General features: G+C 37.6%; 3 protein-coding genes across 3 annotated transcripts; 2 read left to right on the forward strand and 1 right to left on the reverse strand.

Moving 5' to 3' along the window:
- The first annotated feature begins 753 nt into the window (after positions 1–753).
- Positions 754–12,536, forward strand: LOC108679574 (RNA-binding protein 25-like). The gene is given in 14 exon segments (XM_047882786.1): positions 754–804; positions 1,353–1,800; positions 2,105–2,242; positions 2,584–2,696; positions 2,984–3,067; positions 6,414–6,793; positions 7,163–7,286; positions 7,862–8,037; positions 8,463–8,613; positions 9,432–9,524; positions 9,575–9,983; positions 10,455–10,711; positions 11,089–11,235; positions 11,788–12,536. Coding segments are annotated over 14 exon segments (2,649 nt in total). The 5' UTR covers positions 754–771; the 3' UTR covers positions 11,884–12,536.
- A 1,825-nt stretch (positions 12,537–14,361) lies between these two features.
- On the reverse strand, positions 14,362–17,506 carry LOC108679577. The gene is made up of 6 exons (XM_018168229.2): positions 17,476–17,506; positions 16,763–16,902; positions 16,214–16,357; positions 15,797–15,907; positions 15,252–15,374; positions 14,362–15,023 (listed from the first exon to the last, which is right to left on the reverse strand). Exons 2-6 carry the CDS (start codon positions 16,859–16,861, stop codon positions 14,778–14,780), a joined length of 723 nt encoding a protein of 240 aa, XP_018023718.1. The 5' UTR covers positions 16,862–16,902; positions 17,476–17,506; the 3' UTR covers positions 14,362–14,777.
- Positions 17,507–21,081: 3,575 nt separating this feature from the next.
- On the forward strand, positions 21,082–26,819 carry LOC108679580. Its single transcript, XM_018168233.2, has 7 exons — positions 21,082–21,108; positions 21,500–21,606; positions 24,148–24,291; positions 24,595–24,627; positions 24,884–24,985; positions 25,534–25,653; positions 26,242–26,819. Exons 2-7 carry the CDS (start codon positions 21,505–21,507, stop codon positions 26,503–26,505), a joined length of 765 nt encoding a protein of 254 aa, XP_018023722.1. The 5' UTR covers positions 21,082–21,108; positions 21,500–21,504; the 3' UTR covers positions 26,506–26,819.
- The last annotated feature ends 45,270 nt before the right edge of the window (positions 26,820–72,089 follow it).

Below are 72,089 nucleotides of genomic sequence, written 5' to 3' on the forward strand. Positions count from 1 at the left end.
GATATGTCTGACTGTTGCCTGCCTCAAACTGATATGTCTGAATGTTGCCTGCCTCTAACTGATATGCCTGACTGCTGCCTGCCTCAAACTGATATGCCTGACTGTTGCCTGCCTCAAACTGATATGCCTGACTGTTGCCTGCCTCTAACTGATACTATGCCTGAATGTTGAAACTGCCACAAATGTTGAATTATTCCAAATTGATGATAAAAAAATTACAGAATGGAACTTGGCCCTTGGGCAGCATGGTGTACTTTTGTGTTTCTATTTGTGTCTGTAACTTGTTATTGGGTCAGATTTCACTCTATTACTTCAGTGTTGGACTAACATGACCAAATAAGAAGGCTTCATTGAGTGATATAAGGTTATGTAATATTATTTTACTCAACCCATCCTTATCATCAGGCTGCAGTTGATATGCCTGATGATTAATTTATTAATTTTCAGCTTTCCAGATCACTCTAACAAATGTGCTAAGTCTTATCTCCATCATCTTCTGAGTGAGATATTTGTAGTTTAATCCAGTTGCCAAAGATGCTTCATGAACATACGGTATTTTGCTTGTAATGTTGATTCCTTGATCTTGATCATAACTAAATTATAATTTAGTTATGAGTAGTAGTAGAACAAAGGATAATTATCCTCTGTTCTGTATACTTATACTGTTTCCATTAGAAATATGGCTTGTAAGGGTCATAATTTATTACATTATGTTAGTTTTTTAATTGGTAATCAATATATGTTTCTAATAATGGAACAATTTCAGGCCCCATGATGCCGGCTGTTGGGATTCCCATGGGTCAGGTAAGACATGGTGTAGTTGCACTTGAGGAGGCAGCCAAAGCTTCTTGATATTCTCCCTCGCGCAACAAGTAAGAGGAGTTCTGCCACTGGTCTCATTTGCTACCAAACAATCACAAATCAATCAATTATATATGAGACTGAAGTACTTTTTGAAGTTGGAATCATTGTAGATTTGTTGCGAGTGTGTATGGATGTTAGTCAACTATTGCCTGTGTGAGTTTTACATGTAATTTCTTTGCAATTAGGGTAGGAGCAGAGTACTTCATCATAAACACAATAATCTATATATTATAAGTTTATTATTTTCATATATAATATATAATTCATCATATTGCTTATTGTATAACTTCTTTCCATCATCAGCTAGTAGAGTTTGTTTATTCAGAAATTTTATAGATGTCTGAAACCCTTTTGCAAGTAACTTGTTTGTGGAGAGATTTCCATAGTATTTGGGATAATTTATGTCGTAATAATACTCCCCCCAACGTAATTACTACGTAATAATGTGTTAAATAATGAAATACTAACAAATAACTTGTGTATTACAGCCATTAGGTTCAATGCACATGGGGGGCAACTCAATGCAAATGGCTAACAGGCCCATAGGTCCTCCTGGCTCTATGGGCCCCATGGGAGGCCCCATGGGCATGGGCGGACCAATGCGTCACACCAACATGGGCCCCAACAACCCCGGCAGCATGCCCATGCACATGAACACCTCTGGTCCTGTTAGCTATGGCATGCGCGTCACCAACAGTCCTGGTGTTCTCTCCGTCACCAACGCTCGGGACAAGGCCGGTGGAGTTAAATCCACCACAAGCCTCAATAAACCTATTGCGTTCTCAAAGCGAGTTGAGAGCTCAGGCCCTGCAGTGACGGTCTTTGTGGGGAACATCACTGAACGAGCTCCTGACGTCATGATCAGGCAGATCTTGAACACATGTGGGCCTGTGCTTAGCTGGAAGAGAGTTCAAGGCGCCTCAGGCAAACTACAAGGTCTTTATTATTTTCAGTTCTGAGAAAGTAATGTTAATAATCTCGTTATTAATAATGCTGGCCTAGCAACTTTTTGGTGTACATTAAAAATGTATATCAAAATGAAAATGTACATTGAAAATGTACCTTTGTTTTAATTTTGCTCTTGTAAATTATGTTGGAAAATTATGAGGTACTTGCAGTGATTTTAAAAAAGATTACTGCCTCTTTTATTGTACAGATCACCTTTTACATTAGTCTTATTTTACCCTAGTTTAACCTTTTTATATTGGTAAGTTTGTAAACTAATTTTCTTGTGTTGCAGCTTTTGGGTTCTGTGAGTACGGTAACCCTGACAGCGCCCTACGCTCCATCAGGCTGCTGCACGACTATGAGATTGCTGATAAGAAGCTTGTAGTCAAGGCTGATGCTAAGACCAAGCAGCTCATTGATGAATACAAGGGTGAGACTTGCAACATTTACCTGGACTAAATCAATGTTGTGTTGAACTTTTTTTTCGGCTTTAGCTATTGCCTGCATTTAATAATTCTTTTAAAAATGCGATAGGAATAATTATATGTGCCGAAACTAGTAGAAAAATAATTGACTAGATGATATTTATTGAACTAATACGAAGACATGTGCTTCAGGCATCAAACTACAGCTACAGCAAAAACAAGTCATCTAGAATTAAGTTAAAACTCCAAGTGATATCTAGTTCAAAAGTCAACTGATTGGAGAGCTTGTTTGAAATTCAATGAATCATTATAATTTATTGTATGATGTAAATGTATAAATTTTCAGAAAAGCGTCGCAAGTCTCGTCAAAACGGCAGTGATTCCAAGCCACCCGGCGATGGCGAAGAGTCCAAGACAAACGACGACACCAAAAGCTCCTCTGAAGACTCCAAGAAGCCGGCAAGTCCATGTCATTTAATTTTCCTTGGTGGATAAGTGTTATGAAATGATTATAATGAACGTGAATGGTGAGTGCTATGAATAATAAACTTTATTTTAATCATTTAATTTAAATTAAAACATCAAGTGTTATGCATTCACTTGCGTTACGCAATGTTATTTGCAGAACCTGGATGAGATGAAAGTTATGAAATTAATCGAGTAATTAAATGTTATTTACAGAGCCTGGATGAGATGAAAGTATCTCGTGTTATGAAATTACTTGAGTAATTAAATGTTATTTGCAGAACCTGGATGAGATGGAGGACGTGGAGGAGGGCAAGAAGGAGCTTATCACGCGCGAGATCACGCAGTTCCGTCAGCAGATGCAGGTGGGCGCCAGGTTTTCTCTCGTCTTGTCTTTTCATTTCAGGTTTAAGAAACTTTGTGATATTCTCATTCAAATATGAAGTGCAGAAACGCTTGCACAAAGTACTTATGCGATTTACACTTCTAGTATTTTTTCTATTACTGGCTGAGGGAAGTTCATTAAGTTGATACTTTTCTCAGTATAGTATCCATACTTTGCAAAAAGAGCTCTATAAAACAGAGAAATAAATCATGAAGTTTGAATTTTTTTCTGGTTACAAATTTCAACAAAGAATTTCTTATTGGTAAATTGTATCGTTTTTTGCCGTTCCTGAGAATCGTTAGTTTGTACAGTAAAAGTATTTTATTTTCAATTCCGAATTGAAGACGATAGCGGCTGCAGTTAGAATGCTCTATGCCACATATTGATGAATAGATCGTGAAGCTTATGTAAAATAATCGCGGGTCGCTGGAGTGATTGAAGCATATGAGCGTCTGAAACAGAGTTTAGTCTGCTTTTTAATGTTTTTTGGACCGTAATGCACTGATGTTTTCAAACATAGGCATTGATAGAGTTCAGACGCAGCTCTACGCCCCCACTCATGTTTGTTGTGTGACAACTCCGGTGAGTACAAGTCTGCCTATCATTACTTATATTTACTCATTCACTCGTCATAATCATCGGTGTTTGTGGCACTCAGCTTGTCAGCAGAATTTTTATGCATATCAATGCTGCAAGTGATGAAAAACTTGAGGAAACAGACGAAATGCGTGAAATAATTTTTGAAGTTACATTTTGGATACGTATTTAAAATGACAATCTTGTGAAAAGTTACGTTTTTAATGTTGGGGAAAAATTTTTTTTGGTGTTGGAAAGACGTCAAATTTATCAGATTATTCAGACTTATGTATGAGGCGATGTTGCCAAAGACTCATGAAAGTTTAATTTAAAAATTTGTTGATTCTTCCTTTCTTTGAAATCATTGCAAGTACATTTGATTGTAAGCAAATTCTGCTGTATAGCTGGTGCCCAACAATCTAAATTATTTTGAAGCAGTTTTAGCCGCGATCATTTTTTGCCTCTTCGGACTTCTGCTGAAAACCTGCATGCTTGACAAAACAGTCTTTGCATTTCCCTGATAATATCTTCTAAATGTGAAGTCAATTTGTCAAGCTATGTAGCGTTCCTTAAAGCAGTGTTGCCATCGTTATAAAGATGTTTATATCTACTATTTTGAGGGCAGATATAAGTTTAGATGATAGTTTCTTGTGATTGCATGCATATCGCAACATGAGGCTACGCTCTATTTAACTACTTTTTTGTACATGGGTATCAAATTAATTCAGCTGTCGAGTAAATGTGAACTTAACCCAATATCTGTTCAACAACTGGGGCTCGTTTTTGGCTAGCTTCAAATATTTTTGTTAAAGTTAGACTACAAAATCAAAACTACCCTAAAATACGCCACATTCTACTATCCATCATCAAGATGCTGTAGTTTTCTGGCAAAAAAAAAACGATTAGGTACGTACTTTTCTTTTCGATTGTCCCTTGGATTGGATGTATGTAAAGTAACGAAGTTTTATCACACTAATATACTGGGGCTCACTAAGTTTCCCAACTTCCTGATGTGGAGCAAGTTACTAAAGAATTTTGCGGACATCATTTGTGCTTGTTATGTATTAAGTCTGGGGTTTAGGAAGAGTGCAGTTCTCAATGAAGGTGAGCATTGGTCTGCACTTGGGACTCACGTACGCAAGCAATGCTTGAGGATTTTGGCTGCAGCTTCTCATTGCTGCTCGTCGACTCCTGCTCCACGCTGCGCTGCTAAGGCACGGTAAAATCAGCAATAGTTTCACATAAATACTTCATTTGTGACTTTTTACGAATTTAAATTCGAATTATATATCTATTGTTAGACAGGGACTCGTATGCGTTACTTAAATACAAGATTTTGCCTTTGTTAACGACTTTTATTTTGGTATAAAACTGTAAATATAAGTCACTTTTGGTATAAGTGAGGCCAAATTCAGTGTCGTGTTCGTTCTTGATTTGATGCTTGTATTCGGCGTCATGAATTATTAAATGAATAGATTTTTTTGCGGTGCTAATAGGTTGAGTAACCCGATTCCTAATTAAGTATCGCGAGTTAAAATAATGTCTTGTTTTGGCCCTAGGCGTTGACAATTTTGTCATTTGTGTGTCGAGATTTATCTATTGGTTTCAAGAATTGAGTCAATGGCGACGTGCATTGGCAATTCGTACAAAATCTTCTCTCACTGTAGCTACAGTGTAGCTCTGTCTAAAGCCTCTTAGTGATGCTCACGCTGGCCATGATCCGTTGTGATATTTTTTCGACGACTTGATAATTTTTCTATATAACATGACTAATTGTAGCCCAAATCACGCTTCTATGAGTGTCGTACAGAGCGTATTACTGAAGAATATTGCACTAAAATTTGATGCATTCGCACGTATAATATCGTGTACGTGTGCATTTGTGCTTGCCCCTGTAAGTCATTTTACTTGCTCAAAAGTTTCATGTCGATCATTTGCCGTGCCATCCTAAATAATGATCCCGCTTTCTTTCCAGTCACAAAAATGTCTAACTATCTGGAAAAAACAGTCGCTGATCATATTCAAATGGCCGTTTAAGTTGAATTGAAATGGTTACCCTAGGAACTAATCCGATTATTTTCTAGAGTTTTTTTAGAACGAGTTATCCTGACGCTGTTCATTTGTTTCTTTGAATTGCAAGACTAGGCTTCACTTGTTGAGTTAAGCCGTACAGCTGATTCCGTATAATTGTTGCCACTGATTTTTTAAAATTACTTTTAAGAAGTGAGCTTAAATATTTTGTCACCGAACATGCTTTGTGTCGGTGAAAAAAGCTTTTGATCAATCTGATGATTTTTTGAACTTGAATCGGTTTTCACTGAGGGCTCAGAATGTCTATCGAGTATAAAATTAACTGTGATGTTAATGCATGGACGCCTCACTACTTTCTAGTGGAGTACAGAAACATCTCTTATTTTTATGTGTGTAACCTGGGGTTACTATTTATTGCTGTTATAACTAACATTGTTTGATTTCTTTTGCAGTTTTTTCTTTATGTCGTTAAAAATAAATCGAGAAGCTTGTTCACACAATTTCTGGATCGTGTTTTTGTCATCGACGAATGCTCTCAGACAGTTGGAAATGTCCGTGTATAATTTCACTGTCGAGAATTCCGTTGTTTTCATCTGGTGTTCCCACCATTTATTTTGTCTTCGATGTCATCCAATGGAGCTTGTTCTTCGGCTCACTTGCTTGTATTTCAAAGTGCTCTGTAATGTGTACCGTGACTTATGGTACTGTTTCTTCTTCAGAAACTTGAAGAAGAGAAGGAGAAGGAGCGTCGTCAACGTGAGAAGGAACGCGAGTCTACGCGCGACAGGGACAAGGAGAAGGACCGCGAGAGGGATAGGGAGCGTGAGAGAGAGAGGGAGAGGGAACGTGAACGCGAACGGGAGAGGGAACGTGAGCGCGAGAGGGAGCGTGAAAAGGAGCGAGAACGCGAGCGTGAACGGGAGCGCGAACGCGAGAGGGAACGCGAACGCGAGCGTGAACGTGAGCGAGAAGAGCGCGCGCCGAGCTCGCGTCGTCACTCGCGCTCGGTGTCGAGGGAGGCTTCAGTGAGCGGCGCGAGCCATCGAGCGCGGTCACCCGCGACGCCGGACTCTGCGCGACACCGGCGCAAGGAAAAGAGGTTTGTGGGGGACATGCATTATCCTTGAATTAGTTATGCTTAAAAGAGGGCGAAAATAAAACTAATTGGCTTTGTTGTAAACGAAATTCAGTGATTTGACCATGATTTTTTCTACTTTTTCTTAATTAGAGTATGAGTGCGAGACATTACGGAAACTGCATAAAATTGTTATTTTTATTTTTTCTTAATTTCGAAAATAAGAAAGTAAGAGCGGACACTGGTAGTTGATTCTTCAGCGAAAGATTTATTGGTTGTGAATTATTACTGTAACTAACTCATCACCAAGATTTATCGCGTAGGCTCGATGCATATCGACATTGGAGCCCATATTTTAAAGTAGCTATCAAATGTTCTTAAAATATTGTTCAGGTCAGCATCGCCCACCGCACGCAAGAGTGAGAAAGAAGCGTTAAGGGAGAAAGAAGAAGCCCAGGAAGAGAAAGAAAGGAAAGAACATGAGAGGAAAGTGCGCAAGAAGGAAATGCAGTATCAAGTGAGTACCCGCAACACTAGCGTATATATTCAAGGCCTCCTTTGAAGAAACCTATTTTTCAAATGAAGTGTCTAAACACTAATAGTGTGAGATCCAACAAACCAATATTGTTCAATGTCATAATGGTCTATCACACAAATGATTTATGGTATATTTTCTTGTGTAGTCTTCTACATGATTTTTTTGTCGTCCAAATGCTGATATGAAGAATAAATCACTTGTTTTTGTGTTGACCTGGTTGCCAAATCTATTGCATTTATGGCGAATTGCGGGGACTGCAAATTCTGCATTTATGGAATGCGTATCCCTCGTAAATTTTATCTTTAAATGGTGTAATTGAATTATAACGGCGCTAATAGCGATTTGTTGCTAATGCTTAATTACCTAGTTGTTTGATCCCTAAATGTATCTATACAAATCTCAGTGAAGCATCAGCCATAATTAAACATAAATTATTGTGTTGACTTTAGAAACGAATTTTTGTGGACTGCAGGTATTCGTGGAGGCTGCAAAGTGCACTGCAAATTCTGAGGCTGTCTAATATTTTCGTCATTGATTGTTGATTTTATTTGCAGGAGCGTCTGCGTAACTGGGAAACGAGAGAATACAAGAAAGCCAAGGAGCTGGAGAGGGAGAAGGAGAAGGACGAACTCAAGGAGCTCGAGAAGCAGAAGGAGGCGCGCCGACTCAAGGAGTATTTTTCGCCAATTTATAATAGTACAGCATCAATTGCCCGTCCTCGTTTCTAACGGTAAATTATTCTCTTCAGCATCTACATATTTGGCTTGGATTAATGCATGCTTCATTTTAAATTTTCTTATCCATGTATAATATTCTAATTGACAAGATTTGAGTTGATTTCATTTTCTCGCATAATTAATTTATTTCGATTATTTATGTTTAATAGATTAATTTGAGGAAGCGAGTTGATTTCTCACTTCTCTCATGAGGTGCCCGAATGTCACCGATTTAACCGTCTCTTATTTACTATATTTTTAAAGCTTGCACGTTCTTTTCTGTCATAGCAAATAGTCCTGAAACCATTTAATTTAGTAATCTCTTTTGACTAGCTACTTATACGGTAGTCATGGAATATATTTTGCAAGGAATAACATCACTGGATGGATGTTATAAATTGTTAAAACCGTGATGTTTCAATTTTTTACGACTGGGCAGGGGCCACGCTTTCCAGCGCAAGCTGTCAGACCGAGAGCTGGAGAAGGAGCTGGACAGCAAGGACCGCGCTAAGGAGAAAGAGGAACTGGAAGAACTTCGTAATAAAATCAGGGCTGAGGGCCACGAAGATCCCGAAGGTGCCTTTAAGAAGGTAAAATACCGCTACTTGATAAATGAACCGGTTCATTTTATAATACACCTGTTTATATAAAATTATGTACCTGCGATGATGCATTTTTAGCTGTTATCAGCAATATTTTGAAACTTCTATTCGTTATCGACATAAGTTATTGAAAATTTTTCTTTAATTTATGTTAATTGACTGACTTGAAAAATTTATTAGTGATTGGTTATGTTAGCGCTGTACTCGTGCTAGTCCAGTTTTACATTTTTGAGAAGATATAGTTTTTCAGTGGTTTTCATGATGTAGTTAATGGATTTTTTTCCCCCTGCACATGTCCACAGAAAAGTAGATACCGGTAGGCTAAACCAAATAAATATTGTAAGAAAATGCAGGTAAATATTTAATGAAATCAGATCAGGTGAAATTAATTGCACCAAAAGACCAAAGTTGAATGTTCGCTTCAATATGTGCATTTGAGAATCATCCACGCATTCGGTACAGAAACTTTCTCTGAAAGCTTAGTGGGGTCTTATAATTGAAGGAGGGCTTCGAAACGTTTTGCATTCGCGTTTATTCTGATTTAAATCTTATATTAATCAACAAATGGAACGTTTCTAAGAGTAGAAAGAATAGCATAGCCTATGATGTGTCCCGCGTGATTATCAATGCAGCTGCTTTGTCAACTAATGTTATGAATTATATTTACACCGAATGGTCGCTGAGGCGCAGTGCCAATGGTACATAGTTGGTTATTACAATTGTTAATTTGTTTGATACTCTTCACGCCTGATAATTTGACCAAAAGTAATGAACACATTTATATATACAGTTATATATTTTTACAGGCTTGCGAAGAACGCGATGCGCACTACAAGCCAGTTCCCATCATTCAAGTCACCCAGAAAGTCATTCACGTCGAGGATATTTCTGAATCTCCTCCTCCTCCGCCACACGATTCCGATTCCTTTAGCCTCAGGCAATCGGATGNCCTCCTCCGCCACACGATTCCGATTCCTTTAGCCTCAGGCAATCGGATGCTAAAGAATCCTTATCCCTACAAAACGCCGGGGACTCGAACCTCAGCTTTCCTCCTAGCGTTCTGGGAGGGGAAGACTCTTTGGACAGCAAATCATCCTTACGATTCACGAGTCTTCGATCTCCACCCACTGACGGAAATTCTCTGCCATCCAACAATGCACAATCATCTATATTCCCTCAGTCCGAGGACGATATGTTCTCGAAGCAAAACGCATCTTTATTGCCAGCGTCAGCACCCGCACCATCTGCAGCTCCTGCTGCTGACAAGCAAGGCTACAGTTCCGAGTCTGATGACGGCGACCAGCACTTCGACCGCAGCATGCCTGAGCCCGAGCCCCACGATGATCCGCCTGTGTCTGGTTCGTATCAAATATGTACTTGAAGTTGATCGTTTGTTGAGCTATGAAGCTTCCTGCTATAAATATACCTTGAATTCAAGTCGAGTTTTAAGCAGTACATTAAAATCATATGCGAATCGAAGCTTTATATTCTTAGGTTAATGATTTTTAGTCAGAGAAATGTCCATCAGTTTGTACTGAAATGTTACAGAGGTTCTAGCAGCTGTCATTCAAAAATACTCTCGATAAACTATCAGTTGTTGAACATAGACCATAGTTGAGTGTTGCTTCAGCTTTGTTTAGCTTTCGTATGGTAACTAATTGCTGAACTGTTTCGTATTACTACCATTTTTGTGTGTTCTCATTAAGAATTCCTGTTATTCAAAATATGCTCGCTCTTATCATGTTTTCAAGGGCTATCAAGTGTCTATCTAGTGTTACTGTCACCCAAGTCATGTTGAATAGTAGAGTTACCTTTATTTTTTATCACAGAGAGGAACGACTCTAATCCACTGCAACCACCAAAGAGAAAGAAAATAGACATCAAAGACGTGTTTAACCAAGACGACGAGGACGCGCCTGTCAAGAAGCGCAGACTGCCGTTGCCTGGCAAGGACAGATCAGGCGGCGCTGGCAAGGAGAAGGGCGGGGAAGACAAGCGCCGCAATATTAAGAACCTCATCGACAGAATACCTACCACCAAAGAGGAGCTCTTCGCCTACCCTATTGATGCTTCGCTCGTTAATAATGTGAGCTCAACCAAATGCACAACCGGAAACTGATTAATCTTGAACAAAACGCTGATGGAAATTCGGCTCGTTATTGAGTAGTGAAACATTCTGTCATTTGATTTCAATCTTGACTTGGGTTAAAAATTGAATTATGGAGTGGTTATTTGATGCAAATATCTTCGCTGGGAGATGCGGGAAATTTCCGTGAAGGAATTTCAGGGAAAGACACCTTTCACTATGGACTTGCATTACTTTTCTATCTTGGCCGATAGTTCTACAAATTTGAATATATAATCCACATTCACTTTTGGTTTTCAGCGTAGCCTTAAAAAGGATTGATTGATGATTATTCAATACTATCGAACTTACCTGATTTTGACCGAATGGTCTTGCAGGTGCTGATGGAGAAGCGGATCAGGCCCTGGATCAGTAAGAAGATCGTTGAATACATTGGAGAGCCGGAACCAACATTGGTTGACTTCATCTGCTCAAAAGTGCTGCTCGGCTCTGAGCCCGAAAGTTTGCTCAACGATGTACAAATGGTGGGGGCTACTTTTCTGTTCTCATTTGAGTTTTATTAAGATTGAGCTCGGTTTGTGTATTTTCAAGATAGTGGATGATTTCTATCTTGGTTTATTTTTACATATTCCATAGTTGTGGTATATCTTGATTGTCAATTGTCATATATTTTGAGGAAAAAGTCGATATTTTTAGTTCTGTTGCACCAGCTTCAGCAAGGTAAGCAGCAATCGGGACGCACGCATCTTGACGTTGGGGTTTTGTATTGCCTTGTACTTGGAATGTACATCAGCTGTTTTCGATAAATTCAAGTTTACCAATATTTTCTTTCTTCTTTAATTTGTCAAGTGCAATATTCAATGCATGCAATGTTATTTGGTCGGCAATATCGACCACTATATAGTATATACTCTGTTTTGTACGAATGCATTTTTATCAGCAGTTAACGAGCATTTCAAAAAGATCCGGCATTAATGTTCGTTCCATTTATCTTCCCGTTTCCCTCATCACTGAAAAAAAGAGCACGAAGAAATTTCGTGTCATTCCGACAATTTATATTGACAACTTTTTTTCAGGTTCTGGACGACGAAGCTGAGGTATTCGTGGTAAAAATGTGGCGGCTGCTCATCTATGAAATCGAGTCTCAGAAACAGGGGCTTGCCAAGTCATAATAACTGACACAATTCGACAAGAACTCCTAGATTTTTTATTGGTTCCCGCCATGCTTCACTTGCTGGTGACTGCGTTCTTGTTAAGTCCGTTTCTTGAGCGAGCTAATCATTCGTGGGGCTCACTTGTGCCTCAAATATATGAAGTTACGTGACCATAATGAATGCTTGTTGAAAACCCCTCCATCTTGTCATATGAAAATTATTTTTATTCATAAAACATTCTGTTAATTGTAATTTTTTTAGATATACTGTCAAGATACCGAGTATCTTCAGCTACCTGTGTTGTCATTGAACATTTATCACTGCGTCACTCCCGTTAATTCTCATCCTGAAATTTTCATTTTTATAGGCTGATACGGATGAAAATAAAAACTTTCTAAATCGTTCATTTCTTAAAGCAATGATGTTGTAGTATTGTATGAAAGTAATTAGATTGTCACTGTGCACGCTCAGTCATTCCGTTCTTCGTTTATGTTTTTCGTACCTCTTATAGGCACCTGGTCCCCTACCACAACTTTCGTTTCGGCAATATTTAATTGTGCTTCGAGTAAAAATTTTGATTTTGAACGCTATCTACTAAACTGTTAATGACCCTAAAATAATGTTTCTATTTGCTTTCGGACTCTGTCAAATATTAAAACTCAATTTTGGAAGTATCAATTTTTTCTGAATCCATGCGTTGCAAAAATTCATACACGAGTTTCTTGAAGGTATTAGAAGAAGCACAATATAAGAATGTATATTGTAAATTGCTATTTTTGCAAAGATGCCACCTAGGCTATGAAATCATTCCCCTTTTCAATCCATTGAAAGATCACTAGTGCAAAAAGTCAAATCTTTATTCAACAGCTCATTTCGAAGTCTACCTTAATTAATGAAATGGTCCACTCGATGGTCCATCGGTATACCGTTTCGATGATTGTAGGTCGATGTCAATCTCACCTTTCATGTAGATTCTCGGGAAAAATACAGGCAAAAATTCAGTCAAACGACGTTTCTCAAATCAGAAACGGATAATATTTTCAAATAAGTTGCTGGTAAGCTGGAGGTTAACCGAGGTTAACTCTATGTGACAAATTTTTGTTAGTCGTTGCATAAATAACGATATAACCGAGTTGAAACCGCTGCATTCCGTTCCAGCAACCTAAAACCTGATTTGCGGTGTTCAAAACATGAGTGCTTTTTAGCCGGTAACTATTTCTTCTGATATCTATGCATGCCACTAGGTCAATGACATCTTTCTCGTAAACATGGTTCAAGCTAATATTCCTTTACTTCGCTTCCAATCCTGACAAGCTTGTCTTGGTTTGCCTACGCTATACTGACCAAGGTTGAATTAGTATAAAACTATAAGGTTGACCCATCAGTAGCCCATTTTTGCGGATGTAGTACGTTGTTCGCCTGTGACGTCACTGATCTCAGTGACGTCCCGTGCAATCACCGAAATGTGATCAAACCAGTCAACCAATCCGTCAGGGGAATGACGGGTTTGTTTACGTTTCTCGATCTCAGTGACGCTACAAGAAAGCTGAACTGAAAGACGGAACTTCTCGTGGGTCAACCTTATATAGTTCAACCATGACACTGACAGTGACGTCAGTTGCATACAAGCCCAAGCCATGAGTTGTCAATCCATTATCTACATGAAATCATAAAAACGAACGAGCATTTTAACTGAGTGTGTGCACTTGATTTCAGTTTTCCACTTACGAATCTGTAGATTCGTTTTTGTATAGGATTATTTGTATTTATTTTTGTTAATCAAGTCCTGAATTCATAAAGTATTCCAATACGATCACTCGTCTCTCGAGGGTTATGATGAATGAATGATTTTGTTTGTGTACCAGCCTATTCGAGAACACAGAACGCTCTGTGTTCGGTTAGCTAATACTACCCGTCTCTAGGCTTGTATTAAAATCGAGTGCAAATTCAGAGTTTCAATTAATGACCTGCTTCAATTACCTGTCATGTTTTGCGCCTGTAATGCGATTGCAATATAATTAGATTATTATTTGCATTTCATAACTAATTCGATTTAAAAAAAATCGATCCATTCTTTAGCTTGTAAATTCGAAAAAAAAAACTATCCAAACAGCGATGCACTTGCCCTTGTGTGGGCCATTTTGACCCAACTTGGCCAAGCTAAAGATCGTATCTGTGGAAACTGCAGAAAGTGTTGTACCAATTGTACAGTATTACCCAGTCATTTTTCCCGGTGAGGGTTAGCATAGTGAGCCCCCACACCTTTTTTTAGTGAGCTGTTCTAAACTGGCGACCGTCTGGTCTTTTTCTCGATGCGCCTATGAAGTCATTTCTGTTTCGTGATGCCAAATTTTAAGGCTCATCATTGTTTTCTGGTGGCAAATGCTGCCATGCCTATGCGTGCTTCTCAACTTATTTATGTTGACAGTCTGACGACGGGAAGCAACTGCCAAATGATACAATGTAACTGGCTAGTCTACAATATTAAAAATAATGTCAGTCTTGATTCCGTTTATTTCAAAACACACGAACGGGACGAAGTCTGGATGGCTTAATTCTTCTGAACCTTGAAAATTTTCGTATGGCTCAGCCGTGCATATGCATGCAAATTTTCTATAGTTATTGGATTTTCATATGCAAGAGAAACGCTCTTTTTCGTTCCGTCCTAAGCCTGGTTTAAATTCATGGAACTTAGTCCATGTTGAGCGTTTTGAAAGGCACGAGAATATGAAATATCAAGACATGATGTAATTTCAGGAAAAAGTTCACTTCGAGAGGTGAAATTTTGAAACTCGATATTGATTGATGACTTGTTGACTTTCCATGAACCAATTGAGTGAATCTCTAACTTGATTATGTATGTATCGTTTCTTCAATCCAATAAGTTCTATTTAGTAAATGACGATGTAGCGTTAGTCGTAGCCCATGAGGTCTCCCATCGCAGCCTGCCCCCATATGAGCGCCAGCATTTTATCGTCCTCGTCGACCATGTCGTTGGCGTCTTCGGGAGCCGAGAAGTCGAACTCGCTGCTCTTGGCTCTGAGATCCTTCTTGAGGCACGCCATGAGCTTCTTCTGTTTGTAGCACTTTAGGAAAACCTTGAAGCGGATGTGTTGCGGAGGAGAGGGCACTAGGATGTTGTCCGTCTTGATGCACGTCTGTTAGAAAAGAAAAACTTGTCCGCAATGTAACAAGATATCTGTACCGAAAAACGGTAATCTGAACATCAGACTCATATCATTCAATAACTGACTAAATTATAGTTTGAATGCTGAATTTGAAGCTTCCCGAACAACATTCTCTCAATTGCAGACAAAAGAAATTTTTTGTTGTTGCTGAAGAGGTAGATATAACTGTATAAAATAAAACTTGTATGTCATACGTACGGCAACTTGCTTGCACAACTGCACACTCTCCAGGAGATCTTCTTGTACTTGTAAGTCAAGGCCTTTGATGTTCTTGATTTCGTTTGTGATGTTTTCGTACAAAAGTTCATCTGATGCGTCGATCTGATTTTATCAAAGAAGATTATTTTCATTAATTCACACGCGGAACAATCCAACAATTGGGATGATTACTTTTCGGAAAGAATTATGGAATGTACGTAGTAAGAAATCATCCATCTAATAACAGCGGCTTTATCATTCTGATGATCTAGCGTCCTTAATGAGTTAATAATTATATCCTTGAATTATATGAAACGTTGGAAAAATTGGATCGGAGCACCTCAAGGTCTATCGAGGAACTATCATCTCAGTTCATGTCAATTGCATTACAGTAACCTAATGAAGTAAAGAAACCTCTTTGCTTTCGACTAGTATATAACATAATAACTTTAAAGCTGAGATTTAGTTTTAAGTCAAATAAATCTAACATTTATAATCCGTGTTAAGTTTTGAGTACATCTATTTCATAACAGGTTTGCACTTACGAATCCAAGTTCTCTGAAGACGCATGTCTTGTTGGAAATTTTGGCGACGAGCTTGCGACTCAGAGATCGCACCTTGTCTTCCGTGAAATACTGGTAGTCTCCCTCGGGCACCTGTGGCATTACAATGCTTGTCGTAAACTTGTTTGTCTCGCGGACGGTTTTTCCGGAATTTTTATCAATAAAAAAGAATATTGTTCAAGCTATATTCGATTTACAATGGATAGCTATAGTGACATGAATTAGAGTGTAGAATTCAATACAATTATTTGAAGGGTGGCAGTGCTAAAAAAATGAATAGTCAATCAAAAGACGACATATATTCGCACGGAATCGAAAATTATTACATTACAATTGTCCCTTGTTTAATAAAATGTTAGTCAAGGCATCCAATGATTGAATTTGCCTCTGTAAATTCACCTTAGCGACTACGGGGTCGCTCCCAGCGTTGGCGTTGGCTACACCTTTGTACTCCACCGGTTTTGCTTTGCAGATTTTGTAGGCATCCCGCACTTTATTCTTAGTTCTCTTGGACTCCTCCTTGCCCATGCAATTCTCCATCATCTGTACGAATGAAGAAAATTTTTGAACGCAGAGTTTTAATTTAAGCAATGAAATGGAGCGATGGTAATCAGAAATTTCAAATATAACTCGGAATTTGTGACAGCAATAGCCTTGCTCCTACGTGTGTCCATGTGAAGGTATTTCAATCCTACAAAAACACGGCTAATATTTTATTAGGCTTTCCTTGACAACTTTTAGGTTTAGGAAATTAAATATTGTTTTGGACTTATCAATCATTTTAGTTGTCAATCATTTTTTATTATCAATCATATTGTTTTTGGACTTATCAATCAATCAACAATCAAGTATTAAAACTAAATTGTAGATACAATTTTTGTGAAACTTCATATGTAAATAAATTTCCTTATCTTAAGCTACAAGTTGCTCAGGAATGATTTATTTTACCTTAATTTTCCCATATTTGAGGACAAGATCTTGCTCAATAGAGGAAGCTTTGACGTAGGCAACCCCGGCGAGCAGCGCGAGAACAACGACAACTTTCATAGTTCGTAGCGAGGTGTCACACAACTGAAGAACTCGTACGTCTGGTATAAACATCAAAGTTTCACGTAAATGATAAATACCCTACATTTTCTACAGTAAATTAAGCAGTAATATGACTAAATGAATGATAAGTCGTTAATAAAATTTGAATAGTCATTTCAATTGATTAAAGGTTTAGCAAATATTGGGGAAATTTTCGCGATTGTTGTACTCTTACATAAATTATGAGTTCAAAATTGTACGAAAGAATCCCATAAGAAAATTTTTATTTTTCTTATGGGATTAATTTTTTCCTTTTTATTATAAGTTCGAATCAAAATGTTTAAACATTGAAGCCATTTGTGGCAATGGTGCAAAAAGGCAAGATGCCAAGATTTATTTTTTAATATTTTTGATGTTTTTTTCTAACTTTAACGCAAAAACAACCTCTTCACCTCAATGAAGAACGGAAAAATGCACCAACATGGTTTCCAAAGAGCTGGATAAATCCTAAATTAAAAATTATACAATGCACTAATTCAGAAACTTCACGCGCGAAAATCAATATAAAAATGAATTTACCATCGGTCTGTTAACGCAAAAATAATTTTAACGTCTGTCATCGTAATACGTACCTCGAAAGATGACGCTCAAGTGCAGCTGCCTGATGGCTCACAACATTTTATATGCACGGTTTTGCGGTACGCTCCTCCCAAATGCGGATGCCCACACCGCATAGGGCGGAGTTTTGCGAAGGCTATTTCTTGGATTTTAAAGTGCTGGTCATGATTGCACGCTTAATTTAGGACTCTGGACTGTGAGCGGTACTTAGGCTTCTTGGAATGGGCACCCAAGGGCACGCACGGGCAACCGAACAATGAAGGTTGCGATTGTATAATGAATTTGCATGGGTCCGGTTCTTGACCCTGAACTTCCACATGCAAATGCGCCGCTTTCTTGAATAAAACGTTCTCCCTAGCTAATAAATTTACATATTTTAGGTTTTTGACTCATTGTAAGTTCGATACTCTTTTTTTCAGTAACTTTGCCAGAATTTAATGCGTGGATGATGAGTATTAGTCGGATAATTTCGGGCTCCATGGTGTTCTTACGGAAAATTACCTTCCATCGTAAAAATTCCCTCCTTTGTTTATGGCCTAACATAAACTACAATTATTTTACTCGTTCTACTATGTTATTGAAGCAATTTTCAAAATTTTATTCATGTCTTAGCAACTTATAAATTCAAATGGCTGGTCTGCTCAGAAAAATGCTAATCAGTTGCGGAAGGGAAAAGGACGTACGAATGTTTTTACCAACGTATATGGCGGATTTCACCCGTATATTTTCTTGAATCACTTGATCATATTCTTGCAACTGTCTTCCATAATGCAATGATCTATAGAATGCCATTATCTATTCAAATTATGAAGCAAAGAGCCAGTTCTTTAGTAAATAGTCATGCTAATTGATACCGGAATTATGAGATTTTGCAAACGCTGTTAGTTCTAAGACTCTAATTAACCTTCCGGTTGTGACTTTTTGAATTGCAATATAACTTGCATATGCGGGTTCGATGCCATAATAATCATCGAATGAAATTTTGTAATTGGCCAAATCATCCCGCGCAGATTTTGGTTCAATGTGTTGTGAAACTCGCTCCTGTTAATAAAGACCAAACAACAAATTGAAAAAAGTATAACAAATTCTTGTAAGACCCTTTACTGAATCTGTTGCAAATCAACCAGCGTGCCATATTCTTTTATGCCATTATACATATTTGTTTATATGTATAGAAACTATCGAAATGGGCATTATTATTCTAATTAAATTCATTAGGCTCTCCATAACTCTTCAATTATTATACATATAAAAATTAAAACTCGTCTTATTGGGATCGAAGCCGAGCGATCTCTTCACGTTTTTTTTCGTTGGGGTTTCACTTCTAAGAAACGATTAAAATGTTAAGTTGACGAAACATTGAAATCAGCTGACGCTGGGTGATTTTATNCGATCTCTTCACGTTTTTTTTCGTTGGGGTTTCACTTCTAAGAAACGATTAAAATGTTAAGTTGACGAAACATTGAAATCAGCTGACGCTGGGTGATTTTATTTTACCTTAATTGAGAAGATTAAATTTAGTCGAGTTTATAGGTTTACAGTTTTACAGTTTTTCTGTTTCCACGGACACTTTTGACCGCTGATTATATCAAGCGAATATCGGAAAATAATTCCCATGCGCGCACATTTTTCTCGTTATTTCGTTCTCAATTTTGTAATGTTTGTTATTTATATTTTCTATTTTATTGTCTAGATGTTCAAGGGATTTCTTGCATCATGTCTCTCTATTTATGCTTTGTAAACAATAATTGAGAGCGCATTACAATAACTTTATTGAGCAATCGCACATAAGTATTTTCAAATATTAGATATTTCCATTGTTTTGGCCCGCAAAAGACAATTGGCGAACCGATGCATTTCTTCTCGAAGCTCTTCATTATTTTATTCTCTGCGACCTGTCGGGATGAAGGATGGCCACAAGATTATCCTCATCAGGTTTAATAATTGCCCCAGAGCCACGGCTTCCAAAAAACAATCGTGGAAACCGAACTACGTAGGATGAGGTGTTATGTAAGACCAGGCACTAAACACCTCAAATTATCATATGCATTTTAGATTTTAGTCATTTTTAACCTGGAATGTGATTCAATTTTTGGACGTGGTAGTTTAACAGCATATATTAACGACCTTTTATTCCAACGCATGTGAGTGTAATATGTTTTTTTTTCATCATGATGCCCGAAAAAAAGTAGATTAGAAAATGATCTCTTGGCTCCCACACTTGGGGCCTCCGAGACCACTTGACATAACCGCTGAGTCATCGTGCTTTACTGCAGGTTATTCTCGGATGGAATATTAAGCAATCGATTCTTTAGACGCATATAAAAATAAAATTACGTGGTTAACAATTCCCAGGTAAAAATTCAAATAGTTGGTCCTGGAAAACTTATAAATAATAATTTAAAGAACCAGTTTAATAACATGTATAACAAATTAGTTTGAAAATTTACCATTTTATTACACCATAGTTGGACGTACCATGTTTGTTAAAACCTTAAAAACAGGCTTAAACAAGCATGGTGCAACAGGCCTTATTTGCATCTTTAGATATTAATTAATCAATTAATCAAAAAGGAGCGTTTAATGCTCCAGCTCGTCTCTGGCCTTGGGCACCCAGAAGTATTCTATTAAGCATCGAAAATTGCGTACCTTATAACGTGGAATGAAATGAAAAACATGCGTTTAGTTAATGATTATCACACGGACATGGAGGAACCAATTGTGCGAGATAAATTATTCTCAAATGTTGGTTGCGTCAGGTTTAGAGTCGTACACGTCAGGATTTAATCCCTAGCTTATTTCAGTTTCTTTAGTTGCATGAGCGATTATTCCCGGTATTGGAGTTGCAGCGTCACGGTGACCAGACACAACTGTAGTTATATTGAGGCTCGTTGCCTTTGCGTTGTTAACATTGCAAAAGTGAGCTGTAGCTCCGGCGATCACGGCGCATTGAGCGGCAGGAAGGATAGATCAAAATTCCATTGTTCAAGCTTGGCATTAAATCTAAAATTAAATAGATATTTTATGAGTTGAGCAAACGTGTATATTCTTCATCGTGATTTAGAATATAATTTTAATAATAATTTCGACGGTAAAATAAAAGTATTGCTTCGCATGGCAAGATCTCCTTAAATTTGTTAATATTGTGTTTGCTTCTTGAAATTTATTCACACACTAATAATAAGGAGAGCGGGGGTTGTTGCATATTTTTCAGAAAACTTTAAAAACTTGACTTGAGCTATTAAGATAATAAAAGAAAAGAATGTTTATCCTTCTAAACTTCTTGCAGATCAAAATTGTTCTGACCGCTAGAGTCATTGTCATTAATTTGCCGGAATGGTAGGTCCAGCGATTTTTTTTGTGGGTGCACAAACTGCACACGATGATCAGGTTTGATATGGATATAAAGACACCTTGAAATGACCTTCTACATCGTAACCAATTGAATCTCTTGATTCTGGAGAACGCCCACATGCAATGGTCAGAAGTCTCAACTGACCAATAATAAGTTGGAACAAACCTGCGAATTTTTTCAAATTTTTTCACCATGGCAAAGTGGGAGGAGCTTGCTGATTCTCCTGTTCAGAGCCTGGGTATATAAACGAAAAGTTGAGCGGTTGCCGGACACTTGCTCATCAACTCTGGAGGTAAGTGGACACCGCATGCCAAGGGTTGAAATTATTGTGCTGTGAATTCACTGTTTCCAAAGAGTCTCTTTACTTTAAAAGATGATAAAAATCTGCAATTTGATCGAGCTTCTAATCACAGTTATTAGTTAGCTCTTAGTTCCATATTCTATTCCATAAAAGATTTTTTGTGGATTGTTCCTAGTTTCGTGCTGCGCTGAAATAATAATTTTTGGTGACTTGACAATCAATTGATAAAGAAAAAAATTAGATTGCAAAATTCCGGAAAAGTATTAGTATTATGGGCATTTTATTCAGTTTCAGTAATGCCGTGCTAAGTTATAATACGGGAACCCATTTAACTTTCATTTCAAAGAAATCAGTGCAGTAGAGAATGTAATGTCACCCACAGGCGACATGAAGCTGCTCACGGCGGTCTCAGTTCTGGCGTGCGTGGCGTTGGCGGCGGCCGGCAAGACTGGCCTCGAGGACTTCTGGACGCGCTATGGAGGCATCAAGGTGAATGATATTTGAATATTAATTGTTAACCATCTAATTGCTTTGCACACACCTAATCGTAAATGAATGAAAAGTGTACTGAGATACATTTGGCGAAAAAATATAATCATCAAACACATTTCTTAGGTATGAATCGATAGAGAGGGATAATCTATAGAAACGAGAATTGTCGTGCAAGTGTTCATAAACTGGTTAAGCTGCCCCGTTTTCACTATTATATTTTTCTCGTTATCATTAAATTAACTTCGAAATTAAACGCGTAGTAAAGGATTGCCAATTATTGCAGTCGTGTAAAGTTTGTAAATCTTAAAGTTTACTTCAAAACTGTAAAATGTTAAAGAATCACAATTTGCAGCCTTCCTTTTCTACAAAATACCGTAGTCAACCGTATAAGAACTGCACTAGAGACAAATTTTCACGTATACCGAAAAACGAATTTTATTCTAGCTTGGAATAAGTTAGTTATGACTGATGAGTTAGGCACTTTTATTCAATTCCCATACCTTTTTAAATTACCCTCAGGCATGTCCATGAGAGTTATGTGTGTAGCTAAAATAAATGCACTAATATTTCATTAAAAATAATGTATTTTTTTGAACGATTTGTCGAAATCGGGAACCTGCGCTGAATCTTTCACGAATTTCATTAATCCTAGTGGAGCAACGCCATCGTGCTAATATTTAATATTTTAAAGCACAGCGAGGTCAGTATTTTGGCCATAGTTTGCCAAACTCGAGGCGAGGAGGCAGATTTATTTGCTATAGGAATATCGGTTGCCTGTCGTGTCGCTGTCAGAGAACAGAACGGCATAGGAAAATTATTGCGAATGAAATGCATTATAAAAAGAAATGTTGCCAATCAACAGGGCTTAGTATTTCTGAAATGTCCAGCAGGAAATATAACTCAAAATAATAACGAGCTACAGGAATACATTGTTTATTTAATGTATTTATTACATGCTTATATAATAGCGTTCCGCTACTCGAATTTCATTAATTGATTTTTTTTTCAGAATTCTCGAACGGTTCAGCAACATGAAATTATCTGTGTGTTTATGTTTAATTTGATTGATTGATTGATTTTTATTCACAGAGGAGCTCCAGTTACAATTCAAAAGAAAAAAAGAAAAACATTTATAAAAATAATAGAGACATCCAAGTGAATGCCCATAAGCAGATAAGCTTCGCAGGCAACATAGGTGATTTAAAACTCTATTCTAATGATAAGGCAAAAAAGTTAAGAGCAACAGAAGGTTTCTAAATTAAACACATACAAGGAAAAAAGCCTCAAGAAAACTGATAACGGGATGTCACTAAAATTAAGCGTAACAAAGCAATATCAATATAACAGTGATTAAAGACGGGTAAAAACTTGAAATATAGAGTCAAAAATATTCAGAACCTGCATGACAAACGAAGTCAAATTAATACTGGTTAAGAGTAAATTTACGGAATTTCGTTTTTAAAAGTAATTTGAAACAATTTTTTTTAATCTTCATGCAATTCATTAAAATATTTGACGCAGTTGAAAACAGTACCGCTTTTTTCTACTTCCAGACGAACCGCTGGCAAGTTAAATAGTAACAGGCATTTATTATATATTATCAGAACTTTGTTTTTAAAACATCACGGAGATTATTAATATTCAGGAAATTAAATTTCTATGTGAGTAACAGGAAGTTACATTTTTATATAGTTAACTTGTTCTAAACGTTGCATATCATTGCTGTAATACAGTATTCTGATTAATTTTAGCGCGAGTTTGTTAGCTCACTCAGGAACAGTTCTATGTTTGTCTTGGTATTTTTATCTCGTTCACAATACATCCCTTTACGCTAAACGTATTTAACCAAAAGTTTTCCCCTGAATAATTGCTTTTATAAATGCAGCACGATAGCAAACTTTCAATTTCTAAATTTAAACAGGTATTTTGTACTGTATCTTTATGGAGGAGTAGAGTAATTCATCTTTGCCAGAAGCTTAAAAAAAGATTTTCACTAGATGACATTGTTTGCCTAGAAGTAAAAACAGAAATTTCAGTCAAACGTGTCAGCGATGAAATTTCTGTGATTTTTAAGCCTTTTATAAGGAATCTTACAAATTAAGTTCTGGAAAGTCTTTTACTTGCTGTAATTTTTAAACATCAGAGGATTTTTTTCGACCAAATCTTCAAAACCAATATATTTAATCCTTTGATATTTGAATATTTGTTTCAAAGTCCGCAGACCATCGATATAATTGTCGAAGTTTCCTGTTTTCTAAGATTGTTTTCTGCAGGCCTGTCTTTTTTAATCAATATATATTCAGCAGTTATTCATATTTTTGACCTCTATCTAGCATACGATTAATAAAACGATTGTAAATGTAATCAAATGGAAAGCATTATGGATTGCTCAATGTTCATCAGGCTTGCATTTGCGATGGGCAAAAACTTTGTGGGCACGAGAATTTGTTATTTTCAGCCAGAGTCAATCTGTTAATTCTTGTTATTTGACTCAAAGAGACGCGCTAAAAACTACAAAAAATATTCCACATTTTTCAGATCATGAAAAGTTGTCTTACTGAGGAGGGGACCAAGAAATGGATTGACCTGCTTCACAGAGCCCTGACCGATTGCAATCCATCCAGCCAAGGAAGCTCGGTTCCGGTCGACGCTGTTGAAAATGCAGACTGGGATGGCATTTTGGTGCGTGAAAATAAATTGCTTCTTGTGGAAATCTAAAATTTACGAAATAAATGATACATTTTAGGAATATTCACATGAATAAGTTGGTCTCATTGATTAGAACACCACGCTGCAACAGGAATACTTATTAAATCACGTCAAATTCTGCTGAACTTGTAATTAATGTTTGCATTCCTCTTCCACTCTCTGTTTAATAAATCTTCCTTTTTACTTTTTTACTTCCGATAATAGCATTATTATGATATTCGCGCCTAATTTACCCAAAATTTAAAATATTTATTCAAAATTACAATTATATTCCAGAGCGAAGTGGCTGCAAAACCTGACGCTAGGACGGTGAGTGATAATGAAGGAATTACCTGTGAAATACTTCTCTTCTTTCATTAATTTGTTGTTAAAGATGCGTTTTTGTAAGAAAATTACGGTCACCTATTACCAGTTATAGATTTCAACACAAGATAATCTTTAATATTGTGGAATTATATATTCAGCGATCTTATGAATGATTTACACCCCAACTTGTAAATGAGTTTTTATCAGTTAAAATGATCAGAATAAATATAAATCTTAGTGATATTCTTGTATTTTACAGCGCCGATCCATCGCCTACAGTGCAGAAAAAATCCGAAGAATTAAGGACAAACTGTCGCAGAAAATTGAGACGTTCAGATGCGTGATGCGAGCAGTTAAAGTGGTAAGTGATGTCGGCCCCCACCGTGGGTGATCGGGGGCTCGAAAAAAAAGTACTATTTTTAATAGCTGTTGCTATTGCTAAAAAGCTATTGTTCATCGCATTAATATATTGAAATGAAAGAAGTTAATAACTTAGTATTTTAGTAGAAATTTTAGAATAAATTTGAATGAAATTTTTTAAGAAATATATATAAATAATAAAGGAAAATTTGAAAACTGGGATTTGGTCGCGTTACAAATAGCGATAATTACATATTGATTTAATACAGAATTTAGGAAAAATCATTAGAAAAACAAAATGATTATACCGGTTTGCAACAGGATGCTCATTAAAATAGCTTTAAAATTAGTAGACAAATTCATTTTTAATAAAAAAAATTCAACCGCCTCCCAAATTTTTATAAACAATTTTGTAATGAAATGATTTATATGGAACACTACGCTGTATATATAGAACGCTAACTTTGTAATTTGGCTACGCCAGCAGTTTTGGCAACTTTAGCGAATAGATGATGTAATGTAATATTTAAATGTAATTATTGTTCTCAGACTGACGCTAACAACGCCGTGTCCACGGACATTGTGATGGCTCAGTACCGTAAGCTGAATATCTCCTCGACCCTCATGGACGACATCGAGCAGGCCGTTATGCAGTGCCATGCGTTCACCGTGAGTCACATATAGTCTCTGCCTACACACGAACTATGAGTTTATGGGGGCCTTTTACTATTAAGAATATTCTATTTTATTTCTATGAACTTTGAATTTTCGGCCTTTCCTGATTATATATTTATGCTATAACTTATTGTCCTGTCTTTTTAAAGCCAAAATATCTTATTTAAGTTCCAATTTTTTCATCTAGAATTGAAATAGATCTGATTTATCAAAGAGACCTTTGACTCTGAGCAAACGAGAACCGAGAATTTGTTCCAACTGCTACGTAAACATATTGATACACCCACGAGAGGGTCGGACGATAGAGATAACTATTTTTTTTGGATTAATAAAATTGGCCAGGATTTCTGCAATTATAAAAATTACCATCAAAATGTGTTTCATTAAAGACAGCTATAAAATCATTGACTTTTTATTGATTATATTACGAATTTCCAAAAATAAATGAGAGATTGCAAGCCTAATGCATAATTTATTAATTGAACTCGCATTTATTGCATGATTGCTTGCTTTTAGCAAATTATTTGCAGATTAACAAATTTCAATGCATTTAATAACCCAAATCCGTGTGTTTATTTTTAGGACTGCTTGCCTCTGGAAGGCCGCAAGAACTTACCTGTGCCTGCTGACGTCATCAAAACCAAGGCATTCCTGGAGTGTGAAAAATATCTGCGATATTGGGCGTGCCTTAAGAACGATTTAAAGGTGAAAGTCTCGAAAGGGGCGTTCGACTTCAAGGGCTTGGATGGTAGTTTGAATTACCTCAAGAATGATGAATCAAGGGCTGCGGCCATCTTGTTGGCGGAAGAAGCTGTGGGTCCGGATAACTATAACTTGTACGAGTGAAATCAGTTCAATTTGTAAAACATACATAACAGTTGGTCTGATGAACACCAGTCTTAAAAATGAATTTATTGTTTAGCACAATATAATAATATGACCATCTAAATTTAAACGTAGAAAAATGCCTCAATATTTGTGAACTCAACCGACACAAAATCGATGAAAATTTCAATTGAGTAACTTGTTCGCATAGAGATTGGCAACGTCAACTGAATGATATAGGATCCTGTATCTTCTTGCGTCTGGCATGAAGAAAGCACGAAGAAATTGATATCGCTCTAACCTGCTCTGTAGAACAAATTAAAATGAAATGAAAGGCTGTAGTTGTTTCATTGAAGTCGAGAAAATTGATGTTTTTCCTAAGTTCTAATAAACGAAAAAATCCCGATGTAACCACAAGAAAAGTAATTGTACATACACTCTACGCTCTCAAATTTAAAATATTTTATGTGTTTAGTAACGAAGTGTTGAGTTACCATAGCTAATATTCGGTCAATGTTTCATATGAATTTCAAACCTGTTTTGGTAGAGAATCCGTCACACGTGCACTGCAGATTGACAAGCTCGTGAGGTATTTTTTACATTCTATTTTAATCGCACTCAGCGTCACAGGTTTAAAAACCGAGCTGTATTCCGAGGTGCCCTGCATGGCTCTTGATTGCGAAATGTACAGACCGTTCGAAGGCTTCCCATTTTTACCACGTCCTTACAGTTTGTCTTTATTCTTCAAGTCTTTACTGGTTTAGTTACCGCTGACCGAGCGACATTGAGACCTTAATTACTTCACAAAATTCTATCACTGACCATTAGTGAGGAGGCCTTCAATATTCAAAAGTTAATACGTGAGAAAATTAACTGCGGCTGATAGATTAGTCACGGTCGGCGTTTACAGGCAGACTCAATCAGTCGATTGAAAATAAACTGAAGATATAACCGAAAAGGAACTTAACATCAGGAATAGTGCAGAATTTTCCAATCCAAATCAGGCTTTCTTAATTAATAATTTTAATGGAAATACCCTGGTTTATCACATAGCAAGTCTGAATTTGAATTAATGCTTTAATTATTATCGTGTACGATTCTATAAAAATATATTAGGAAAAATTTCTGTGGAAAAATTTAATGGTTTGCCCTAGTTTGGATTATGAATATGTCTCTGCAAATTTTATTTAATACTCTTTGAAAAGCTACAAATCATATAAATTTATTTAGTAAAATCTTTAATTTATTGAAACAAGTCAGTTATAATTGTGAAAAAGAATGACCGAATAAATTGTTCACTGTTAGAGGAATATTCGAAAGTAAAGACCGGCGTTACAATTTTTCTTCCGCACTGAGTGATGAAATATTGAATTATTAATTATAAATATTGTAATGATGGCAGTCAAGGAGAATAAAAAAGAACTATCAAAACATGAATAAAATATGCAATTATGAAATCATTATAGCCGCATCAATGAAGAATACCAACAAGATGCCGGGAGATATGGTTTTAATTTCAACTATATTTTTACTTTAAATTATTTGAAATTAATCATAAGTTTACTCATTTACTGGTTTTGATGGTATAGTTACATGGAGAGAGAGATGATAAAAACTAGTCAGATAGCCTTTAAAATATATTGTTTTAATATCAGAGAAAATGCCTTGAATGCGGGTGTTGAGAATGAGGATTGTTTTATACCAAGCGCAATCAATTTACGTGACTCACTTCAAATGTCAGCTTCAAATGCCGCTTGCTGAGTCCAGAATTATTAGCATTGAAAATTGTACGCAGGTTGCGTATATACAGTATAGGCGGTCAGAGAATCGTATGCCCTACAATCTATAAAGCGACCCAAGCTTAGGACAGGGACACCGCACCAACAGGCCGGGACACCGCACCAACAGGCCGGGACACCACACCAACAGGCCGGGACACCGCACCAACAGGTTAACACCGCACCAACAGGCCGGGACACCGCACCAACAGGTTGACACCGCACCAACAGGCCGGGACACCGCACCAACAGGCCGAGCCGGGACACCGCACCAACAGGGTAACACCGCACCAACAGGCCGGGACACCGCACCAACAGGTTAACAGCGCACTGCTCGGGACATCACACCAACAGGTAAACAAACACCAAATCCTGCATGGCAATCCAAGTTAGGATTGATCAACATTAAAGGCACTGTGGTATCTTATTCGTTACGAAGGATTTGAAAACGCGACTTTTCGTACATGTTTATTAAAATCGTTTTCTGCGAAACAAACAAAACCATGGTGAACATAAGTAAAAATTAGTATTGCACATGTGGTAACTAAGCTAAGTAAAACACTTTATTTCGACTATGAACACATTCATCTTAAAATCGCAGGTAAATATTCAGTGCACGATTCCTAATTAAAATACGTACCAAATATTTCCCTCAGCCAGGTAAGTCGAGAGCCAGCATCGAACTGAATCATAACCGTTAATTAAAATCGACTATAGCTTTGCAGCGCATGACACACACGCGCCAGGCGGACAATATATTTGACGAAGTACCGTAAGAACTTAAAACTTAACAGGCACCCTAAAGATAAGGTTTCTTGCCACCGGTAGCTTAATTTAAACTCTGATGAGCAGCATATTATTTTTTAATACTTCGGACTGGTCACGAATATACCCAGAGAAACTATCCCCTATGTATTTCTTGAAATTACTTCGCGACAGAAGTTCAAAAATAGCGGGGAGTAGAAAACGTTCAGAAAATTGAATTCACAACAAAGCAGAAGCCTTGCATGCTGTGAAGTCACAAATATTTGCGTAAGGCGTCATTTAATTAATGTGAGATTCTTTTCGACTTCGAACTGATATGCAAATTTGTGCAACTTGTCTTTGAGAGAACTGAAAGTTGAAGATGAATGAGGTTTTAATGTGAGAAATTAATGCCAGAGCGATGCGATGGCGGCCAAAGATTATTTTGAGAAACTTATTGTTTTGCCTTATTCCATGCACAGAATGTAATAATGTCGAGCGCGACAAATGGTCATATAATTCAAATATTTTTTGGCGAAAAGTTATCGGTATTTGCCTCCGAGGGTGCGTCTCTCAAAGAACCCTGAGCTTTGAAGGTGAAAGGCCTTGTTTATGTGTCGGTTTGCTTAGCTAAAGTGGAAAAGGACAGGTAGTAATAGTTTGACATGGTGAGAAAATTTCTTCACTCCGACTTGTTTAGTCATTATTGAAGTGACGTTAATTTCATTGATTACAGCGCAACTGACGTGAATTTATTCAAATGAAATGTAACTAAAAATATACCCCAATAGATGTAATATTTCATAACTGATAAAATTAAATAGCGTTTTTCGTGCAGGAAAGAAAGGCTTCATCAAATACAATGCTTACAGAAATACGCCCTCCGCAGCGCCGCCAGCTATACCATACACATCGGAACAGCTCAGTGACAGGACAGCAGCTTGTAACTTAGTTGTAAGGATGACAGTTGCGCTGCCGAAGCCAGTGAAAGTGGTTGTGCTTGTGTCAGCTCCGAGCATCTCGTCTCTGTGAACAGCGTTCATTCTGAGATCGTGTGGTCCCCAGACGTTAAGTGTATTCGCGACATGTAATGCTTTCACAAACAGTAAATAATGACAAGCGTTACACAAAAAGTTTCGTCTACTAAGTGGGGATTATGCTGGTTCGTTCTCCGTTGTGGATAAATCGAGGCGATAATCACTGCGATAATTGAAGTCAACTGCGACATACCCGGTAATTAACAGGTGAGATACTAGGAGATTAAGTCCTAATCCACTTGAGCTGATAACTACTTGTCCTGCAAGGGTTCTGCCCCACACGACTACCGTGATGAATGTGGTCCACGACCCTGGTGGTAATGTGATGAATGTTTTAGACTGCTACTCGAATGAAAATCATTTTCTTATAGTTATATTCATCAATAGCTAATCCGTACTTTTGTATATAGCTTTATTATGAATGTGGATTACAGTGGACGTTCAACCGCAAGTTGGAGAGCTTCATCGTGCTGAATCTGTGAACGAATTCTACAAGCGCTGTGAAACTAAGTAGAATATGGAAGTCAATTGCCAACTTTTGTAAACTAACTAGCCACATCGGTGCTGAAATTGCATACCTGATCCGATGCAGTAAATCGTCATCGTTTCGAACCTCTTTTGCTTAGCCTTATGAAGATTTTTAAGAAAATGAAAAATTAACGGTCTTTTCATACGCATAACATAGACTATAACTGCTGTATCCTTTGATTAATGGCTACGTTACTTATCTCGTATAATACCAGTCACATGTCTCGGTATCGTAATTTCATTCTTGAGAGTCGAAGTTCCCGGAAAGTTTAACATGTTTCCCGTTGCTGGAACTGCCACAAAATATTGCCCGGCTCGCATCGCCTGGCTGTTCTATAATGGAAGAAACAAGATTAACTGCATGGCCGTAGTTTTGGATGTCGGCGCTCCCGAGATGTTCTTTTTGACTGTTTCCTGTTGGCACGAGATTCTCTGGTGCTTAACCAAGTTAACCCAGTTTGAGACAAGTTATTTTCTGTCAATTCTCGTTTATTAGTTACGTCCACTCCTCTTTTCCATCGGTAGCGACTGCTGAATAAAAATTTGAACAGTTGCGCAATGTTCCTCGATGGCTTCGATTCAAGCTGAAATTACATAAAAATATAGATTTTAAGTGTAATTTTGGCACTTCATTGTCTAAACCTGACAATTAATTAGATTGAATCTCATCTTAAACTAAACGATTAATTTCACGTGCAAACTGTTGTGTGCGGTTGACAGCATTTAGTTTCATCACACTTCGTTGCCGGGATAGATAATTCCCGGGAAAGCTACCCAAATACCGTTAATTCGAATCCCGTCATCCCTGTTATTACGTGAAACTTGTTCAACATTTGTCCGATTTTTGCCCGAATTTAGCAAGAACATTGGCCGAACATTGTACGAACTTTGTCTGAGCAAATTTTGTCCTAGCGAACTTTCCCCGAAAAAACTTGTTTCAATTTTTTTTGCAACTATGTCCGAACTTTATCCGAAATTTGCTTAAAACCTAGGATGGATAATACATATGATTTGATAATAGCGTTATCCAGACAGGACGAATTCCGTTATACTGAATCTCGGTGTCATCATGAATTATTTTCCTACTAAAAATAAGTTTTCTGGTCCACATAACATCCAGCCGCGCTCTAATACTAATCTTATATGTCTTTGCAGTGCCAGTGTTCAAACACACGCAGGTACACCAACTTCAACAGATTTTTCACAAACTTATCCATAACGTATTTGTGTCTTTGCGTATGTTTGAAGACTGACAATGTAAATCAATAGGAACTATTATAGAGAGCGTCTTCACAATGCCTGCCGTGTCAGGATATTATAAGCTTGATCTAACATTATTTTTAGTGTTAGGAATCACGAAACTTCACAAACCAGGGAGAAGGCCGGTCGGAATAAAAATTTAAATTTTTTGTTTTGTTCCAGTAGATCAAATTTTTGATTTAAAAAACAATTTAAATATCCGTTAAAGTTCACGCTGAGGAGCACATGGCTGCATGCGTTGTACAAATGCATGGCTCAAGCATAGAATAGTCTATGCTGCCATACGTTTGCCTTGGTTCAAAAGCTTCGTTTCTGAGCAAAAATGTCTTGCTCAACTATTATACTACTACTACTACAGCTAATATTATATTACGTACTTTATTATGTAACTCAACTTTGAATCTTATAACTCTGTTGGATTACTGATTACTCAACTTAAAAGTATAGTAACACTCCAATTCTGTTGAGTAACAATTTGTATCAACTCTGAAAGAGTGATCTAGTTCTTTTTCCTGTGAATTATTTTGTATTTTATTTTAAACTAAAATCCTTGTTTAATTTTCTTTTCAATGTGACGGTGAGGTGTAATGAAGTCATGTTTTAAAATCAGCTTGAACGATTTAATCATCCACGAGGAATTCTATTAATTGATATATACTGGAAATTTAATTAAAAAATTAGATCATTCATACTTATTGCGCACTAATTTTTTCAAGTAGCTGTTGCATTATTCACAAAAAAAGGTTTTCCTTAGATTCAATAGGTATATTCATTCCGCGATAGTATAATTAATCTGTGCTTGAGATGTGCGATCTCTAAGTGTTAGAACTTGGCATATTGTGTAGTTACGGGAATGTCAAGCAATGTCTCGTTTATATAAAAAACTCGTATTTGTAGGTTTTAATTTAGCTAATGAAATCTGTAATCTCTTCGTCAAGTTCTACATGAGTACAAAGTTACTGCGTCGTAGCTAAGCAAAATCATCCTCAGCCGAAGAGAACGATAATAGAACTTTTAATTTAAAATTTTTTAGATATAATCTCATTCGACGATTTTTATGTTCGCTTCAACTGTAGGTTGGAACTAATGAGGTATTGGATTGGAATCCAAATTAGAACTAACGAATCACGTATGAATGTTGAGGAAGTTTATCATCTTGGATTTTGTTTTGAATGATGAGAAAATTCTTAGGTATAAAAATAAAATTCTGGCGACAAATTCAAATGAAACTTCAATTGACCTTGCTTTTTAACTCGAAAGAGTAACAACACTTCAGTCCTTATCGTGCATGCCGGTATGTATCGAAGGCCATTCTCGTCATTTGTCACCTCTTTTTATTTTACCAATTATGAGACATGTTATCACTTTTTCCGAGTCGTGCATGGTTTCTTCTTGCACACAAACACAATTTTCAAAGAAACCCAGCGTGACGATGAGTCAGCAAAACTCCGAGCATTGATGTCGCCGTCTCGTGATTAGTAGGTAATGCTAGAAGAGGACATTTCTCTTCAAAACTAAAAGTTTCATTGGAGGAAACAAACGAAGTATTTCACCATGATTTTTACCGGCTACTGGGCATAATTCTGTTCCACAATTATAATTTTTTAATATATAATTTGTTATGAACTAAATCCGTGTTTTATCACTACTGGTTAAGGGTAAAAATTTTCTCTCGGTGATGTGAATTGCGCCCAAACTTCATATGTTAGAAAGCCAAATTTGATGATTGCTTCGGGGTGATTCAGCTGGACTAGAAAAATCTTTCTGTGTGCCGCATGATTTAGTTTCATATTCTTCTGGCTTTTTGTTGATTGGAATGCTTAGAATGCCAACACATATTGTATGGAAGTTAAATTCGCCGTCGTAATATTGGGAATGTAGGTAGAACGAATGAAGTCGTGCGCAGCAAAATGGAAGGCAACGTTGGTACCTGCAATGAAGCAAATATTCATTTCTTTGACTTTAAAGATGAACGAAGTGGAGTTTAATGTTCGTCACTCGTTTTATAACATATATCGGGTTAAGACGACTTGATATTTTATCAATTTTCAAAATAATTGATAATTATCACTCTATACGGTCGGTTATTCTCAATTGTTTTTTTCATTTTTTTAACTCCGTAACTACCAACTTTCAATGATGACTGATGAGTCGAAAAGCTGCAAACTAGAAAAACCGATTTTTTTTTTGTAAAAGCTGCCTTAGCTATATCGTCAGCACTCGATGCGCTTGCAAATATTTTATGTCCTTTTTCTTGAGAAGGGAACAGCTCTGTGAAGCAGGAGCATTAGGATGATCATGGTTCATCCGGCTTATTCCCAACTCAGGCTTTTTGGCTACTGATGAAAGGATAGGCTTTACATTTTTAGGCTCACTGTAAACTGATGTAACTTGATTAAATATGCAGTCTCTCGCGGGATGGGTGTGAAATTAAGCTTTTAGCTTATCACAATTTTTTATACAAATTTAAACGCTGGTTTGCTATGCATGCGAAGTGTCACTGAACGAATGAGTGAGTTGGCGACTTTAATTATAAACAATAAATTGGGTTCGATAGATAAATTGAGGTCGATCACGGAGTGCTTTTTAGTAAACAGATTCTCAAGATTATTGAACAAGTTTCAGCCAAGGGGTTTTGAGTTTAAATATAATCGGATCATAATTGATCAACGTAATCGTGAGTGCTAGATTGAGTCGAACAATCTCGGGCGCTTGTTCGAGTTGAAAAGTCCTGGGTGCTTGATATAGTCAAACAGTTTTGGTTGACATCTGATTGATCAAATTAAGATTCTTTTAGGTTTGACTATTCAAATATTGATTCCGTTAAAAGCGTTAATGACATTCAGCCGATCAACGGGATATTTTCTTGAGGACGTAATTGCCTGTGGTGTGCAACAGATCAGTTTTATCAGGCTGGAGCTGAAAGCTTAAGCGATGGACTCTTAGGTGTCAGTTACGGGCTCATGTTTGCCAGGCTCTTGACTGATGAGAGCCGGGCTTTGCATGGGAGACTCTAAATTCAGCTCATATGCAGCAATCTCTCAATCACCTTATAGGAGTTTGAACGATCATTCTTCTCAACTATAATGTTGGTCAACTTGTTGGTCATATTCAAATTCCACGTTACCTTGTTTTGAAGGGACCACGCATTTGCAAGTGGATGCTTGGTGACAACACAACATTATGAAACAATTTGGTTTGATTTATTATCTGTATCTCACTCTACACTTAACGCGGTATGTTCCTCATTATCTTTTCGGAAAGTCACCTGGTAATAAATATCCTATTGGATGGAGGTGAGATCCGATAGACAATTATTACTTACAAATAACATGCATTCAAATTAGTGCAGCAATGAACCTGATAACATTCGGAGGAAGAGTTTGTTCTTGTTCAACCCTAACTATGGAAAATATGATTGACTCGTGTGCAAGATATTCTTTGAAAAAGTAAGTTGACTTCAAACTTATATGTTGACTATGAATTTAGGAAACAAAGAGTAGCTGTGAAAAACTGGATCATACTGGGATTCGTTATGCAATGATGTTGATCATTACGATCGTGTAAGTAATTAAAGTATTCAACCGAGCAACGTTCATCTCATTAGAAGTATGAAAAGTTAGAAATGATGAAAATCAGAATAGCCTTGAACTTACAAAAATTCTATCATTCTGTCAAGATGAGGAAATTTAATTTGCTGTTAATAAGCATCGGCACTTGAAGCAAGGACGATTTGTGTTAAAACTTTTATACGTGCACGCTTGTTAGTCGCTGTCTAATTTACTTGGCTGATTAAAAAAATGTGAAAAAGAGAATTAATAATGATTCTAAATCATAAAAATGTATATAATAAATCACAATCATGAATGAATTTCAAGCTAATTTTTTTATGAGCTTCATTTCATGCTATTTTTCTCTGAGCATCCCAATAAATGAATTCTTAGCAAATAAAGTGGCAAAAAATCAATATACTTTTAAGTGACATTTTCGAATAATACTTTCTTCAGCACTTTTGTGGAGAAAAACACTACAAAAATACAACAGCCAAATTTACGATTAAATTTTGAGATTTAATTGGCGGGCGAATTTCTAAATGAGAATAATACATGGAAAAGTTGAAAACTGCCTGTATATTACCAACCTGAAGAGGAGTTGATGACCTTACAGAGAGTTCTCTTCTAAGAGTAATGAGTATATAGATCTTCAATAAATGCCACTCGGCCAATGACACGCAAGGGGAGTTTGAACATTAAAACTTTGCAGATGCCGTGAAGTCAGGGTAAATGCTTACGGCTGAATGAGGAGGGGATGTCATTATATTGCAAAGTAAATGATAACTCTTGCTCCAATTCCAAGTTACTCGGTTAAACACGTTACATCACTTCAATCATACCGTCGTTCGCTAATTCTCACGACAACTACATATACTTGAATGGCACGAAAGACCTTCTGATACGAATTATAAGTAAAGTATGAACTGATCTTATAGACGTCATAATACTTTTTAAATGACAGTATTAGGAAATCATTCACGTGTATAGCATTGAATTGTATCAAGTTCCCTTCATTTGTCAGGCCAAAGCGAGGTAGTGAAATGTAAATTCTCTATGCTCAAAGGAAAGAAAGGGAAAGAAAGTTGCGCTTGAAAGGTAAATGTTAATGTCCTAGATTCTCGTGTCTGAAAGCGGTTATAAGAATTTATCTATTGCAGTCCAAAAATTTCAAAATATTTTAATCTTTAATTAATTGACAATATAATCGATTCGTGTTTTCGATTTAAAAATGATACAAGATAGTATGTCTGAAATCTTCATCTAATGTTTGTAATGGATTAGCTTAGCATCACGCCTGGAGTCATCGTGATGGATATCTACTCTCACATCCACCTCATTGAGCTGAGCGCATTCTCTTTGAAGTCTATAGCCTGATGATCCAATGTAAATTTTATAGTTGAATTCACTTACGGTGCAAACGAATTTAAAATTTTAGAATCCTTCCATATTTGCTGAAAATCCTTTTAACTGAATCAACCAGTTGTAATCCTCGTTTATTGTTTGCAAACAGAAAATTAGGTGCAATTTTTTGCTTAATATAGTCCCTAGATTTGCAAGTAAAAGTTTTATATTTAACGTGTCACACTTTTTTATTCAAGTGTTGACTGCTGATTTAGCAAAATAGATTCAGTAGCTTTTCCGTGAAATGGTACGATGATTTAGAGCATGAAAGATTTACCTTGAATTTTTTGCTCAGAAATCTTTTGACATTCGGTATCATGATTTAAGCCGTCAAGTGATCGTTATACTACAATTGTAATTTTACTGTGCATCATGAAGCTAATAATCCCTACTTGATGTTCCTGTAGGTAAAATTTTCAACTGACTGAATGCTTGGATGCGAAACGAAGAATAATACTTGTAATGTTTAGCTAATTATAGAGTGAAGGACACTCAGCTGGCATGTTGCATTCTGAACGATTTTGAAGGACGAGAGAAATGCATGTATTAATCGCTCGAGAGGAATATTTTCCCCATGAAACTTTTATATTAAGTCTAAGCGATCAAATTTATGCGGTTTGCATTTTCGACGAATTGCAAAAACGTGAGTTCGTTTCGTGTTGAGAGACGTTATTTGGGTTATATTTTAAGCTACGGTTATGTTGTATCAATTAGATTTTTTTAATTGAGTATCTCGTTGAAGGATGTCTGAAAAAAAGCGAGACTGGTACGTGGTTATATGTATACGCTTCGCGTTGAGCTCAAGTTTCAATGAAAAAGCTATTTACTAAGAAGAACTATTTACCCTGAGATTAGTTCCAATCCACCATGCTTCTGACTACTTCATGGATTAGAGTTACTTATTATATTTTTTTTTAATTAGGGGCCTGAATCGTAATTCTGTGATTTCAGCGGTACATCAGATGCTAATGTTTACGAGAAGTATAAGTACGTATGAGCGCTATTAGTAATTCCTTGTTACGTTTTATATAGCTTTTTAATGATTCACTCGTCGTTAGTGAAGTTCAATATAAAAGAAACAGTTAACTGTATACGGGCGTACCAACTTCTTTTTCACATGTGCTTTTGCTATACGTCTTGACTCGAAGAATTATGAATAATGCCTGTGTAATGAATTTTATTGAAAAACTAAAAGCATTCATTAATCCTTGCAAGGTTGGTCAGGAGGCAGCCTCGAGTAGATATTTTTTCAGAGAGGAACTTCTCAACTGCTCAACTTTTACTAGACATAATCACCAGCCTTTGTTTGTCCCTATTGTACTCATCGCCTATGTCTGCAATTTTTTCGATTTAATTGTACTCATCGCATATGTCTGCAATTTTTTCGATTTAATTGTACTCATCGCATATATGTCTGCAATTTTTTCGATTTAATACTAACTCCTTCCGCACTTTTATTCATTGCACCAATTCTTTATTCATGTTCATTCGAGACACTTTTTTCATCACCCTAATTGTTCCAAGATTCTTGGATCGCCTGAGCCCGAGGGTTGAACGTCTGGAATTCGGTAGGAATGCATCGTTTGCGGAATTGAAAGCTAATGAAGATCGGAAGGGAAATATTTGTCGGATTTTTCATTTCATTTGATCTATGCATATTTTTGCCCGGAGTTCTTCGGGAATTGCTTACCAAATTTTTGACGCAAGAATTCCTGACTATTTCGCCAGCAATTCTGGACCAAATTAGAATGATTAGATGTTTAATTGATCTTATGGAATTTATTGCAGACATTCCCATCATGGTGCGAGGCTACATTATGCGGAAATCTATGAGTGTGGGTTACCTAAATCTTCCAAACGAAAATTTCATGTTCAGCGAGAGTACCACGCACTAATTGCAAGCTTTTAATTTGTTTATTTATTTTTTAAATTGAATTAATTTCTACAATGTGATTTTAGAGGAGATATTTTCCATCACATTTTCTAGTGTCCTAAAATCATTGGCGCGAACTCCGTGCTCTGTGGTTTAAATATGATTCGAAACCTACCTCGCTTTGGAATTTTGCTAAATTACGATATATTTAGTACTGATGAACAACAATTGTTGATTATAATCCCTAACCTACTTGTTATTTTAATAAAATGAGGCTTGATTGCACTGAAGTCTCGGTATATATACTCGCCCCAGCATCGTGGCTGCCGACATGCTAGCTCGGTCTCCATGCGCGCTTCGATAGCCTCCTCCGACTCTCAGCTCATCGGGTTACTCGCGTGACCAGTGACCACTAGCATGGGTTAACTTTTCGCCAAGCTTTACGTGTAGAATCGTCGCTCTGAATAAATACGTTAATCTCGCTGTGAGATTGTTATCTCAATGTTCAATAAACGTTCAATATTACTGGGTTTAATAAACAAAAGATCTTTACAAGTCTAATTATCCTAACTCTTAAGACAAGAGGCGCACAAGAGTTATCTGAGGGCAATAATGAGAGTAGCGACGTAATCGAGAGGAGTCGCGCGAGGAGGAGGACTCCGCTGTGTCCTAGAGGACGAACAACAATACTTAATATGAACACCAATGAATGAATAATCTGACTATATCAGCAAGATATAACCTTCACTAATAACAAACATATAAAACAATAGTTAACCTCGTCAAACTCATACCTTAGAGTCGTGCTCTGCAGCCTAAGTAGCTCAGACCACCTTTCAGGGACATACAGGACGAAGTGCTTCTAATTCTATGACTAGGCTCAAAGAAAGCTTGCATGCCTGTCAGTAGTATGGAATGGGCTTACAATACTACACATCCCCCCTTCTCAAGCCGAGTTCTCACCAGAACTTGGATACCTGGAGAATACATCCGCAAGAAAGTTTTCTTTACCTTTAACATACTCTATATCAAATGAATAATTTTGCAATGATAATGCCCAGCGCATTCTACGAGATGTAAGACACTTGTTCTCATTTAGCCACATCAATGGAGCGTGATCAGTCCGTACAATAAATTTACTACCGTATAAATAATCATGAAATTTTTCAATTGCCCACTTAATAGCTAAACATTCTAATTCTATTATCGCGTAATTCTTCTCGCCGTCTTTCAGCTTTCTACTAATACAAGAAATTGATTTGTCTTCTCCATCACATCTTTGCCACAGAACGGCTCCTAATCTAACGTCGAGGCATCGGTTTGGACAACAAATGTAGCACCTGGCGTAGGAATGTGCAATGGAATGTTCCCTTCTAAACATGACACGCTGTTGGAAAAACACGTTTGCAATTCTTCCGTCCACACAATCTTATCGGGGCAGCACTTTCTCAAGGTATCATTTAAAGGTGAATCATATCTGGCTAAGTTTGGTGCAAATTTCAAGTTTCTAAGTTTGGTGCAATAAAAGTTTATCATTACTAAGAATGAACGCATGTCTTTCTTAACTATGGGTCGTGGAAAGTTATTAACGGCCTCCAATTTCTCCTCATCCACTCTCATCTTACCTCTACCTACCACAACACTAGAAATTTAACTTCTGCATTGGCAAAACTACATTTCGAACGATTAAGCGTAAGTCCTGCCTCGTACAGTTTCTTAAGAACTAAATTTACATGATACAAGTGATCCTTAAAATTTGAACTATACACCACTAGGTCATCTACAAAGTTTGCTACGAAGCTACGACAGTCTTGCAATATTTCATTAATAACACGATTACACAGACCAGTTGCAAATTTTATACCGAAAGGTACGACACTGAATTCAAATTGACCGTTGTCAATAACAAAAGAAGTATACTTTGTTGAACTTTCAGTCAAAGGAATTTGCAAAAATGCTTTAGTTAAATCTAGTTTGCTAATGAACTCCGCTTCCTGTAGTGTTTCAATAACACTTTCAGAATTCGGCATGGGAAAGTTATCAGTGTTGATAAAATTATTATCTTTTCGATAATCTACGGTTAAACGTGAAGATGCATCGGAATTTTGGACGATCACTACGGGCGATGCCCACTGACTGGTTGATTTCTTAATTATACCGCACTTCAACCATTTCCTAATCTCAGCATCCACTTTTTCTTTCAGGTGAAAGGGAATCCTGTAAGGAACACTTCTGGTAGGTTTCACAGATTCGGGAATAACAATTTCATATTTCATAAAAATTACGGTAACTCTCCCTGGCAAATCATCGAAACATTTTTCTTTATCCTTCAACACTTCAAATATAGAATGATGTTTAGATTTCTCTAAATCTTTGCTAATCTTGAAATCGGAAGGTAAATCATCAGCATTTTGGACAGAACATGCAGGAATAGACTGTAAGACAGGCTCAGTCCCTGAAAATCTTCAACATGTTTACATGGTATGTTCGTTCAACCTCATTGACTCATATCACATAATCAACCTTATTGATTTTCCTTACTACTTCAAAAGGTCCCTTCCATTCTGACAAAAGTTTACTGGTGCTAGATGGAAGTAATAGCAAAACTTTTTCGCCAACCTTAAATTTTCTAGCACGAGACGTTTTATCGTAATACACTTTCTCTTTAGTTTTGTTCAAAGATTCATTCTCATTCGACAGACGCATAAATTCCTTCAGACGCCTCTCTCTTCGTGTCGCCCATGGTCCCCAGTCCTTGTCAGGAGGGAATGCCATAAGAGAGTCTTGGGTGTGAATGGACAGTTGGCATGGTCCTTGGTCTGCTCCGAAGCTGTTTTCTCAGCCTAGGAACGGACTCTTTGCAGTGACCTGCCAGTCCCGTGTCATGCGTCCTCTTGTGCTGAGGCGTGCGGCATGAAAGTAACACCCTTGCTCTCCTCGGCCTGATGGAATTGGCCACAACATATTCAGTCACCGACACCTCCTCACTCTCAGAACAGTCATCTAAGAAATTTTGCTTAATCAGAAACAGAGGCCCTCTAACTTCAAAACCGAAAAGTAATTCAAATGGAGAAAATCCAGTGGTTTTCTGAGGCACTTCCCTGTAAGCAAATAACAAAGGTTTCAAATATCTATCCAAATAGAAGGTTCTTCGCTACAAATTTTCTTGAGCATCCCTTTCAAAGTCTTATTAAAATTTTCACAAGTTCCATTGCATTTTAGGTTGTATGGGGTGGTATTAATGCTCTTAATTTGAAGCAGCTGATTAAATCTCTTCATGACTGAAGACATGAATTGCGTTCCCTGATCGTGCAAAATCTCTGACGGAAGGCCAATTATACAAAACATTTCAAGTAAGGCTTCAGCAATGGTTTCGCTATGTATTCCCTTCAAAGTAATTGCATCAGGATATTTGGTAGCTAGATCTATCATAACAAGAGCAAAACGGTTAACTTTTTGACTTTTCGGCAATGGTCCTATGATATTCACCGCAACACGCTGAAATGGTTTTCCGATCACAGGCATCTTAATCAATGGTACCTTAGGAGGACGATTACACGAAAATTTTTGGCATTTAGAGCATGAAATACAGAACAAACGAATATCATTATGACAACCAGGCCAAAAGAAATGTGCCATTACTCTATCCTTGGTTTTCTGAACACCTAAATGTCCAGCGGTAATACATTCATGGCCCAATTCCATTACTGTCTTCCTCAATTCTGAAGGCAACACGATCTGTTTGACGGTACTGAACACCGACTTCTTATCACATGCCTGTCTTATCAATACATCATTCTCTACAGCAAATTTTGGAAAGTTTGTTGAGTTGGCATTTAACAATTGAAAATATTTCTGCAATTTTGGATCTTTCCTCTGCAAAGCTATCAGATCTTGGGTATTAATTTTCGTCAAATCTAACAAAATTTTATTTCCTGACAGAGGCGATATGGTTTCTGAGTCAGATCCGGAACGTTACTGGCTCCTAGTTTGAACAGCACAAGCAGTATGAACAGTGTTGCTAGTGGAACATGCACATACGGCACCAGAAATATTTCCCAACAAAACCTCAAAAGGCAGTTCGGACAAGCAAGCAGTATCAGTAATTCCTTTGAAAAATACACAGTCTAATTTAACACGAGCTTTAGGAACATTTATCATACGATTATCCGCTAATTTTAGACTAATAGTCTCGCCTGTCATCTGGATTGTAGGCACAAGTGACTTCTTGACAAGGACAGTGGTAGCACCGGTATCTCTCAAAATTTTGACTTCTTTCCCATTAAAAAAAAAAACAAATGTTACTGGCAAGGATTGATCTACCATGATCTTTGATTTACATTTTACCACAGAATTAATGCAAGAATGATCTAAAGATCCATTGGTTTTAGCAACAAATTTCGCACTTGGATTAGCTCTATTAGGGACAGGTTTAGAACGACAGAACTTAGTTATGTGACCAGGTTTGTTACATTTGAAACAAAGCCCTCTATGATCTCCATGCATATTAGAAGTATTGAGAACCGCATTGCTTGCCTTCACATTACAATTACGTTAACTGTGACCTAATTTACCACACTGAAAACAAGTTGGTGCTTTACCCGATGCTAAGTCTGAAAGAAATGTCCCTTGCTCTTTACATCAGCTCTACCATGAATTGCATGGTAGTTATCAGCAAGTTTCACAACATTATCTAAAGGCAAGTGAAAAATATCATTTTCTCTCAAATATTCAGAAAGATTCCTATCAACAGAATTAACTAATCGGTCCTTTAGAATTAACTCTACCACGCTCTCAAAAGATTTTTCAGCACCTGCTAAATCACAAAATTTATCGAAATATTCGTGAACTCTCAGAGCGCACTGGCAAAATGATTCAGATCCTTGCCTCGAGGAGTGAAATTTCTTCTGATAGTCGTACACTGTGAACCCAAATGCACATATCAATTTCAACTTAACACTCTCGTAGGTTTCACCAGTAGGAATCGAATTCATAAAGGAACATACCCTGTAGTTGGGCAAATCCATTTTGGAGCGCTGACATGCATGGCCACGGAATGAGACCAGCAGCTTGCTTCTCGCACCTTCTCGAACGTCTGCAAGTACACCGACATGTCCTCACCATCGTTGTAAGATGACAACTTAATAAGGTTCTTCCCAGCAAATACGGTGTCGTTCGGGGTAGCAACTGAACGATTATAGCGACGGCGTCAGCATTGGCTGCGTTAATTCTGGCAAGTTCCAGCTCCGTCTCCGTCTCAAGTTTCTTCATTTCCCGTTCATGTGCTCTGACTTCCCGTTGCAAGTCTTCTGCAGCTTTCCTCTCCTCTCTCTTTCTTCTTTCTCCCTCTTTTCTCTTTCTCTCAACCTCTGCTCCTCTTTACACCCAAGTACGTATTTACGCAACTCTTCCCTTATATTCCCGTATTTACGCAACTCTTCCCGCAACTTATATCTTTCCCATCAATTATATACTGAGAATCCATGGTAAGAAATTTGGACTAATCTGATAATTGAACTTCAGGATATTGACAGAACGTAAATTTAGGATAAACAAGAAGTTCCCGGACAAGCCTCCATATGTGAGATTGTTATCTCAAGGTTCAATAAAAATTCAACATTACTGGGTTTAATAAACAAAAGATCTTTACAAGTCTAATTATCCTAACTATTAAGACAAGAGGCGCACAAGAGTTATCTGAGGGCAATAATGAGAGTAGCGACGTAATGAGAGGAGTCACGAGAGGAGGAGGACTCCGCTGTGTCCTAGAGGACGAACAACAATACTTACAATACCACACTCGCTCTATATATAACTCGTAATGTGTATGCAAATAATTCGCTCTCGATATACGCATCAATCGTTCTTGATATACAAATTAATCTCACTCCATATATAAAATTCACTGGTCTAAATTTATTCCATCATCTCTACAGGCTACAGTAAAGAGTATATATGTACATTCACACCTAGCTGATCGGTTAATTCGATTGCATTCTACCAGATAAATGACAATTTTTTTAACCTTGGACAAGAGTTTGATTTTTGTTCACTTTTTGGAAAAGAAATTTTCGATGATTCTGAAAAGCTGCAGATGTCTCATCAACGAAACCTTGTAGCTAGGTAGAAATTGTATTGATGAATTTTCAAAAAGTAATTTGTGGGTTAGAAGAAATTAGTGATATTATCGAGAATTATTGAAGTGTAGGTATAATGTATATGATTGACGTATCTAATCCATAAATCATTCTCCACGTACATTCGTCTACGACTCTACGTGCTCCTGAGCTATCTTTAAACCTTAATATATTGGCAACGTAGTTAAAGCAAAATGATTTTACAAATATTTTCTTGCATTTAAATTGTGTGGTCTTTTTTCTGGGACAAATAATTCTGGGAGTTGCGAACATTTTGTCTGTACTCGGCCTTCCTTCGTTGTTTAGAAAGGAAACCGTCAAGCGCCCTCAAGCCTCCTTTTGGGTCGTTATTTTTGACTTCTAAATATTAATGTTGAGTTGTGCTGTTTGCCACATGAGACTTTATTTTTAATGTCGCAAGCGGTCTGGAATTTCGCTGTCGCCGTTAAATGGGCATTTAGTTAGTATTTAGTGTTTAAAATTTGACTTTCTAAAGAGTCATTGGTTGTTAAATATTTTATATTCTTTGTTCCGGTTATTACATCTTAAATTTTTGCCTACTGTGTCGGCCGACTTGAAATTGCTCTTAAACCGAGGGCTTGTCGCCGGCGATGCCAAGCTCTTTATATTTACATGCTGGTCAGGCTTTTAACTCTACGGCGAAATTACCATGTTTTTTAATATAAAAACTTGAGTAAGTAACTCATTAAATGTAATCTTCAATTTTTGTTTATGAGATTTTCAATGAATTCCTTATTTCGGTGCAAATTGTATTCCAAATTTTAAATTGTACTCCAATGTATTCCAAATTTCGGTGCAAATCAGTGTCAAATTGTTCCAAGAGTTGATCTTCAATTATCATCATGTTGAGTAATTTTTACTCTGATTATTAGCAACCATCAATTTAGATGTGCATCATTCAACCGCCTTTATTTTCAAAACAAATTTGACTAGCGTTTCTTCGATTATTGATTAAAAAAATCTATATTCATAATAATAACTGAGATATTTTTCAAAGATAATAATTTATTTTGGTCCAGAATTTTAGCAGTAGCTTGACTGTTTTTGATCATATAAACTTTCGGGTAAAGTTCGAGCTAGCTAGAAGAAAATATGAACGATAATTTTAGCCAAAAAACTGCGCCTGCAAGGTGATTCGTAATTCCGTCGATCGTGGCGAATTTGTTCGTAGAGCCTGAGGAAACTTCGGATATTGTTTTTTTTTGCAACGACCATCGATGAACAGCTTCAATCGAATTTTTTATTTCCATTTGAAGGAACGCTTCCATGTCTTCAGAATGCAATTATATATACAACCTATAATTTTGTTTCTTCATAGTGCAATTATATATACAACATATAATTAAAATGCACTTCTGAGTGAAATTGTAAAATTTCCACTCTTTCTTCAGCTAATTGTTTCGCAAAATCTTGATGGAATTTATTTTGCATGGATTTTTTTAGAATTTTGATTCCTGTATTCCATTGGTTTTTTTTCTACCAATAAATTTGTCAGATTTTTGATGAAGTTTCAAAGGCATCTAGTAGTCCGTATGTCCACAGCTCCCAGATTTTGTTCCTCTGAAAGGTTCGAGTTAATGTTCGAGAATGCATGTTCGAACATTAACTCGAAATGTTCGAGAATGCATGTTCGAACATTAACTCGAAATGTTCGAGAATGCATGGCTGAAATTCTTTGTTAGATTTTCAGTAATTACTTGTGCAGAGAAGTTCTCGCACGAAGCATAATTCATAAATTGCCTCAACATTTAAATTAATCATTCAAAACCCGTTCTTTCACAAATTTCCCCCAATCTAATTTGCATTATTGATAGGAATAACGAAAATCTCTAAATTGGCTTCCCAACTGAGGTGACGCTTTTCATTTTCATGCAAAGTTCCGAAAAATAGTGCAATGTGTGAGACTTCTTCGTAAGTCAATTTTTTAGATAATGATAATAAATATTATCTCTCTGAGTTCATTTAAATTAGATTGAAATATTCTAACTAGGCTAAAAATACAATATTTTTTGCTAAAAAAGGATCCTCGGTATAGCACTAAAAATGGGAAGTCACTTGCACTTATCCTATTAATTTTAGCAGTCAGACTTGACCTGAAGCAACCTGCCACTAACAGCTTATATCTTCCGCTTTGAAGTACCTATATTGCTCGGAAGCTCTTTTAAGAGCAATGCATTGTTTTTTGGACAAGGTTGCAGATAAAAATTTTTTCTGGTTGAGGTCAAATTATAATTTGTTTACGAACTAAGGAGTTCACCTCGTGTAGATGTCGTTATTGAGTTGAAATCTGCAGGATAATTCACCAAGTTATTTCTGAAACGTTGCCGTACGAATTTTTGTTGATCGTTGAAATGCGTTGTTGAAAAAATTGATCGGTTTTACAAATTTAAGATCTGTGTGTGGATGCTTTTTCGTAATGAATTAAGACCTCACAAAAAATGAATTGTAACTGGAGTTTGAAATTTTCACCTTATTGGTCCTGCTGTTTACACTTGATCATTAACACGAAAGAGATACAAATTTTGGGAAATGATTAAGTAAGTAATCATTGATGAATAATTTTCAGAAATATTATTGAACGCAAATCAAAGATTAATTTCAAGTATCTTTTTTTACCAGAATCATAGCTTATGTCATGTTACGGAAACTTGCATCTTGCAATTAATGCATGCACTACCTGTGTTGTAAAATTTTACCGATGTCGCTTCAATTTTTTACACTCCCTTCGAACTTGCAGGCTATTTTGTTCTGAGAATGAAAGCTGATTAAAGGCTTGTGGAGATCGGCCGCAAGGAACTCAAGATTAGAGTAACCGTGGAATATTTTTCACAATTAATTAAGCCAATTTTAAATTAAGCATAGTCGCGCTAGTGTAATATTAAAGATCGCTCGATACTAACTTATGTAAGCTTTATGCGTATTATGATAACAGGTGTATTTTTCTCACTGTATTGTATCGAGTTGAGGTTTACTCGATACTTCTCTTTCCAACAACATTTCCTCTTTGTAATACCTACTGTTTAGCGAGACGAACGTTATTTTTTTATAAAGGCCTGGGGTCTTCTGTTCTTGATGAAAATTACAGTCCATGACTCGTGCTCGTGATCTTCATTGTTCTTGGTCCCGCGGACGTTGTTTTGAAGTTCCTTAATTGGGCGCTCATATTTTAACGCTCCCACGATAGGTTCAAATTAATTTTTGCCTTCGGTGGTGCGGACTCTGATAATTTCCCTTGATAATTCACTAAACAAGTAAAATTTCAGTGCATTGTTTTCTGAATATTAATTCGATTGAAGTTTGGCAGAGAATATGCACAGAAGAGCTTAACATCGTATTTACAGCACAAAAGCCTTAATAATAGACGTGTCCTTTTGCAAGAAAAAAAAAAATGTTAAAATTTCACTCTGAGTAGCAGCCTACCCTAATCCCATAGTTGTTTTTATTACTGTAAATTGATAAATCTTCTTAATTAGTGAGTCAAATTTGATTCAAATCATTTCTATACACAGCCCACTCACGATGGCATGAAATTTCTTCCATAAATAACATTGTTTATTTGAATGTTATTGTAGCGTGCGTTTCCTCTAACATGGCTACATTTATATAAAGTGCTCAAAAAAAACTTCATTCATGCCGGATCATAACTATCGGTAGTCAAGCATCCGGCTTCTGGGTTCAGAGGTTCCGGCATTTCCCCATATTTTTTATCAATAGAATCAGCCTTGGCGAGTTATTCTCTTCGTGGAACATCTTGCCGAAATAGTTTGATTAAAACATGGAAGCATTTTCCCAATTGGAATTACAGTACTTGAAAAATGCTGCTGATCTATAGTCGGTGCTCTGAAACAATAAGATCCTAAGATACATCAGGTTCTTTGAAGAAGTTTGCTGGACGAAACAATTTTCCTACGGGCGGATTTATTTGGCTATAATTGCATTTCGATGTTTTTCTGCTTTAATTGTTCCTACATTCACTCGAAAATTGATATTATCGGATGCAATGATCCGATAATAACTACTTCCAACTGCTGTTAAATGCTGAACCGATGAAAAATGATCTTCGAATAAGAATAATTCAGTGACTGCTTGGTCAGCCTGCATGAGTTGTGCGCATGCATGCTTATAAAACTTTGACTCTCTGTAATGTGTCTAATTATGACAAACGCATTATCTAGTATCATCTATATATAGGCCTACCGTAATACGTGGTGCTTAATAATCCCTCATGTTTATCTCCGATTAAGTTAATTTCGTGAAGTACTTAATTCTCGTATGAATTTAATCAAAACTACCAGGGAAACTTCTATTCTCGCTGACCTAATTACCAGTTAATCACGGCTACCTCACGCTCACGGTGAGCTAAGGCGTATAGAAAGGCTGGCCACGGCAATACCATATAGTTCTAACGCGTACCCTGGACGGTGGGAACACGGCTTTGCTTCTCCCTGCACCGAGAATTCTTCACTGAAGGTTTGCTAGCTTCTTTCTTGTGACTTATATGTATGAAGTTATCCGCTTCTTCATGCTGTGTGTCGTCGGGAACAACTGTACAGCCAATCTTGTAACTGTACACCTAAACTTGTGACTTGTATGTATGAACCTGTCCATAATGATTCTTCCGTACACACCGAAGAGATCTCCCTGCATCGAGAATTCTTCACTGAAAGTTTGCCAGCTTCTTTCTTGCTTCTTGTACTGCTTGATGTCGTCCGCTGGTCGATTACTGATTCGGTGGCTAGACCAAGGCTGGCGTCTCTTATCTCGTAGCGAGGTCGGCTTGTCAGATCTCTTAGAAGCGTTACTTATCGCGTAGCGATCTATTGGCAGGCGTCTCTTATATCGTAGTGAGGTCGGCTTGTCGGATCTCTTGGCATGCGTTACTTATCCCGTAGCAAGGTCGGATTGCCAAATCTTTTAGAAACATTACTTGTCTCGTAGCGAGGTCGGCTTGTCTGATCTCATGGCAGGCGTTACTTATCTCGTAGCGAGATAAAGTTCTCTGGATCTTTAGGCAGGCGTAATAATATAGTAGGTCGGCCGGATACTGACTTTTTTCAACTCTAAAATCTTCGCTCAAACGTCCCGCTATTATAAAATACGTTCTTACTATGAGATCTTTTCGATGATCAATCGTCTATTCAAGTCGTGTACCGCACGTTTACCACCACGCCACATCAAACCTTCATCTCTGTCTCGCTGGCCACAGCTCGATACACGCTTGCAGGAATAGAATCTTAGCCTCGGGTACTAACTCCCAACTCTCCTCCGTCTCGCCGGAGTCTGAATCCTTTGCGTGGTCCAGTCCCTATATATCGCCTAGCGGGTACAATTGGGAGTCACCAGTTCTTGCTATTTTCCTAAGTGTAATCTAAAATAGAACCCAAAATTTCTATGCTTCTTATCGGCTCTTGATAACCTCAGGATGGCAGAACGTCCTCCAACCTTGACAAACATAGGACACAAGATTCCCCAGCTTTGATAACCTTAGGAATGCAGAATGTCCCCCGACCTTATTGACTTCATGCAGGAGGGCAGAACGTCCCCCGACCTTGATAACCTTATTAAGCCAGAACGTCCCCCGACCTTGAAAACCTTATTAAGCCAGAACGTTCCCCGAACTTGATAACTTTATTAAGCCAGAACGTCCCCCGACCTTATTGACTTCATGCAGGAGGGCAGAACGTCCCCCGAACTCACGGTGAGCTAAGGCGTATAGAAAGGCTGGCTACGGCAATAACTTAGTTCTCACGTGTACGCTGGGCGGTGGAAATAAGGCTTTGCATCTCCCTGCACCGAGAGTTCTGCACCGAGAGAGTTTGCCAGCTTCTTTCTTGTGACTTATATGTATGAAGTTATCCGCTTCTTCATGCTGTGTGTCGTCGGGAACAACTGTACAGCCAATCTTGTAACTGCACACCTAATCTAGATACTTGTATGTATGAACCTGCCCATAATGATTCTTCCGTACACATCAAAGAGATCTCCCTACATCGAGAATTCTTCACTGAAGGTTTGCTAGCTTTTTTCTTGTGACTTGTACTGCTCGCTGTCGTCCGCTGGTCGATTACTGAATCGGCGGCTAGACCAAGGCTGGCGTCTCTTATCTCGTAGCGAGGTTGGATTGCCAGATCTCTTAGAAGCGTTATATATACATATCGCGTAGCGAGGTCGGATTGTCAGATCTTTTAGAAACATTATTTATCTCGTAGCGAGGTCGGCTTGTCTGATCTCATGCCAGGCGTTACTTATCTCGTAGCGAAGTCGGATTGTCAGATCTTTTAGAAACGTTACTTATCTGTTATCTCGTAGCGAGGTCGGCTTGTCTGATCTCATGCCAGGCGTTACTTATCTCGTAGCGAGGTCGGATTGTCAGATCTTTTAGAAACATTACTTATCTCGTAGCGAGGTCGGCTTGTCTGATCTCATGGCAGGCGTTACTTATCTCGTAGCGAGGTTGAATTAGTTCGAATTGGAATATTGAATTATTTAAAAAGTAGTTTATAAAGCTAAAACATGATAACAACATCGTATCAGGTTGCGTAACTTTCGTACCGTAGTCGATCTCTGTTCTTAATTCATTAATATAACGTCGCTGTGAAAGTAACTCGGTCGAGGTGATAAAACGGTCTATGTGGCGTTGCGAAAAGTTTGGTTAATTTATATACACCAAAAACCAATACTAAACAAATGAAAAAATTCATCACCGTAAACATTATTCCAGGTCTTTCCAAGTTCATTATTAGTTCGTGGAAAGCTTATTAAACTTCGTAATCCCTCTGAATGCGGACGAACTATTCATTGCTCCAATGATTCAGTGAGAAAACAAGGGTTTTTCGTCAGCTGTTATGGGTGGCTGGATAAAAAAAACCGACCAAAGCAATTCTGTGATGAATCAATTTCACATTCTTTGTTAGCTGCAGTAGGTATGGATCATTAATCGGCGAACATATCATCAGTACTACAGTTTTCCTGTCGAAACCTGTAAATAAAACGACGTATTTATGTAAAATTACGTATTATTTATAAAAAAATAATATATTAGTGATGTCCAACGCTAATCACTAAACTCTAATACCATTCCTGGTCGATTCCTCGATCAATTTCACATTCAGAAATACTTAATCCTAATGTCTTTAATAATTGCATCACTAATATCGCATTAAAGAAGAAATTCACTAATAAGTTAACGACCAAAACCCTGTTGAGTTAACGTTCAAATTTATACTCAAATTTTGAACCGACTTCATCACTAAACTAGCGAGTATACCGTAATCGGGCACGCATTCGTCACCGAATTCTCGGTCAACTGCTCGACATGATTTGACTCGGTCAACTGCTCGACAAGATTTGACTCGGTCAACTGCTCGACATGTGCATCTTGCTGGGCCTTCATATGCATCAACAAAATCCCTGGCAAGATTCATTATCAGATTGAGCACCAGATCTACAGGTGTACATCCACATTCACTTTAGAATTATGACCTGAATAAGTGAGCAGATTCCATTGCCAGATTCCATATCCAGATTCCAAAATCAGATTAAAAAACAAGATTCAAAAACCATTGTCCAAAATCAAACTCCAAAACAGATTCCATATCCGGATTCCATGTCCGGATTCAATGTCCGGAGTCTATGTCCTGATTCTATGTCCGAATTTATGTCCGTATTCCATATCCGGATTCTATATCCGGATTTCTTATCCGGATTCCATAACTACCATAACCATATTCCATAACCAGACTAGACAACCGGGTTTCATAACCAGAGTTACGGGTGCATTCAATGACCAGATTTCATGATCAGATTTCATGACCAGAACTCGTGACCAATTTCGTGAACAGATTTCGTGACCAAATTTCGTGAGCAGATTTTGTGACCAGTTCGTGACCAGATTTCATGAACAGGTTCTACGACAGGATCCAATTTCGTTGTCAAGTTTGCCGATTCATGATCCAGGCAAGTACAGTAGTAGCTCAAAATAAAGGAAGATGTCAACAGTATTTACCGCAGCAATAAAAACTATTACATCCGCGGCCAGCGGGGCTAAGAAGTTAAACAAGCTTTCCATGAACCATACCTGAACATGAAAAGAACATAAGAATTTTTTAGGTTAATCTACGAATTTTTTGTTTCGTATGCCTCTTATTTTTTTGAAGATCGAACTTCTTGCCGCAGGGGCTTTCTACGCACATTGGCAGAGTCACTTATTTGAAGGCCACGAGAAATTAATTAAGGAACTAAATACAGCGGTTAACTATACGGCATGAAAATTCAGCTACTTGATATAATGTAAGCTTATAATTGCATACTTATTGCAACGATGTTTAATGATTTGACGCAAAATTGACAATATTTACGATTTGGAAATGCAGTAATAAAATGTGCAATGGGTAACTACGGTAAGTCAGTGTATTCAGAAATATAATGTAACATTTAACCTTTTATGAAAGGCTTAATTTTTTAGTGTGCAGTCAGTGTTCAGATGTCATCTTTCTATTCAAATTCAGCCCTGGAGACCCCGGGGGATAGCAGCAGCCTTCGTAAATAAATTGCACGTGACCTCCAGGGGATGTTTTCTTACTCTTATTGTTTTTAAGATCTAATTAAACTTAATAATGCATTTAGGTTATTTAAATTTCAAATCGAAATTGTACAGAATACTGTGCGTGCGATGCTGTTTTAATAGCACGCATGCGAAATAATATCAACAATTTACTTGATAATTTTTCTAGGATTTTCCTGGTCCGCTGAAAACTTTATACCAGAAACTTTGAATTATTATTGAATTGCACTTATTTGATTATTATTCAAACTTGAAGGAAGATGCCATCAGGCCTCATTGAACTGCTCATTGCATTAAGCTACTTAGAATTCCTCCAAAGACTCGCGAGATGCAAGTTTGGACTCTGCCCCAAATACTATGGATTCCATTAACATCAATTCTAATGTTAACAAACTTTGACATGAATGTTGAGTCGTTCCTTGATTAGATTCCTGGCAGAAACTTGGCCTCAGAACTTCCTTTTACGACGAGATGCTCGAGTTGCGACAACTTCCAACTTTTGCTGACATGCATTCTAATTCTATTCCAAATGCGGACTTGCGATTTTTATTTTTAGTTTATAATTGTCGTGCAAACTTAATTCAATATTGTTCCAGTATTCAATATTTGACATTGCTCTCCACTCATTTTATCGCGATATTCACTGTTTATCTCGAAAATGAAATTAACAGGATCATACGATCTTCTCTGAACTTCAAGGTCCTGTTAAATTAAATCAGCCGGGTTTTTCTCATGCTCATGCCAGCAGACCTGTGAATAAACGTAAAATTATCTGATTGTAAAGTTACCACACAATTTGCGTCAAACAAATGAAAGATGCGTATAAAATATTTGATTAGATCGCTCATCCCTTCGGTTAATAGTTTTCAAATTTATCTGACGGGTACCCATCTCGGGGTCATTTTTTTTCATCTGTATGTTTCACTAAAATTTCCGGATTGATTTAAATGCAGAGCAGCCGAAGTAAGAACGTTGCTAAGATCCAAGAGGGTTTTTACTGATCTGGTTTGTCAAGTAAACTCGTAATTTAATCGAAATGGTTTCATATACCCGGCAGAATGACGCGGCTCGACTTTTTTTGAACGTTGTTGTCTGTCCTCTCAATAATAGAAACCCATCAACTTTTGTTATGGAAGTATATATAGCGAGCGAAGCAATGAGTTAAAAGTCAGCTGACTTCTCCTTATATATACTTGTTTAATATTCAGAGCGCTGCCGCGTCAGTGCTTGCTATGTACTCGTATAATGAGGGATTGCCACTCAGTACGCTGCGTTGTGCGTTTAATTCCAAATACTGCTAATAATGCATGCCCTTCTTAGGTATAATTAGTCCTTGTTGTTAGGCTGACTTTGTGATGCTGACAGGATCAGTGGGCTGCGTATGAGGACAAGGTATATAGTGCCTTTGAAGGTATGCCTTTGTTACGTGGATTTACAGAGTGAGTCGGTGAGATGAGGTTTAAGCGTCACTGGCTGCGTGCTGTAGGAGGTATCAGATATCAGGTAAAGTTAATGCTGCTGTAGGAACGGAATCCATGGGTCCCTTGACATTGAGAAATATACTAATGGTTAATTTTTAGTTTCATCCACTGGATAATATGAAATGCAAAATTAAATCCTTATATATACGCTAGTGTTATTATAACGAGTGTAAGTCACAATCCTGGACAAACTTGATTCATAAGCATACTGATGGATTTTCTGCATTTTGAAGTGCTGCTAAAATGAAGCTATTGAAGCTGGCTTTGGCTGCAATATGTTTTTTGTTCGTTTGAAGGAGTATCGTCGACCCGTCCATTGCTTTTCATGTTGAAAGAAAAGTTTCAGCGTCAATAACAAGGCTTATATTGCTGCAGCCAATCTTTATTTACATACTAGATGCAACTATAGTTAAAATAAACTCAAAATGTATGACCTATATGCAGTTACTGGGCTACGTTTTGTTGTTTGATCTTGTAGGTATTCCCGCATTTAAAATATCAGATACATCAGTCAATGACTTTAGTTGATAATTACTCTTTACTCTTCTAATTTACTTTTGAATGGCAATGGTCTTTCGGAGTAAAGTTTTTGCCTGTGTGTGACTCTTAACTAAACTACGTTATTTTTATATAAATTTGTGATTTATATAGTGAAAATTTACATTTGCATTTGCCGCTTTCAAAATAATTTTATTTAATTGACAAAAATATACTGAAGCGTTCAGCATTTGTAGTTGAAATTTTCAGTCTGCATAGAATAGTTTACGAATTTTTCCAAAGACGTGCAATATTTTCAGCACAATTTGACGAGTTTTAAAATTGAAGAGAAACATGTTGTGTCGGCAGGTGTTGATGCTGTTCCCTAAAATGCCATAAATTGGGCTGTAATTGGCGATAGCGGACTCCATTAGACCGTTCTCAATTTCAGGCCCGCGATATCGTTTGAAGAATTTTTGCACGCGAAGTTAGCGTATGGCGTTTTCCGGGATCAAGTGAGATTGTGATCGTTATATGCGAGCGTGATGCTATCAACGCATAGATTGTGTGATGTTTTTGTAGGTAGTAAACGTGCAGAAGGTGCGTGTAACAGCTGCAGGTGCGTGCAACAGCTGCAGGTGCGTGCAACAGCTGCAGGTGCGTGCAACAGCTGCAGGTGCGTGCAACAGCTGCCAGTTGTTTACCAACACAGCCGGACGCCAGTACCTGCAGGTCTTTCGAACGTCACACCAGCGGCGCGGATCAATGCAGACGTTGCTTGTGCCGCGCGGCGCTTGCCGATCTCGTACTTTATTCAACACTTCAATGTGTGATAATATTCGGATATATAATGATAGATACGGTGAGGAATTGTGAGCTATAATCTGTAAGAAGTAAAAAGTTTCAATGATTTTACCATGAAAAGTTTCTAATGAGTAGTTGCGAGCTGTATGCTTCGCTTAACTTGTTCCATCGAACTTTCGGCGCATTTGCATAAGTTGTCTTCACTAAAGTTGATGCATGCACCACGGTCGCTGTATGCATAGCACTCACTGAATGCATCACATGCGGTGCATGTATTGTTCATGGCGGTGTCAACGGTACGGTATGTTTTAGGTTGTAGAATGTTCAAGCCTCTATGTTCCGCGGCCCCCAATCCAGGCAGGCAAGTCGCCGAGTCCCCAGTCCCAGTCCACAACTCCCACCGCGCATTTGATCTCAGTAAAACCGTTTAATTGATGCACGATACTGTTACTTTCATCTTGCTGATGGTAGTGACGCTTCGACTCTCAGTCGGCATACGTGAAGTGCAAATAGCTTCGGTGACTCGGTTGTTCTAGAATCTTGCACCGCCTCCTCTTTCTCTCGCAATGATATTTCACAGTCGTGAAAGTCTCACTTTTAATGTTAGGGACAATTCTTAGCTGTTATTTTTTTTTCGTGTGCTTCCATTTACATTAAGTCATGCAGATCTTCCAGATCTGCTGTATAGGATGAGCAATACGCAGGTCCATAATCATTGCATCTGACACAGGATGTTAACGATCCCTACCCATGTGTTGGTTCCTTATAATTGCAAACACGTAGGATATCGAACGTTTCCTACGTTTGTGTTAGCTTTTGAGCATTACATCCACGTACGCAGGATGTTGAACTATTTTATTGCGTTTGTTTGATTTTGACTATTGATAGCATATATGCAGGATGTTGAAATTTTTTAATGAGTGTGCTGGGTTTTGAGTATTGATTGCATCTACGCAGAATGTTGAACGTTACCTACACATACGTTGGCTCATCAATATTGCAAGTATTTCTATTGCATCGCCATGATGTAATTGGGCGAGATTGTTTTTTTCTTTTTCCGTAAACGAGCTTACAATTAAAGTGCTCTCATTAAATCGCAGCGAATTATTTTGATGAGGATGTTCTTTTAATTTGACGGTGTCGTGATCAAGCTTACAAAGATCCCACTTTTGTTTTGGGGGCTCGCAATGGAAGGGCAAGTTTTCTGCGTATAAGTTGCTTCATGCTATTCGATTTAATTTAGATTGTAAGTTCAGTTGAGTTATTTTTTTATCTGGTACAGTTGGGGATCTGCCGTATTTCTTGTACACAATAGCCCAAGTAAGCTCCTCTGTATAAGACGAGATAAGTTTGTTATATTTCGAGTCAATTGATATTTTTAACAGGATGATTGTTTTCACAGTCGTTATAGGAGAAGACGTCTCAAGACAAGGGCCCCTGCCGGATCAATTCACCAATCCGGCTTAATTAATTTCATTTATCGAATAACCACTCCTAATTTAACAGCTCAATTTAAAACCAGTTGAATAAGGAGTGAAGAAGATCAATGATCAAACTATGATCTGTTGAGGAACATGTTATCCATGTATGAAGTAGATCCATCCATTGTCACCGCGCAGATAAATTACTAACTTTACTACATTTCTTAGCGGGATCTCGGCAGCCATGTCAGATAATGCGTTAAGTGAGTCGACTCGATGTTTAATTCCTGGAAAGGCTTATGTGCATATTAGGTAATTGCTCTGAATGGCGGTCTCGATTATCTCGAGTGCTCTTCGGGTCCACTCAATTACTGCATTTTGTTCATACCAATTTATGTGCCGTGACCTTTTTAGCGCATTTTCTCATTTATGGAAAAAATGCGCTGTTGTGCTCGTCATGTCCGTCTGTCTGTCCGTCCGTCCGCCGGTGACTTCACGTTTTCGTCGACGAGGAAATGCGCTCTCTGTCCCTCACTGCAGTGAGTACTGAGTTATAATTTTTCTTTGATAGGTACTTTTGAGACTTCACATTTCGGTCAAAAACCAACATTAGGAAATTATTTTTCAAACCCGTTTGAGAGAACATCGATTTCTTGATGTCTAATATTTAAATTATTCTTCATATTTTGGTTAGCGTTGCAATCCCGCAACCTTGATGGGGTTTAGCGGAACAACAAGTTACCTAGATTGCTGAAAGTATGCAACTAATTGGTCACCGACTATGACCGCGGGATTATAAGAAATAATCTAATGCGGCTATAAATAGAAAGTGCCACTCACAGCAAAATCATGGTATGCACATAATCTTGAAATTAAGAATAAATGAACGGAAACATCAGGGGTTGCTAACAGGATCTGCACCGCATTTGATTCAAGACTAGACTCTAATAGTAATTACATCAATTTACAAATGTTGGTCAAAACATGGAAACTGCTGGGTTATAACGCTTGCCACACGGGTCGTGGTGATACTATGATAATATTCATGACGCTTCGCTCAGTAGTCGAGGCACAGAGGCTGCTTCCCTGCAGTCACCACTGAAGTCGCCGATGTTACATTTTATTCGGACAATGCGCGCTCAGTGATGGTTGGGGCTTTGTTATGGTTGTTTTAGTATGTGATTTGGGGCTTGCATACTAAAATGCAGTCACCACGGCTGTCGCTGGTAAACTTTCATAGACACTGCGCTTGTGGTCGAGTCGCTGGGGCTGGTTCAAGTCGGTCACCGCTTGAGTAGCTGGAAAACTTTTTGAGACAGTGCGCTTGATTGTCTAGGTGCCTGGCTGGTTACCAGCAGTTACCCTTGAAGTAGCAGTGACCAGCAGTTGCCCTTGAACTAGCTGGGTAACCCTTGAAGTAGCTGGGTAAGATGCTAAGATTGCAGTTAGCAGGGCTCCTTCCCGCTAACAGAAGAAAATTGGGCATGTTGCAAAACCTTCAGAGACTGTCGCAACCGCCAGTCAGTGCGTAAGCTGAAGAATTGTTGCCCTCTGCCGACAACACGCGAGAGCCAACGGTCCAACGTTCAGCTCCGGCAGTAAAAATACGGAAAGATATTGCTAACAGGCTTAATTATAGGTAAACTGCGAGTTACGCGCTGGAGAGAAAAAGAAGGGAGACTGGATCAAGATACGTAGAATCTCAGCCTACATTCTCCCACCCTTAAGCGCAATTACTCGCATGAACCAAATTAGGAAGCAAAGTAGCTGGGTAAGATGCTAAGATTGCAGTTAGCAGGGCTCCTTCCCGCTAACAGAAGAAAATTGGGCATGTTGCAAAACCTTCAGAGACTGTCGGCAACCGCCAGACAGTGCGTAAGCTGAAGAATTGTTTTCTTCTGCCGACAACACGAGAGCCAACGGTCCGACGTTCCGCTCCGGCAGTAAAAATACTGAAAGATACTGCTAACAGGCTTTATATAGGTAAACTGCGAGTAACGCGCTGGGGAGAAAAAGAAGGGAGACCGGATCGAGTTACGTAGAATCTCAGTCTACTACATTCTCCCCTCTTAAGCGCAATTACTCGCATGAACCAAATTAGGAAGCAGCATGGGTAAGAAACATTCAGTGATACGAACATTTAGTGACAATAAACGTAAAATTTACGCGATCGCGTGATCAAACTCACGAACTATTTCAAAAGCCGCCAAAGATCGTCCTCACCCCCAAATCAAATCGTGATCAGAATAGCAGTTTTGCAAGAAATCAGAACACTGCAGCTAGCCTAATCAATAAGCATCTAAAGGTGAAAGTCAAATCTCCTAAAATGAATGTAAAATCTGCTTAGCAAGAAAGCTATTCTGACTATTGACGGAAGATAAGACAGGGGTACAAAGAAAATTATGACAGTAGTGCCAATAATTTTAAAATCTGGACAATTCATAAACAAGCCCCCACAAATACAATAAATAAGTTTGACCAAAAAGACCTTGAAGCATCCTGTTCCTGGGCGCCAAAGATATTGCAAGCTTTCCCGCAGCAACGTCAGTTGAATAACGTCAGAAATTTCTGTCACTGAACGGTAGAAATGGTTTACGTGAGGTTTGCGTGTAATTTTTTTAATTGATATTTTTTGTTTCTACTCACGGAATGCCTTAATAACCAACGGGATGTAAACTTTGCCAGAACTCCAAACTTTTTGAATTTCAACTTTTTCTTTTAATTAAAACCTAGTTTTCTATACGGGTTAATTTTTAGATGGACGTTGCTACGGAGTACGGAGTAAGCATATCGGTAGATACTAAGAATATTTTTAAGGAATTTAAAGACAGAAGTACTGAACTGATTCATATTCATTTTATTTAAATGCAGAGACGTGTAAAAATATGTTTTATACTCAAGTACTGAGTTGACCACAAATAATCTGCAGGGAGAGTTCACAAATTATGCTACGCACGCACGCTCTAGGGCCTATACTTCCAAAAAAAGTTAAGAGGTCGTAAGTTCATCAGCCAATCATTGACGGCCTTTCAAGCAAAATCCACCAATCATAGACAAGAAAATAGAGCGTAAGTACTTAAGTTCACGTAGCGAGTTTTGAAAGTATGGCCCTAAGTCTAGGGCGTACGAGAACACGTTCAAGGTCATCAATGATTTATCTACGTTATTTACACTTCCAGAAACTTGTTTTAAACAATTCAGGATAATTTAAACACGATTTGCAGCAGTTGCCACGCGCCACCCACGTGATCCCAGCGGCCCACCCTTAAATTTAATCGGTAAACTTAATCGAAACTTTTTTTATTGGCGCATCGAGTGCAGTACATGCTACATATTAGCGGTTAATTTTTAGCATTAGTGGTTCGCTTGGAGTATCTGACGGGAAGTGGCGACTACAGAACCTCCATGTGGTTCTCAATCACTAAATTTATTAAACCGTGGTTCACAAGAAGCATAATAAAGTCATGAATTGTTTGGATTGTGAATGTATTGCGATACATAATCCACGTGTGAATTAAAAGGTCTCGTGGGCTGGGAGGAAAGATTGTGTATTTCTTTTATAATAAATTTAAACTTGGTTGAATGCCGCCACGCATAGGAGCGCGAAATGAGAATTTGTCATTGTACCTTCATTGAAAAGAATTGCTGAAGGTCTTCAGATACCTATCACTTTTATCTTCGTATGAATATCAGTTACTGTTCACATGGAAACTTATTTTCGCTACTTCACGAGATTCATAAAATTCTTTTCTTTTATTCAAGGGGCATCAATTATTTAAGAAGTGGAGAATAAAACAGTTACCCTATTTTTAGATTAACTCAAATATCATTTTGGAATGACAGATATCGTTCTAGGTACGTAACGTCAAACTTAATTCATGACAAATTCACCAATTTCTGTTGTCTCTGCTTAGAATTTCAGCCACCGCAAAGAACAACTCCTGATACAAGTATCGTATAGAAGGACTTCTCGTCTATGGGAGATCTGCCGTGCGAGTCAATAATTCCTTGCATCTGATTTACTGTATTAGCTTTGTGATATTTCCTGCAATGAATGGCTGCGTACGCGGTCCTACTATCATATTTATCCTGCGTAGGAAATGGATAATTCTACAGAACAGGATGCAGACCATGAGACCGACTGAAGCTTCATTGAAAGGAATTTTGAGTCGTGGTCAGGTGGCTTTGTATTTTGTGTGGCCAATGTTGGTTGCGATGAATTGCCTGGTGTGTTATGTGTGTGTGAGACCCGCAGTGTTGAACTGCACGGCCTTAATTAGGTGAGGATGTGTTGAATGTCATGCCGAATGGCCATATACTGAATGTCTTGTATTTGTTACTATCGCTATTCGCATTAAAATGTGTTCAATATGGCTTCAATATCTAAATTGTACAGTGACCCATGTCGGATGTCGAATTAACGACTCGACTCCCCGGGTAGAATTAACATCAGAAATGAAGAAATTAAGCAGAATGGCGCGATAGTTGGCGTTTAAAATGTTTAATTTCGATTTAAGATGTTCCAGAAACAATTTAAAGCCTCTCGGGACGGCTTTGTACAACCATGAATCGCAGTACACATTAATGAAAATGTTGCTGAGAATAAGTTCAATATCCCGTTGTTTTATTAGTTATATTGTTCAAGTTAGCGGTCTGGTTCCTCGGTTTTCCTAGTTTGTCAAAAAGATCGGTTTTAGATCGAGCTTCATGTACTTCTTGACCATATTAAAATTATCATAAATTCGGCTTACCCTAGCCGGCAGAACGGAGTGCAGATATCGGAAAATAAAAGTTCTTGTCTGTTTAGTTTTAGATAAGGCGAAAATAATCATAACATATGCAATGATACATGCATATTAGACTTACAGACTGCATGCGTACTATATTTACAGGCTACATGCATATTAGACTTGCAGACAGCAAGCATACTATATAGGCAGACTGCATGCATACGTACTTACAGTCAGCATCCATACTAGACATGCAGACTAGACGCATATGAGGCATGCAGTTTAAATGCTTGCTAGACAGGTAGACTAAACTCATGCTAGACATGCGGATTAAACAAATGTTAGACATGCAGACTAAACGAATGATGGACATGCAGACTAAACGAATGATAAACATGCAAACTAAACGAATGCTAAATATGCAGACTAAATGCATGGTTGAAATGCAGACCAAACTCATGTTTGACGTATTGAATATACGCAAACGATAGACGTGCATACTGGGCGCATACAAAACATACTGAGTGCTCGCATACTAGACATACAGCCAACACGCGTATACTGGGAATGCAACTACACGAATAGTGAAAGTGTAGAATGCACCCCACGCATGCGTGATATAGCTGATTGCAATCATACGTGACGTGAAGACCACGTGCTTAATATAGACATTCAGAGCACGCATTCTAGACAAGCAGACTACACGCATTCTAGACATACAGACTACATGCATTCTAGACAAGCAAACTACACGCATTCTAGACAAGCAGACTACACGCATTCTAGACAAACAGACTACACGCATTCTAGACATACAGACTACACGCATTCTAGACAAGCAAACTACACGCATTCTTGACAAGCAGACTACACGCATTCTAGACAAACAGACTACACGCATTCTAGACAAGCAGACTACACGCATTCTAGACAAGCAGACTACACGCATTCTAGACAAGCAGACTACACGCATTCTAGACAAGCAGACGACACGCATTCTAGACAAGCAGACGACACGCATTCTAGACAAGCAGACGACACGCATTCTAGACAAGCAGACTACACGCATTCTAGACAAGCAGACTACACGCATTCTAGACTAGCAGACTGCACGTATTTTGGACGAGCAGACCACGTATTCTAGACAGAGACTAGACTTATAGACTATAGACTCGTGTTCTAAAAGATCTTTAAATCAGATGGGTAATGGACAAGTGCTATATATATTCCCGCAGCCTCGCTTTGTACATGCCTGGTCATATTGTCGTGCTATAGACGCAGTTTGGGCGGTTATTCTCGTCGTATGGTCGGCCATACTTACAGAGCTTTAGTGGCATCTCTTCAGTATTTGTGCTGCGTCAGCTAACGTAATGAAAGCTACTTTTTTTCCAATAGCATAGCCGTCTATAACGCGGCTAAAATTTGCACGAGTGAGTCGCACCTGGCTCGTTCTCGTGCTAAGAATTCTTGGCTGTGACGCTATCACTTTTGTCCGGCCCCGAAATTTCACTGCTAATCTATTGGAAATGTGTGTGGGAATTATTCTGCAGACGATTCTTCGTATATAAATTGAAACTTCTCTGGAAAGTGACGAAGAAAAATGTTCTAAACTACAATTGGAGTAGAGATTGCAATGATACTTTATGTGGGATTTGATGAAATATTTTTTCTGGAAATTGTAGAACTTTTTAAAAAGTTTTTTTTTCACATGTCTTATAGAGAGCAGGCTCGAATTTACTACGCACTCAACGGAAATTTATGCATAGTATTTGCTTTGGATTATAAGTAAATAAAATAACCGAACGGTTTAAGAATTCTGCTTCTATATAATAAATAGTATATGTGAGCAGCAGCTTCAGCATCAGTATAACTGTGAATTGACAACCGGAAAACATGTGTAAATTTTTGTATCGTTTATGGGCCATATTTAAAAACACGAGAAAAGATTTGGAACTGATGAATTAAGGATAGGAATAAATGTAATTATTGTTTATTCAAACACACGTGAATTTTATGTGTTAGTTGAATCGGATATTCTAGAAAGAAAAAGAGTAGTTAAATTTTACATTCCTTGAGGTCCATCCATGCTGAGACTGGCATTGTGATGATGTGAGTGATGGCATTTTGCCATCACTCACATCATCTAAGCTAGGAAACAGAGAGTGAAATTGCGAGCTCTTGTTATTAGGCTGACCATGCCTAATGAGTGCCAATCTAAGTGAATTGTCGACACAATAAAATGTGGTAAGTTAGCAAGTGGTTTTGCCAAGTCAGGGAGGATATATGTTGGGTGAGCAAATAGATTGCCAGTACGGTTGAATGAGGTGGGTGACAGGGTTGGCAATGATTAAATCAAAATGATTGAATCATGTGATTAAATCATTTGATTTTTTTATAAAAAATCATAATTTTTTTTTATTTTTTTTTAATTTTTTTGATTTTTTTTTATATATTTAAAAATATTGAGTGGCAGTCTTTAATTTATATTGAGGTATTNAAAAAATCACTGATTTTTTATTTTTTTGATTTTCAAAAAAATAAAAAAAATCGCCAACCCTGGTGGGTGAGCGTGAGCAAGTGGTAAGTCTGGGTTCTCTTTATTGTACATTATTTTACTTGTCATCTCATTCAGAATTCTCACTTTTAGCTAGGGCATTAAATTGATTGTTGAATACCCTAGCGTATCTGGTTCGAGTCGGTCAAGGAGGTGCGATTTTTCTAAATAGGCTCTCCAGTAATTTAGTACGACAAATGCAGTACAACATGAGGGTCAAAATGAAACACTTTCGCATTTTTCATTGAACTGGAGATAAACAAGGTGCATGAACTCGAACTAAATCGTACTTACAAAAGGCTTGTAAATAAATTTTGAACTTGATATTTATTTCAATGGAAGCATCACTCTGAATTTTTTCAAAGAATTGAATGAAGTGGTTCGAAGTTGATGGTTTTTAATCGCTCTTCCAACTTACTGGAAAACGTCGATCCGTAGCGTTTTAACATGGAGTCGTCCGGCTAATATGTCGCATTAATGATGGTTGTATTGTACCTGTTGGCCTTGCCTCATTGCCGGTCAGTAGCTGTATCATCGCCTCTTCAAAAAATGACGAATGTTCTGCACGCCCGTAGAGTCGTTAACGGCCGTTCTTCGGAATGACTGTGACGGCTTCTGCCAGGTTGTGGCCGTACTGCTCCTGTCTGCTTTATAATCTACTCGTACGCGTTGTCTCGCAATTGAGTCACGGCAGGCGCGGCCGTTGCATTGATGTTGCCCGCACCCCGAGACTCTACTTGTAAACTGTTGATACTCTTTTGCCGGTGGCGTAGTTTCGTCGATTAGACACACGCAATCATTAATGTTTGAAATAGGTGAAGCTGCCGGCCTCACGACTGCGACCGTCACGACGTCCGTAGAGCTACGGCCTGTATAGGGTACGTAGTATAGAGAAGACTGTGAAGGGTAGCACTAACAACCATGGAACTCCTCTGACCTGAACTCACGCTGATTCCTACAACTTTGCTACCGGCCTACCGCGCACGCTATGCTTATCCCTCGCAGTCGGTACCGAATTACTCGACTCATTAACTAATGAACTCAAACTCGCCAACGTACAATGTGAACAAACTCGGTCACACGGCCTCGAAACAATCACGAATTACCCACAAAACATCACTTAAAGCCACATTCCTAAACTTATCGACACCTGCACCCTAACTTTCATCTGAATTTATTACTTGAGTAATATATTAATTTGTCCTCTACATACATGTTGTTCTAGCCAGTATAATAACTCCTGCCACGGTGCTCGGCTACTCTAGCGTATGAGTTTCGCAACGTTTCGCCGCGTACATCGATTCGAAATGCGTACGCTAATTTTCACAAACCATAAAACATTACGAAACTTTTATGTTAGCGGTTGATCTAATTTCCAAACTGTACACTTTGCTTTCGAGTTCATGATGAATTTTGTATAGAAGTTACCCATTATATGAATTCACGTTTTAATTTTACAAGGAATTTAAAAACAAAGAAGATGGAAGGGAAATTTACCATATCTTTATAGAGGAAAACGTTTCGGAGTCCAGCTCCATCGTCAGTTCGACAAACCTAGAAAGTAAAAACAATAATTTTACAATCCAAAATTAAAAGTCAAAAATTTTAAATTTTATTCTAAGTTTTCTCCCCTCATGCAATTTTAACCTGTAGGCCGCGATATATATACGCTGATCGACATTTTTCCAATTATACCTCGAGATTGAGGTTTATAGTCTATTCACTAAGCTCGCTATCAATAAAAACCATGAAGGGTTTTCCGGCTTCAGAAACGTTTAGAAAGGATCGTTTCTGCTATGCCCATTTTAAAATTTTCCTTTCATCGAGCTAAAACTTTTCCCTGCTACTTTTCTGAGAGACGCGTATGAAATTTTTCCATAAAACTTTACCCTTAACGAAGAAACTTACGGACATATACCTATTCATCGGTCAGTTATATTTTCACTGATGAATAGCTGACAAATTATAAGACCCTGTGACCTCGTGTGTTGTAAAACACGTAAGATTGCCCCGCGATATTGCCGTCGATATATATCATATTTTCTCTCTTTCTCGAAAATCCTCGACTAAAGGAACATTAAACGACGGTACTCGATGACCCTTCCCAGAACACGCGCGGTGCTAATTCAATCCAACGAGCGCGGTCTCTAATTTATCTCGTACGTTTTTCCAATCTAAGATGAGAGAACGAAATGCAACAAGACTCAATCACCTGCCATAAAAGTGCTACCAATGTCAATAAAACTAGTCCAGAGCTTTTGTAAACAAGAGAGCATTGTTGCATTGTGGCGCATGAATATTCCCCGCGTTTATCGCGTCGTACAATTTGTTAGCGCTCATTGAATGGTGCGTTGCAAAACTTATTTCCGAATAAAGCCATGTTTCTTGCTGCAGTTAAATTTAATCAGGGTATTCGATAGCTGCCGGTTTTATTAGAGTAGCATTCATGTAATTATTTATGCCTGCTTATGCTTATTATTTTATGTCCGATTGTTAAAAATCGTTTTGCATGATTGATTCACACGTCCTTCTGATGCGTGATCTCTACTTTTCCAATAGACTTTTAATAAGTTACTTCCAGTCCAGTAACTATGTTCATGAAACGAATTCTTCCCTTGAGTTTCAACTTTTATAAGCTGTTGTTGTATTATATAGTGAATTGTGAAATATATTGTTGAGCTTTTTTTTTAATTGGGCGGTTAAGTTTTTTTTACTGTTGTGAAATGCGGATTGAAAATGGTATAGTAATTATTCAACTCATTCTGCATTCAGTTCACTCTGGTAGAAAAACCTCTGTTTGGCGATGATTTGAAATTGGTAAATTTTAATAATTTGAGAGTAAACGTTAATATTTAGCTCTGGCCTGTTTAGCGAAACATGGTTACGCCGCCATAAGAATGCTGCATGAGTGATCATTAAATAATAGTCGTGCTTCGTGTAGAAGTTCTAAGAGACCGAACTATTTCATATGAATTTTGAGTTCTTGAGAGCAATGTTTATGTAGACAATTTATTGTGTTATATTTTCAAGCACAAAAATAAATGTAACATAAAATAAATGAATAAAATCACATTTTCTCGTACGAATGAAGTGTGGGCATTGCACAAAATATTATTGCAGATTCCTAACCCAAAAAAGAACATCCAAGTGTTCATTTTATTTCACGCTCGCTCGGTCAAGAGAAAAGCTAAAAAGTTTGGGGTTTTCGTTTATATTTCTTTGGCGGTATTACCTAGAGATGGAAAGCTCGAAGATCGACAATATGGAAGATATTTTCGATCAAGAAATTCTGAAGTTATTCATGAGAAATTATAGGTCACTTATGCCTGAATTGCAGGCAATAGGACGGCAAAATATGAGGGCAAATATCTTCCTGAAATATTCCGTGGAGTGNAAACTAACCATTTTCTACCCAATTTGAAGGTGTTAGTCGGCTCGAAAGCTTGTTTCAAATAAATTTCGTTAATTTTTCAACCGTAATATGTGTATGGTCGTTGTAAAGTCTAAGTTCGGACGATTTAATTATATCGAATTACCTGGAAGTCGTCCAATTATCATTGGATTAGTTTAATTACGAAGAGAATTTTCTGAGGAGTGGAGAAAAAACGTCTCATAGGCGACCAATTTATATTTGAATATCTTGTATAGACAAAAAATGTATTTGTGAAGTCCCTACTATGCTCACTGCTGAAATGCTAGATTTTACTAATGTTTGTAACGAAAAATGCTGTTCAACTTTTTTCCCACGTGTTCACATTCTTGCATATTGAAATAATTTCTATTTCAATACGTGTTTCAATATACATACAAGCAGATCATGTAAAACTGTGTTTTCACTCTTATTTTATGCTCTGCTATGTAGTAAAGGTTAAGTCAGAGTTATTGAGCACTGTAAACAAAAATATTCAAAGTATTCATGTCTGTTGTCGACAAAAAGTTTCATCGCTGCAGATGCGCTAACGTTAAAGCTGATCGAACACACGCACGACATACGTATGCGCGTCGTGGGGGAGAAAATGTCCGTGCTTTCTGTACTTTGTAAATTCTGCGCGTGCTGCTTGCATGACAGTAATTTGTTTGTGTGCTGTGTGAATTTCAGTAAATTGTGAATTGAGCGCATTTCAGTAAATTGTGCCTGTGTGTATTTCAGTAAATTGTGCCTGTGTGCATTTGAGTAAATTGTGCCCCTGCCGTGTGCATGTCAGCAAATTGTGTCCATGCTGTGTGCATTTCAGTAAATGAGGTGAAATGTATATGCGTGTTGAGAGATGGGTCAATTTACTGAACTTCTGCTCCAGTATTGAATTTATCAAACGAATTGATAAAACTCTAAAAAAAATCTACACAACAGAACGAGTTCGTAAGTCCTAACTCAGGTTAATTCCTCCAGCATTACGCTTCTACCAATGCGCGATCAAACTGAGCTCAAAAAAGCTTCATAAAATTTTTTATTTAGGGCATAATTGGAACCGAATCTGCCGCGAATTTCGGAGGTAGAAAACGAAATTAAGACGTGGCTAAAATTAAAGTGCGTGCTCCTCATTGTAAAAGATATTATTGCTTTTGTGACCGGACACAAAATTAGTGTAAGTCATATTTTTTTACGTATCGCTGCATTCATTGCTAGTTATCATGTACATTACGAAAATGTCATCTACATTTTGCCCACCATCTTAATCAATTGGTAACATTTTTGTTAACCATTAGTACTTAATGTTTTTGTTGAGCACTGGAAAAAATATGAAATATTATCAAGTGCTAAAAATCACTCTATCAAAGAATACATTGCCGGGTTTGTTAAACTGAAATAATCTTGTAGATCGCTCATCTGATTTTGTAATTGCTTGCATTCATGAAGCATTTCTGCAAGTTATTATAAAATATTCAGGACTTCCCTCAGATTGATTTTCCCAACAAGCAGCGGCGTTATCACCTCGTATATTTTCGACCGTGTGCCTGTGAAGAGAAAGCTCTCAAGGCGGCGAGCGTGCCTAAGCGCAGTGTTTTGCGCTGCCATCCGCGACAACAGAACAAAATTATGCGCGGACAATGCATAATGTACTGGGAGTGGTGGTAACTGATCATAATGTACTGGGAGTGGCGGTAACTGATCATAATGTACTGGGAGCGGCGGTAACTGATCATAATGCACTAGGAGTGACGGTAATTGATTATATTATAGTGGTGGTGTGGTGGTAATTACGTACAATGCACAGGTAATGTCGAGGTAATGGTTTATGATATGCTGATAGCTCAGCGGTGTTTGCTTATATTTTTCTGTGCATCCGTAATTGGTTTTAATGGACACAAAAAATAATGATAATGGTCATGTGCAGGGAGTGCGGCAGTTATTGTTCATAATGTCCAATTAGTGTGACGGTAATTGTTCATAATGTCCAATTAGTGTGACGGTAATTGTTCATAATGTCCAATTAGTGTGACGGTAATTGTTCATAATGTCCAATTAGTGTGACGGTAATTGTTCATAATGTCCAATTAGTGCGGCGGTAATTGTTCATAATGTCCAATTAGTGTGACGGTAATTGTTCATAATACCCAATTAGTGCGGCGGTAATTGTTCATAATGTCCAATTAATGTGACGGTAATTGTTCATAATGTCCAATTGGTGCGGCGGTAATTATTTATATTTTTGAGTTATAATAAAATTGAAGTTTTTTCTAGATCTTTCTGGATCAGTTGCTGTTAGAATGGATTTGCTGGAGAATTTGGAGGATCGGATATGATTTTTCTTATGAAATATCACTTTTAGTTACTTACTCTAATTTCTGGACCAATATCTGATACATGAATATTTTTCATACAATTAACCGAATAATGAGCTTTGAATTTTTTTATTAAACCTGCTTGCAATTTGTATCGTTCGTCAATTTCATTAAAATTAAATTGAACGCGACGGAGGCCTGATGACCCATAAACTTTGGTGAATCGATTTTTAAATTAAACTAATGGTTTTGAAGCGAGATTGCTGGTGATTACCTAACGTCTACCATGTATTCTATTCTCTCCCTGAATCTCGTAGTAAGCAAAACTGGGGTGCAATAATCTGCTTCTAAGTCTGTCTGTCGGTGAGCGCTACAGCGCTATTTTGACGGTCACTGAGCTGAGAAATATATCTTCTTTGTAAAAGGGAATATATTAGTATCACCAAATAGCTTTTGATTCTTACGGAATATCGTAGATTCCCTGTTAGGGAAAATACACTATTTGCTATCAGTATACTGATCCAGAGGCAACTTAACCCTCTACCGCACGACATGAGTAACCAGAGCAATATTGCATGTCACATGCATACTTCCCAAAAAGGATACGTTCTATAGTGAGTGCAAAATGACTTGCACTGAATGGTTGCCGCTACATACGACAACTTTGAAATGTTCTCTGTTGCGTACAAACGTCCTCAGGTTGCTACACTCAATAGTTTATGAATAATTTTAGTTAAAAGTTATGTTCCCGGAGAGTGACATACGGCGGTAGTGGGTTATACTTACTTAGAGTTTATGGAATTTACGGACTTCGAAGAAGTCTTCAAAATTTGATGAAGATATTTCAGGATAATATTGGCTGAATTTAATATATATGTACCATTTACAAGCTAACGCGTTATTCATATAGAGTACCTAATGTTCCGGTACTATGAAGAGAAAGTTGTTCGATTGAAACCACATAATTTTTCAGCAGATTCTTATTGGCTGTGAATGTCTCGCACTCGACTTATTCAGAACTAATTAACATAAAAAGAAGTTCTGAAAAGTTCTTTGTTCTCAGCGCAGAAGTTTTCGCCTCACCGCATGTCCTGACTTTCATTTTTAAACTTCACAGCTATTCAAGGAATTGACGGCTTCATCGCGTCGTAATTACGAGCTTTTAATAGACATTTGTTGTCTTCCTTAATCCTTTAAAACACAATCTGGGTACGGAGATGAGTATCGGCACGGACCCAACTGGGTGATCCTGACCCATGTTTGGGTAGGCGAATGGATGTGACAAAGGCGTTCAAATAGTGGTTCATATTTATACATATATATATAGGCGCTTGGTTGATGCTCAAGAATTATGACGAATTTCAAAACTTGCAATGATGAAGAAAGCAGTTTATAGACAGGGTCTGAAATTCATCCAAATGATTGATATTTGTTTCGAATGAAACCTAAATGGCGTTTAATACGACATCATAATCGATGCAGGAGCAACATCTGATTGCATACTTTCACAATGATTTT

The sequence above is a fragment of the Hyalella azteca genome, unplaced genomic scaffold, assembly GCF_000764305.2.
Source record: "Hyalella azteca isolate HAZT.00-mixed unplaced genomic scaffold, Hazt_2.0.2 contig1509, whole genome shotgun sequence".
NCBI classification, from domain to species: Eukaryota; Metazoa; Arthropoda; class Malacostraca; order Amphipoda; family Hyalellidae; genus Hyalella; species Hyalella azteca.

Excerpts from the sequence above, each read along its gene's own strand:
- LOC108679577 (XM_018168229.2), bottom strand. The coding sequence starts at position 16,861 with ATGAAAGTTGTCGTTGTTCTCGCGCTGCTCGCCGGGGTTGCCTACGTC. Across the intron at positions 16,358-16,762 it reads TCAAATATGGGAAAATTAAG|ATGATGGAGAATTGCATGGG; the intron begins GTAAAATAAATC and ends TCATTCGTACAG. Across the intron at positions 15,375-15,796 it reads TCTTCAGAGAACTTGGATTC|ATCGACGCATCAGATGAACT; the intron begins GTAAGTGCAAAC and ends TGATAAAATCAG.
- LOC108679580 (XM_018168233.2), top strand. The coding sequence starts at position 21,505 with ATGAAGCTGCTCACGGCGGTCTCAGTTCTGGCGTGCGTGGCGTTGGCG. Across the intron at positions 24,292-24,594 it reads CAGACTGGGATGGCATTTTG|AGCGAAGTGGCTGCAAAACC; the intron begins GTGCGTGAAAAT and ends ATTATATTCCAG. Across the intron at positions 24,986-25,533 it reads TGATGCGAGCAGTTAAAGTG|ACTGACGCTAACAACGCCGT; the intron begins GTAAGTGATGTC and ends TATTGTTCTCAG.